Below are 72089 nucleotides of genomic sequence, written 5' to 3' on the forward strand. Positions count from 1 at the left end.
GTTCTCTCAATTTATGAGGATAGTTTCTAGAGTTTGTGACTTTCTTCACTGTTGTTTGAGCATGACATACTTTTGTTGCCTCAGATTTTTAAATCTGAACTGATCACCCAGGTTGTATTTTCTTCCATTGTTGGAAGCAGAACTAACTGAAAAATAGAAGAACTTTGCTACTGATTCACCAAAATTAGGAACTGTGGGTCTTTTCACACACCACTCAACAACTCCCTGCATGTTTTGTCCTTGTGTGATTTTTTTTCCCCTTGAGCACAAAAGAATCATTTTAATAATCTGCCACTTTTATTAAAAACTACTTCAGAAAACAGCAGGATGTAACGTAGGAAGCTCAGTGAAAGAGAGGGGCAGATGAAAGATCTGACTGTAAAGTTTGTTCCTTATTATCTCTGTAGAAAAATACTACTTTATTTAAAGATTTCCCTTTGGCTTACAGGCTTTTCAGAGAGGCTGAGACCGCAAACTATTGTCAGTCTAAACTGCTTCTTCAGTCTGTCAGGCCATGGACTAACTTCTGACAGTAAAACCATAAACTTATTTTTTTTCACACAGATTCTAATTAAACTTCTGTCTGCTTTCTTTAAATACCACTCATGAAACTGGGACCCAGACCAGTAACATTTTCCCCCAGTTTGGTTTTGTTCTAGTTCATGTTTTTCTTTCACAGAAGTGTTTTACCCCTGCCAAGGGGTGCACCCAGCACCTCTTGAGTCACATACAGCCCTGTTTTCCAAAATGCAGCAATTAATGCTCATGACACAGCTGCAGATAAGAGTTGCTGCCTTGGAAGGATGTCACAGGCAAGGACAGCAGTCCCTGGAACTCTGGGGGGAAAAGGACCAGGATTTGGGGGTGGTGTTTCACACAGAGCAGAGCTCAACTTGGCTCTGTGTTGAGAAGTTGCTGCCAGGGTGCCAGCACCTAAAACAGAGGTCAGGTATCCCCTACCAAACCACAGCTCTCATGGCAGGCAGGGACTTGTGGATCTTGCCAAGTTTTGGATAAATCTGGGAGCTCAGGGACAGGGAGAGATACAGATTCATCTTAGCAAAGACAAGAAGCCATTAAGTATACTCCAAATTACAGTTTTGCAGATTCCAGAAGGTTTTTCAGTTGTAACACAAATTACAAGATACCATGTGTTTTATAACAGAGGATAAAAGTCTCTGGCAGAAGACATTTTGTCTCGAGCATTTGCTAAGCAAGAGTCTTTCAATTATCAGCAGCAATAGAAAGATGACTAATCTTCATGAACATTTCTGAGAAAAAGATCATATATTCCACATGACTTACTGAATATAAAACTCGTTAATTTTAAAGAAGGAGACACACACACTCTCATATTCATAGCTGCTGTATTTTGAAGGATCTTCCTTCTTCTTTTGAAGGAAATGAATATGTAAGTTAACTATTTATTTGTAAAGTATTATGAGACTCAGCAGAGACTGCATGCAGTAATTTTGCAGAGAAAAGACTGCTGAGATTTTAGTCAAAACCTAGGAAATTTTAACCTTGGTGTAAAAAAAGTTGTTTAGCTGTAACCTTGGAACTGCTCTTTGTTTGTCAAAGAAGCTTTTGTGGTAATTCTTAGTCACTTTCCCCTCTTAGCAAGCCAAATTGCACAAAACTCATGAAAAAAACACAAAATGGGTATGGCAAAGCATGACTTTCTTTTATGTTATGGCCATAAGATAAATAAGGAGCTTACAATTAGCGTATGTAGTACGCTAAATGCTTCATTCTGACCAAAATGGCTTAAATGGCCATGTCACAAAGAGAGAGTAAGTCGCCAAAGAAAACCTTACAGATTTAAATTTTATGTATATATATGTGTGCATATATATACGCACACGTGTAAAATATATTTGAATCTGTAATTCTGGCTTTCTTCCATACAGTAGCAAAATGAATGCTTAGGAAAAGCATATTAAAAATAACATCTCTCTATTGTCTCCAAATGGTAATGTCTTTGGTAAATATAGATATGAACAAACCAGTATAGCTTTGTAACCATTACTCTTTATTGGATAAATATATGTTTTACAAAGTAAGCTTAACAAAATAACATGGTCTCAGGTTTTGAAAACCTTTGTGGTGCAGACCAGACCCAAGTTCATAAAGAAATGATAAAAACTCATCTGACAACAGTTCATTAAAGCTAATATTTTCAGTGGTTGATGCATAAAACTAAAAAATCACAAGTCATAATCATCAAGTATCAACATACATTTTTCTTCATAAGATGTGGTTACATACGCTAGGAATGTGTACAAGGACATACAAATTCATAGGGCAGTATTTGATTCATTTGCTCCATTGTTGTGCTACTGATACCTCTATCCAGTATAAAAGAATTTCAAATAAATATTTTCCTAACTCCACCCTCTTGTTGTACATTAATGGCAGGTAATATCTGATTAAAATGTAATGTCTGTAAAAAGGGAATTTATATTTCATTAACTTTTGTGTGGAGAGCCAGAATAAGATATATTCAAACTTCAGTATTGATTTTGGTGCTTATTTGAATGAAAATAGCAAGACAGAATTTCAGGTACCCAAATTTTGAAAAGCCAGTGACATGAATGCTGAAGAGTTGCCCAGTGTATTGGGACCAGACCTACTAAGCCAGCTAGCATTTGCTTTCACCAGTTTAAATACTGGACTGGCTTAGCTGCTGCTTTGGAATGGCTTTTCCTGAAATACTGATTCTTGGAAGGCTGCTAGGAAAACTGTTTCAACAACTTCACTGTTAAGTAAATATGCAATATTATAAAGTACATCCTTCTGAAGGAGCTCCAAACACCACAAAGTTTGTATATCTCTGTGCTGTTGGCGAATCCTGATTTCTCTAGTGTATATGTCTTTGCTTTGACACCCTGCATTGGGTTACATCAGGTTTTAAAAATTCTAAGGCTAGGGGGAAACTTTACAGTTCCCTTGCCTGATCCCCTTCACACTGCAAACTAAATTATCTTAGCTTCAAGCTGCTACTAAGGCAAGAACTACTGACATTCTTCTAAGAGAGAGAAAGACTAAGCATAAATATGTGCTAAAAATCTGTGGAAAATGACACCAGATACATTTTCAGAGGTTTGAGATGGGAATGCAATAAACCTGAATCCTTGACATTTATATTTTCACATTTTTTCTTCAATTTGAGCTCATTCCAGTCCAGTACAAACCTCTTTCTTTAGATCTGGTCTCACCTGAGCCTGTTTATAATACATTCAGGCCTGTTTCCATGATGCAAACTTAAATGAACATGTGAGAAGAACTGAAGAAATTATCTGAAAATTTTGAAACCGTTGTTCAATTCCCGACATATATTTAACTAAAGCATATTTAGAGACTAAGTTGACTTTATGTATACTGCTCTTTGAATTATTTAAACACATTTTCCTTTGTTTTTCATTCACTTTTGGGGAAGAGAGCAGTACAACATTTAATGATTAAATAGGTGCAACCCAGATAATACATATCTGTGAATCTGTGTCAGCTACCCAATGTATTCAGCTCATCCCTGATACACAAGTAGCACATTGCATCAAAACAAGGCTTTTTGATCCTCCAATGCTGTAATGTTATTTTACAGCCCAGTGAAATTTACCAGTTCCAAAAACGATGTTTTTTCAGATAAACATCGATTGGGTTGTTTCCCTTTTTACTTGGTTTCAAAAAGCAGAAACCCAGCAAAGGTGGAGAAGCGTTGATGGTCCCCATGGAGGGCTCCATTTCCCATTCGCAGCCAAACTTCATCTCCCTTGGCAAGTTTTAGGACTGCACTGTTTCCTGAAGTATCTGCTTTCCCTTTGGATTCATAGCTAAGGATGAATATTTTAACAAGTCAGCTTTTTGTTTCTCAACAATGACCAAACAAATAACTTTAAAAAATATCAAAGAAGTTCACTGTTATCCTGAGCAAAACTTTCTTGAAAGACTTGCCAACATTTTTGCAGGATATAAGGAAATAAGGAATAAGTAAACAGGAAATAAGGAAATTTTGGCAACTTTCTACATTTGGTCTCCTAGTCAAATTTTGCACCTTACCTAAGTGTATTTCATTCCTGTCTGAAGTTCTGGAATTGTAACTTATTTTTTTTTCAGGACACAGGAACAATTTTTTTGTTTAAAAAGAAACACTTCTCATTGATCACAACACTACAGATTTCCTGTGATGCTTTTTCTCCCTTGAATTCATCTCAGCTAATTTTAAGTGCCTCTAGCCAGGAGGCTGATGTGAGCTGAGCCCCTGTGCTCCCAGCACAGGCAGTGAGCAGAGGCAGGCAGCTCACTCCGTACTGAGCCTTTCGTTGGAACATGGGTACATTTGATGGGATAAGCTCTTGGCTTTGCCTGAGTGTTGGTTCCCTTTCTTCTATGTCTTGCCTTTTCTGACATCAGCGCTTCAGGGGAAATAGAAATTAAGCCCTTTTTCTTTTGCAGGAAAGATCTATTGGGGATGAAGCAGCCTGTGGTGGTGTGCTAATGATAAAAAGGCCAGGAAATGGAAGACCTTTGCCTCTTACTCATCCTTACTACTGCATCTTAAACACTTTACAACTTTAAAGTAAGTTTCTCTGGCCTCATGTTAACAAGATTGTAACTAGTCACTGAACACTTCATCATTTCCTTTCTCTGACAAGCAAAATGTGGATGAAGATATATTTTAGCTGAATGACAGCATGATACCACTGAACTCCAACCCTGCCTTGCAGTGCTAACTCCTGTCCCCTGAGTTCGAGGAAATAGTGATCAAGGCTGAATTTTAGGTCTAGCATCTATGGTGTGTGTGGTTCAAATATGCAAGCTGAGGATGGCTAAAAAAAAAGCTTTTCTTGTTAGTTATTTTGCCCAAGAGAATTTCTTAAAAAATTGAACAATTTTACATTTCTTGAAATGTGAGAAAGCTATCACATCCATACAAATGTTTTTTGCATTAAGATGGCCTGGCCCGTTACTTACCTATATAAGCTGAACACTGTATTACCATTATGCATCAAGTACACGTACACTTCCTCCACATCTTCATGTTTCATCATGTTGAAAGTAAAGAAATACACCCCTGAAAAGGTTATAAAATAAAATTTGTTTGCTTCATAGAAAGAAGTAATCATGCTGCAGATTTGTGCTTCTTGCTTAGAAAACATAACAGCTGTGGACAAAGCTGCCTTCCAGTTGTCAGCAGATATTTTACTTCTGCATATGGTGTTCCAAAATCTGATTAATTTTAATTCTGCATATGGCAGGGATTGTTCTTCCTGCATCACAGCTGCATAAGAGGGGGATTGATGTAGCTGAAAAATAACCCATGAAAAACTGTAATGCCTCATTTCCAGCCACACATCTGTCGCAGGTCAGCTCACAGCTGAACTGGCATGGGAGAAGATGGGGATGAAGAGATTGACAGGAGGCAGGAGGTGAAGGAGGCAACTGTGAAGCTGCTACTGCTTGCTACAACATCATGGCCATGGTTCTGTCATCACGGTGGCTGAAGGACTAAGAGCCACAGCAAAGCAGACAGTCCTGCTCCCTCCCCAGCCCTAGTCATGCCTCTTCCTCCTGCATTGGTGTCAGCATTAGTCTCAATGGCTGGCCAAGACCTCTTTTGGCTTGCTCAGTTTTCAATTCATTTTTCTGGAAAGTAGGTAGCAAGAGCTATGCAGAGTGAATGCAAGGCCTGCTAAATAGTGCTTCATCCTTACTGACCACACTTCTCCCTATAACTCCAATAATTGCTATATTTTGTTTTGCATATACTCACCATTCACTGGAGCACCAAATCTCCCAGTCATGACATCAAAAAAATTCCCAACATTGGTTTCAACACTACTGAAGATGATCCCACTGTTCTGGTTGCTGAAGTGAGTAGCCATTGAAGCCATGAACGCAACCTGCAAAAATCCAATCCTTATTCAGGCAGTTGTTCACAAAAAGGGCATGTGTAAAGCAACCAGGTACAGATGTTTTCCTGTATTTGAAGTCTGTTTATTTTCCTACAGAGATGTTCTTCTAGGGCTTGCTCCAAGGCCAATAAACTCCAGTTAACAAAACTCCCATTGAATGAACCTAGAAGAAGACTAGGGCTCTTATATTCAATTGGACTATTCATGACTGTAAAGTAAGCGTATGGTCAAGGGTTTGCAGTTCAGAACCTTAATTTCAGATTTTATTTACTTTTAAGTCTCACTAGAATGATGCAACAGCAACGTAGTATTGAAATGAATGGTGTTTCTGACAAATGAGTTTTATATAGTTTTTATGTATTCCCCAATGCATTTAAACTGGATATTGCTTTTAACTGCATATGTGCAAATAAACAATGCTCAGTAAAATCCATGCAGATTAGTGTTTCTTTCTTAGAGATACAGGAAACACTGTTATTAGAGGTCCTCTGGAAGTGCAGTAGCTGGGACTCAATATTCAATGCTTTTGCTATCTTGTCAGCTGTCCTTGGTCTTGAAAACAGAGGGTGGTGGAGACCAAGAGGGGAAATAAGAAAATGAAAACTGTGCTTCAACTTCATGTTTCACTTCTTGCCATAGAAATGTTTCGTAGGAAGCAATGCAAAACATCCCACCAGACAATTTAAATTACCCTCAGCAAGTTACCAGGGAATGACCCTGCTAGCTGGCCTGGTCAGTGAAGGGAGTGACCTTTTCCGTAAGTTTATTATCCCAACCCCCCACCTGCCCACCATTATGTGAGTAAATGGGGTAGCAGCAGAATTGCTACACCTCATTGCCAGAAGCTTACACAGAGACTTGGCTTTTTATTTCTATCTCAGCTTCTTAAATGACAAGTGTTCAATTACAGCTGTTACAGCCCATCACAAAAATGACATTTTTTGGTGAGATTCCAGCTATGCTGGTATTTAAAAAATAAAAAAACAGCCCAAACTCCTTTTGATTTTAGATCCAAATCAGAATAAAACCAAAACAGGCAATCAAATGCAAGTCTGGATCCAACAACGGAAATCGTTAGGCCATCTGTTCAGAAATTTAAGGAGCTCCAGATGTGAGCTGAAAGCTTGGGCTGATTTTCCTTACCCCTGCATGGATGAATTTTCTATGACAGCAAATTGTTAATATCTTGCTTCTCAGCCAGGATCACATCAAAGTTCATCATGTGTTAAAGAAAAGCAGCTGCAGTGGCAGATTGATGGAATTTATTGCTTTTGTCTAGATTCCATTTCACAGTCTCTTTGACCCTGAGCTACTTTTTGTGGGCTGATCAGGACAGCAGAAAAATATGTGTTTTCTCCCTAGGTCTCATTATGAAGTAGCAGGTCAACATGGATACACAAAGTTTTTCAAAATAATCCAGTACTTTAAACAGTATTGTATTCAAAAGTGTTTTCTCCACCACTAACTTTATTATTCTTAATTATGGTGGTAGGAAATAATATACTATTTAAAAACACATCGGCTAAAAGAAGTTATGGAATTTTAAGCACTGGAAATTGGTATTATAATATGAACTTTTTTTGTTCATCCTTGTTCATCACACTTTTAATTACATTACTACCATTGTCCTTATGTAAGAAAAAAAATACTGGTTGTTCATTTTAAAATTGTAGAAGGACATATGTTGAATGTAATTAAAGGTATATTTATAAGATATTCAGCTATACCTTGAGTATATATAACATATATTTATAGATGCATATATTATATATATATGCATATATAAAAAATGTATCTGTGTGTGTGTGTGTATATATATATATATACACATACACACACACACACACACACACACACAAGCTCTCTGCCGTCTGCCAGATTCCTGGGACTTGAAGAAGCTTTAATGCAAAAGCTGTGAGATTGTGCCAATATAAGAGTCGAGCTCAATAGCTCAGGCTTGAACCTGTATTTAAATGCTTATCTGACTTCTGAGTTATTCATTCATAGGCAGAACATAGATGGCCCCAAACATATTTAAAGTATCTACACATATAAATATACAGACAGCTACTGAGGGGTATTTTTTGAAACTAGAGGACTCTTACTGCACTCAAAAATTTTGAGCCCATACTTTGAGGAGCTGGATATGTGTGCTTCTGAGAATCTCACAAAGCCTGGCTGCCCCAAGAAACATGACTCCTTTACTCTTTCCATATGCTGTGGGAAGTGCAATTATTTATGTGATACAGCTTGGTAGGAAAATGATAGTCCCTGCTATTCTCCTTTAATAACCCAGATACTGGCTTTTTGCCCTCAAAGGGAAGCATTTATGTTTCTTCCTGCCTATTTCTCAGCTGGATTCTGACTAAAGCTTTTCTTTTCCAGAAAGATCTGTCAGAGCACATTTTTCAGTAAGGACAAGGGCTATATATGCCTGTTACAGTATTAATTTACAAGGGGATTTGCTTCTTACAGTAATAAGGTGCTGTTTTTTCAGTGAAGAATATCATAACCTGAAATTTGCTGCAACCAATACAAGCCAGAGATTTTGTACCTGTAGCTCTGGGGGAATCCCAGGGTAACCCTTCTCGCCTTTGGGTCCATGATGGCCACGCTCTCCTCTTGGTCCCATATCTCCTTTGTCTCCTTTCTCACCTTTGGCTCCTTCCTGGCCAGTTGCTCCATTATTTCCATTGTTTCCATGATTTCCTGAAGGGAAGCAAAGCTTTCTGTTTTATTTCTATAATTTATCTTGTTTTAACAGATAAGTGTGACAGGGCCTTCTCCCACCAGCTTACAACACTGGTACTCTTCAGTGCCATGAACCCCAGGCTGAGCTGTAATGGGTAAGAAACTGCTGTGTGGTCAGGTTGGCAGAAAAGGTTTTGGTGAGCAAGTTTCCAGAAGGACATAGATTTTGGGAGTTAACCCTCATGTTGCCTTGGTATTGCTGTATAAACTGCTGGTGCCTCAAGTCATTGCTTTGTTGGGGATGTGTGTAAGAAGACCTCAGCAGACAAAAGGCTCAAGGAAAGCAAAAGCCACTTTTTATTGACACATACTAGGTAGCCTGCAGAAGCAGTCTTGCTTTTGCTTTACTATGAAAACCAGTTTCCTGATAAATTAAGTCAATCATGATGGGATAAGATAATTTTGAATAAGATTGTGCCATCTTTAAAACGCATCAACACAAATAATGAATGGCTGTAGCATTGAAGTTCCTAAAAGCTGTTCCTAAAAACAGAACAATGTGCATTTGCAGGGTGCTGGTTAGGGGTCATTTGATTGCATAGTACTAGATTTAAAGTGAGACAAAAAATTTATAATTAAGCTTTTCTGAGATGACTTATTATGAGTAAATGAGTAAAAAGACTCATTAAAAAACATACTCATGCGTCTGCAGTATTACTTACTTCCGGATGTTTACTGACTAAATTACTAAACAAATGTCTATGCAGCTGACAAAATTTTAAAGTTAGAATCACTGGCTAGAATCACTGAGCAATTATTATGCCTCCTGCAGCAAAAGCCTGATCTTTCAGCTTAGGGGATTAACTAATGTCATCATTGTTCTAATTCTACCTGGACTGAAATTAGGTTCTTTGCCACTCTGCTTGTTCTTTGATTATTCAGTCTGGTTACAAATTAACAAGAAGAATAGTGTTGTTTGAGATCAAATCTGATAATGAAGCAATCCTTCAGAGCTTTTCTGTTAAGTAAAATTGAAGAAAACCCCACAACTTCAAACAAGGAAGCCAAATGGTGAAAGAAATAATGTACATTTTTGTTTGGATAGAGGAATCTGCAGCTCTTAAAAATAACAAGAATGATCCTTTATGTGAAGCCAGAACTGCTCTACCAGTCCAGAACAGAAGTCTGCAAGGAACATTTGATTCAATCAAGGGGAAAAACAACTGCTGCCTTACAGGCACAGCAACATGAAATCCAGCAAATGAAGGAGACAGAAATCCCAGGGCACAGGAGGCTGCTGCCAGACGTATGTGTGTGGTATCCTGCAGTGACAGAAAGTGGGACTGAGACACGAGGGAAGGGCAACGCTGGGACTAGGCCACACTCCAGTATGTCCACTGCAGCCTTGAAAATGTGGGTCTAGTAAAAATCGTATCCTGCTTCTAAAAATCTAACAATTTATTAATAAGTAATGGATCACTGAATTGCATTTTTATTGTGATAGCAGAAGATGTAAGCTTTTCAAGAGACAATTCCATCTTTCAGTGACCTGTTCATTTATGTTGTACTTCTGCTCTAGGAATGATGGTTTCCAAATCCCTGAAGGTAACTGCTGTAACAAATTTACAGCAGCGTGCAACCAACATTTTCCCTTCTCTAGGCTCTTCTATTTCCATATTAATTATCAAATCAAAGTATATACTTTTCTTCTGTATGCCATTCTGTGCACATTTTTAATGTTAAAAAAAGGATGTTTTATTACGAAAGACAAGATAAAAGAAGGAAATGAAGGACTTTCTGTGAGAGAACAGAAGCATCTGTGTTTCTGTAAAATACTGGCTAGCAGTGCAAGATGAAGAAAAGCCCTTGAATACATTACACTGTAACACAGCTGGATGTACAAAGGTGATCACAATAATCAGCTCCAGGCAACAAGTTCTTCCAGATTTATTGGGAACTTCATGCTGTTTTAAGAGAGACCAATTTTCCCTAGAGATGTAATAAGATTACTTTCAGTATGAATTTGTGAAAGCTGAATTTTAATAACAAATAGGTTTTCAATGGAAAATACCTTAGAATATAACTGAAAATATCTGTCTCCTCTGAAGTTATAGAAATTAGTTACAGAAATCAGCCTTCAATTAGACCGAAAAAAAAGTGAATTAAACTTCATCTTTACCTGGCATCCCAGGGGGCCCAGGAGGTCCTGGAGGCCCTTGGTAGAGTCTGACTCCAAAGTCACCTCGGCAGCAGGAACTGCAGTCTGGATTCTGCGGTCCAGGCTGGGGGGGCTAAGTGCACAAAAATAAGTTTTAAGTAGCTCATTCATGGAGGACATCAATCTTATGCATGTTGGTTACAGGGTCTTCATTATATATTTCTGTTTATATACTTGGTAAGTTTTCAAAACAGTTCTTATCTGGCATGAAATTCTCACATAGTTAGGTTGCCCCTGAAGATGTTATTTTTGGAAGATTTAAAGGAATAGCTCTCAAAGCATTCAAAAATCTATACAAATATTAATAAAAACAACTCATCCTGTTAAATAATGGAGGTTTTGAAAATAAATTAATACCAAGTAATGCAATTTAGAAGAATATTTGAATTAGATTCACATCCTGATCCCATATTTTAACTGACCTTTGATGACAAACTTGCCTAAACAAGTGGTAAGACACAAGGGACTTGATCTGACCTTCAGCAATGAATTATCCTCCATTAAACATAAATAAAATTGTGTTAGACCACCCAAAGAAGATACTAAAAAAATATCTGTACAGCACGTTCCTCTGTAAATACCTGTGTATTTACAGGCTACTAAAGTTGGGAGACACTAAAAAAGTGCCAAGACACAACACAAAAGTTTGAACTTACCACTACTCAAGGTGTTCGGGGATTTTGATAATTTGTAGTGGTGAATGTGTAATTATGAAAATCTTTATGCTGATTCATATAGCAGCATAAATAAAATAATGAGTTTATTATGTACAGCTCAGCTACTATTAATCAATTTAATTATGGGGGCTTTAAAGTGATTTTCTTTTCCATGATATTGTGTTTATACTAATGGAGACTCATTCAATTCTGACTGAATTTCATGAATTAGTTTCATAGACCTTCCAGTATGTCAGATAAGGCCAAGGTCCAGTATTTGATTTTATTTCTCTACCTCCTTATTTGTTCCCTCTTTGTTTCTTTTCCCCTACAATTCTTTCCCAATATCCTGAGATGCAAAAATGCAGTTCTTAAACTCTGGAGAGGGATAGTTACACCAGTCCAACTACTACTTTTCTTTAATCATTCTACTATTTGCCTTCCTTCCCCTTCTTTTCCCTATCTTTATCATTGTCAAATTATTTGCCCAATGCAGACTTATTGGTTTAGTGGCAGAAAATGAGCCTCTGGCAGGATGGAAGCTGTCAAATGAAAACACAGATGTGCTGTATTCCTGCCCTCAGTGTCATCAGTGATGTCATCTGAAAATTTCTGCCTGTGTTTTGGACAATACCAAGAACACCCCCAAAATTCATTGATTTCGGGAGGCTTAGGAACTTATGGATATAGAAAATTCATTTCATGCCACCACCAAAATACTACTACACCTCCAACAAGACAGACACATACCCTGTCCAGCTGGAACAGCTGATGGTGGAGTTACCATGGGAATAAAGGGTAACTTGACAGCGAAACAAATATCCTTCATATTCAAAGAGTTATGGAAAAGTTAAGACTTGCCAATAGGCAGAAGGGCTTCATATTTATGGTGTTTTGTCAAGGCTATGCTTTTTAGATTAATTCTGGACAAGATCTATACTTAATGAGAAAAATAAGTTCTGCCTCTTAAACTGTCTCTTTCTGGAGAACCTGTTTGTATTTTTCTGGCTGTTTTGTCTCTTGCAGTTGTTAGGCAGGACATAACTGGCAATCACCCAATACATTTTTATAATTGTCCTAGTATGAGAGAAGAAGTGGCTCTGCTTTCAGCTCAGTTTCAGTCCTTGAAAGGGCCAAGTACAAGAGGACTGGAATTGTGCAAGCATTTTGTACCCCCTAAAAGAATAATGTTGATTTTTGCATTGAGATTAAAATCTCCATGTTTTTTTAGGTAGTGCTTCATAATCATGTTAAATGGGAAGGTGAAATAAATACACACCTGCCATGAGCAAATAAGTCATATCAGCCTAAAAATATCCAAATGCTTAGAACAGTGGATTGTAACTGAGGGAAGACACAAATCCAGCAAAGTGGACTGCATGTGAGACTCTCTGTGCAGATGCAATTTGTCTTTTTCTGATAATACACTTAATCTTGAACAATTTCATTAGAGAAACAGTGATTTTAAAATAAAATGGTCATAACCAAGTACTTATTTGACATTACCTCAAAAAAGGCTCATCAAGTTCTTAGGTGTGAAATAAGGAAAGTCCTGCCAGTCTGGTTGTATGCAACAGTTCCACTGATTCCAAAATAGTTGTTTATATAAGTCCTAAAGTAATTAATTTATTACTTTTGTTGATTCTTTCACTAGGAAAAAAATTATTCATGATAGACTGCTAAGGGTGATGAATATTTAGGATTTTCTTTTAATCTTTAAAGGCAGAATACTTAATGAAGAGTAGATTTAAAGGAAAAACATGCTTCTAAAGTAAAATTAGACTCAAATTTGACATAGAGATTTGTTGCAATCTACTTGCCAAAGGCGTCCTTTGCAGCCATTTGTGCATAAATTTTGTCAGTGAATCTTTTGCGTTGCTGCCAGAACATGAATATGGAGCTTGTGAAATGCATCTGCCACATTGATATCCTAACACTGATAGAAAACTGGAACTATTTCTGAGGCTATTTGCCAAATTTCCCATGATTTAGTATATAGGAGAATGATCTAGGCAACAGATGGTCTATAAAATTCCCTTCATTTGAAGCTGTGAACAAGTCATAATTGGAGACCCAGCCCTTTTTGACTTCCTGATTAATTTTATGAGTTTTTGTTTTATTGTCTAAGACAATGCAGAAGACAAGTAATTGTACCTCCACCATTCTTGGCTTCTGTTCTGACAGCAAAATAGTCTGTCTGTATGGGCACTAAGGTGCCCCTTCTCCAAGCAAAGAAACAAATAAAAGTTGCCAAAACTCAGGGTAAAACACCGCTTGACTAGTGTTGTTTAAAGATTTTCAAAAAGCAACCTGAAATGGAAAAATGGTCTGTCATGACTCTCCTTAGTCACTAAGAGCCTTGTTCTTGAGAAATGCATGTTATATTTCACATGAGTTAACAGCAGTGTGGAAACTGGCCTTGCACCCAGAGCAGCAAAGAAAATAGTAATGGCAAATACTATCATCTCTTTTCCACAACAAAGAAAGGGACCTTTAAAACACTTCAGCAAGAAGGTGAAATTCCCCAGCCTAAATTCTCTTTAGCTGGGTTAGAGCTATTCCATCTAAAACAACCAAGACAGCAGGAACATAAAAATTGGATAGTTTCTATATACCTCAAGGGAAAGAGAGAGATTTGATGTGAATTAAAACATGTGAGTGCTACCTTTGTTCTTCTTCTGCCTAGAAATTCTTGGAGTCTGGAATTGGAAAACACATATTGCGTAAGACACTGTGTGATAGATTATCCCTGTCGTGCATCTGCTAGTGCTCCATTTCATTTCAGTAAGCCAAAAATTGCATCATTTCCCCAGAAAACGTTGCTTCTTCGAGATGGGCTGGCAGGTAAATGACTGCCATCAGCTGTACTTAGACTCATAGGGCTTGTTTTTAGTGTCACAATCAGTTCCCCCAGCAGGCAATTCCAGACACGTTGAATTAAACTCTCTGACAAGAGACACATGCAGCCCGCACACAGTTACCCTTTCTGTGAGGGAGAGTTTGAGCCCTAAAAAGCTGTGGTTTTGCATTAAATCCTGCAATATCTGAAATTGTATAGTGTTAAAGGGGAATCTTTTGCACATGGTCTGCAGCACACAGCTGCAGAATTCTCCCTGCAGTAAAGAGGTCTGCACACACTGGCTGGCTCTTTGGACTGTATACCTTATGTTATACACTGCCTATATTCTGCAAGTGCATATTAACATAGCTACAGTTAAGTATCTGTTTTGCTGAGTGCACTGGAGGAACATTTAACTCCTGCCCAAGAAATACAAAATGCAAAGCACTGTGAAGTTTTAATACAGGGAATACAATGATATTAAACATATTCCCATACTTGGATATGTTTCAGTTCTTCAAGCCCAGGACTGGATTAAAATAAAACTCTTCTCTGCTATCATAACATAGGTTATTATTCAACACTTATCTGCATGTCCTTGATTTTGGCAATTCAAAATATCAAATTTTGATCTGCAAAAATTTTAAAACCCCATATGGTAAAAGGTGAACTATACAGGACTCAAATATTTGTATCGGCTGTAGGAAAAAAGCACTTCTGTTCTTGCTCTTACTAAAACACATCAATCAAAAAACACCCTTCATTTAAGTGGAATTTTGTTTTGCCTAGTGCTAGAAAAAGCTTCATCTTCTGCTCTTCAAATTTTTTTCTTTCAAATTTGGACTGCAATATTTTGTGTATAATCAAGCTATGCCATTTTCCCATGTTATAAAAAAATGACTGTGGTATGTGAAGTGCAATGAAAGGCATAAAAAGATACCCAGTTTAAAATCCAGATACTGCAGACAATTTAGAGTTCCATCGTAAGCCTTTTTCTTTTTAAACACTCAGTTGATTTATATTATTAAATATACTCATTACATTAGTATCTGTTTTTTTATGCTACTCCTTAGAATAAAATATTTGAAGATTCAGAGTCATTTGTCTCAAGCTCAAGAAATATATTTTATGTACATAATTTTAAAGTAAAATTATTCTCTGCTAATTGGATCTCTCTAAATGCCTCTAGAAATGCTGTAGTTTTCCTTCACATCCAAATGAGTTAGCAATATGTACAACTTTGATATATTAAATAATTAATACCTTAAGAAACTGTATTTCAGAATATATGATTTCACAAGTTCACAGAACAAAGCGCTGCTGCCTGTGTTGAAATTAGTGTCCCCACCACTGCTGGTTCTACCAGCTCATTAAAAGATCCCATAAAGCAGCCCAGCAGGATACAGACCAATACACAACTTTAATAAAAATTATTTGATCAATATACCACTAATAATGTTAGCACAAAAATAAAATATCTCATTAGTTTTAAAGATATCTTTAGAAGATTAATTCAGAGTACCTGGACTCTATCTGAGGTAGTCAGTTCTACATCATCTACCTCTGGTCTCAGGACTTTATGGTCTGTAGATGTGCTATTATCAACAGTCCATTCTATAAGTTGATGCCGCTGTTTCAATATTTCCCTGCTTCTGGAACCTTTGTGACCAGTCTGGTGGTGACTTTGCAATATTTTGGCCACTGGTTTATAAGATCTTCTGCTCACCTCCATGTATTCATCTTGACACAGGCAAAATGGAAGAAAAAATAAAGCCAGTAGATGCCAACTGATGAAATCCTTCTCTGCCATGTTAATCAAAATAATTTTTCAGGAGTCCAGCAAATGCCTTGCAGAAGGAGAACCTCTTTGCTGCACCAGACGTTATGTGGTCCTTTCAGCTTTTCCACTAGTAAGCCTGGCACTGAGACCAGTACCAGGTTTTATATGCTTGCATGCAATAAATAAAACTAAAAATGCCAAAGTGACAGGATCCCACATCCAAAATCAGTCATGCTCCTTTAAACAAACCAGTCATTATTCACCACTTCACCACCACAAGGAAAATTGATTTGTATGCTGGAAATGACCACAGCATTTAATGGACTCCTGTGGTTCCTATCTGGGGGCATTAAAAAATGTAGCACCTTTCCTTTGGCATGTTTTTGTTTAAGTGTGAAAAAATGTGATGGAAATGGGGAACATGTGGCTAATGGTTTACGCTCCTTGATTAGACATGGAAAGGCTGTGAATTCACACTCTCAAATGTCTTTTGGACACAGTCACCTTTCTTATTTGCCAGGAAATTCACACACACAACTGCGTCAGCCCAGTCTGAAAAATCCTTCCAAAAGCAATTAGGAAACAAAAGCACAAGAGGAGCTTTTGCATATGAACCTGACCCAATGGCTGTTTCTGACTATGCTTTTCATTCACTAGAAGAAAAATATTGAATTTCTGTCAGTTGGCCAACAGTGGAAGGAGACTGGGTAAGTAGCTTTAAAAAACTGGGTTGAATTCAGATTCACCGAGTCCCATTTCTCAGGATCAGTTCAACATACTTGGCCTACAAGTAATATTTTCTCCCTTGAGTTCCTAATGTTTTACTAAATACAGTTGCCAAACCAAGTTTTATGTTTTCACTGCCAAGTAAATATAAATTTACCAGGGGATCATTTCAGACTAAAAGAATCAAATTATACATGTACAATAATCATATCCTTATTTTACTTTTTGAACCACCCACTAGTATTCTCTAGAAAGCCATAACTGCAGGATGCAGTTCTCTACACACCTCCACAAGCACACCCAACCTCCCCAAAACCAAGTAGCTCCTTGGTCTGTGAGAAAGTATTCACCAGTACGCGGCTGCAACAACATTACTGAAGAAGGCATTCGTCCCAGGAATGATCCCCAGCCCTGCAGTGTGATGGTTGCTCAGCGATAGTAAGAAAGCATTTGAATGATGGTGAGAAAGGATTCTCTGTTCCATATTCTGGTTCCTTCTGTGGGAGACAGCAGGACAAGTCATGTCACAGGAGAGACACTGGCGTGAGAGGAGTGAGAGGGGTGAGTCCTTTGCAGCTGGGGGCTGTTGCTGGTGTCACAAGCACAAAGAGTTCACAAGCACACAGAGTGTCAGTGTTGGCCTGTACCCTCCACTTGCCATGGTAATTTCCTACTCAACAGCACTCAGAGGAGTGTGGGCCTGCACCACTGCCCCCAAAGACACAAGGGGTTTGCAACAGTGCTCCAGCCTACTGGAGGCAGCCAAAGGCTAGTCTTTCCTTTTTTTTATTCTCCACCAGCCAAGTATGGCTTAGGAGCAGAAACCTCAGCTCCTGTGGGCTCAGTGCTTGCTCCCCAGGGTAAACAGGACCAAGTTGTCTCAGTGACACTCACTGTCCTGCTAATCACAGCCCACAAGCTTGCCAGGCAGAGCTGCATCTTCCTCCTTTTGTTGCGTTTATTGCTCCTATGCTAAAGATTTAATGGCAGGAACCTTTAACTGAAGCTTAATTCAATTGCAGTGAATTTCAATCTCCAATTCCCAAGGCAGATATTCAGAATTATTAAATAACACTTCATAGATTAGCTCTTGAGCCTTGCTACAGTGTATAAATATTAATTAACTGAACAGTCTGGCAGTAGAGTCTCATTAGTCTATGCTTTATGACTACTGAAAATCCTGATTTTTTTAAAAAAATCAAATATTCTGTTTATTTCACCAGGCAAACAGAAGTGGAAGGGAATTTACTGGAGAATGAAGCAAGACTTCAAAAAACACAGTTGCAGATTCTGCAGAAGCTGCTGCCACCAAAGTGGGGTTTCTTAAGTGAAGAGGATTTTCTTGGTAGGGAGGTAGTTTGAAAACCCTGGATTATGTAAAATTGGGAAAGACTAAGAGACAAACATGAATTTATCTTGGCACTTAATAATTTGATTCAGCAAGTGCTGGGACAGCACTGATCTTTACAGCTGACATTAGGGCTTTCATAGCTTTCCAAAGTCTGTTCCAAGGGCTTCCTGTGGCAAATGTTTCCAATGTGAGTAATGAACTTCCATAGCACCCATGTCCCAAAAAGAGAAGGAATAAAAACAAAGAGATGCAGGCTTCAAAGCCACCATCTATCATTTAATGCAAAACTTGAAACAAGATTGTTTCTTGGCAGCTATGAGGAAGAAGAGAGATTCCTTCTCTTCCTTGCTCACTAATAGAGTCCACCTGGTCCCTACCCATCACTTCTTTTGTGGTTTGATGCTACAGATATTTTCTGGTCCCAATTAATAGCAAAGCTTAGACTTTTTTATTTCCAATCTTTTGAACAGAATCCTGTCTGCAGAAATATTTGCTGCCCATTATTCTGCTCTGTGCCTTCAGTAAGGAATAGTTGTCCCACGAAAGTAGTGTCTAAAGGCAGAAATTTTGGACTCAGAAGTAAAGAAAAGAATAGAGGAATTGATTCTCATTCTCCATTCTTGATCTCCAAATGATTGAATACACTCATTCAAACATGTGGCCCAAATCTAAAATAATAGGACATCAAAACAGCAGAACTTTGAATTCACTTTCCACTAGAATAAAACACTGAAAATGCTTCATGCTGAGAAGAACAGATCTTCCTGATCTGGAGATGAGAAAAGGACTGACCTAAAAGGTTTTGGTTTGCTTTTGGGTGCAAGCCTGGTATGCGTTCCAGGTGTGCTGACAGAGAAAATAAAATCTGACCCCTTCCCTACCTCTTTGCATTTGCATTTGCACACCTAGCAACACCCTTCCAGCCACTGTCAGCTAAACTCACAAACAGCTGCTACCACATTTGTCCTCTGGGTCTCTGGCAGCAGGATGTGACAGAGTCTCTGGCAGCCTCAATCTGCTGATCAGCAGCCTAATATGAAGTACATGGGTCTGTTAATGTCAGGTAATGAGATAGCAGCTAAAATGCAGAAACTGTTGAGTGAAAGCTGCTTCCTACCCTGTCTGTAGGAAAAACTGCTCAATGAGAAAGAAGACTGAGAAAGAAGACTGACTCTTATAACCATGTTATTCATATTAACACATTAATATGTAGTGTAAGTGGGCTATTGGTGAGGTTAGTATGTAAAATTGAAGGCTACTGTTTCAAGAAGCAACAAATCAAAAGTATTACAAAAAAACACCAAAAAAACAAAACAAACAAACAAAAAAACCCCCCAACCAAACAAACAAAAAAACCAAACCAAAAAACCAAAAAAAGTCTTCTGTGGCCCAGAGAGGCTTGTATCTGTAGTTAAACATTTATGGCTTTATGGCTCCTTCACTTACAGCTAATCCTGTTTGCAGTGAAAATTCCTCCATATCACACGCAGAGATAATCTGCACCTGCAGTTTCACAAGCAAGTCTTCACTGAGACAGTAAAAAGGATTTACACAGCTGAAGGGATGAGGATCACCCTGCCCTGTGCCACCACGACACATTGACCAAATACAAATTCCCAGGCTACTATAGCTCTCTGGGCTCATTGCTCTCTGGGTACACTCCTTGTGTAGGGCTGCCCACCCCCTTGGTCTGGCTGGAACTTCCATAACTCCTGCAGCAGCAGAGGGTTGAAATCTCTCTCTGGTGCCAAGGAAGAACACCCAGCACTGCACTGCCCTTTGCCTCACTAATAGCAGCCTTGGGCAGAGCCCTCAGACCTCAGCCTGGCACCTTTGAGGCCTTTTCCCCTCTCTGTGCTGACCACTGCAAACCCACAGAAACGAACGAAGTATTCTCATTGAAAACTTCTGTGATCTGCTCCTTTTTCTGTGGCAGTTTTTGGTCAGTAACAGGGATTCAGGCAAAACTTACCACCATTCTCCCCAAGAGAGCCTCCAGAGTGGGTCACCAAGGGGAAGACATATTCACGGGGCTTTCCAGGTGGTTGTCACCCAAAAACAGTTACCACGCGTGCATCACCTTCTCTGTTGTTAAACATTTTGTTCTCCTGTAACCTGCATCCACTGACCTCTGCAGACAGTGGTGGTGCAGTGAGTGCTTTGTGCAGTTTGGCTTGTGGCACCCAAGCTCTGTGTGGTTTGCAGTCACACCAGCTCCCTGAGGAACATAGCAGAGAAGTGTGTTTTATAGGTGTTTACCAAACTGGTTATAGGAACCCATCCCACTAGCTGTGGAGAATGAGAGTAGGACAAATCCATGGCTTCTGCCCCCACCTAGTGCAGGTAACTTTCCACAAAGGTGTGGATTTTCCCTAACTCTGACTTCTCCATCAGTCAGGAAATCCTCTTGCCTTGCTTGCTACTGGATTTTTCTCTCCAATACGAGAGCTGGGGATGAAGTCTTGTCTCTCCATCCACTCTCCACCACCTCTTGGATTCCCCAGGGTAGTACCCTGAGGAGATACGCTCCAGCACCTCAGGACTACCACTGCTACCTCATCCCTCCAGTTTTACAGCCTAAAAACATATTTCTCACCCCCTCTATACACCTAAACTGAGGGACCCCCTAAAAGGGCAGAAACTCAGGCCTGAGCTCCCAGCTACAGGAGAGCTGCAGTCTGGATGATCCTCCAAAACATAGCTCAGCCTCTGCCAGCTCATCTGCACAAATCCTTGCTCCAAAATATGTAACAGAGACACATTCACTCCATCAATGCCATTTTCACAGGTCTGTGACAAACTGCCTGGATCAGACAGTTGACAGTCCCAGATGGGATGGCCAGGTGGTTTATCCAAGTCCCTTTCAAACTTGAAGAAATAGATTTCACAGTGGTGATAGGGATCCAGTGATGGAACAAATAATACAGTGGGATAAACTTTTTCCAGTGTGCAATGCATCAGTTATCCGTCTCTAACTGAAGAGCCAGTGACTTCCAAGAAAGCAGGGTGGAGAGAGAACAGACACAGTGCCGAGAGAATAGCCATGGTCAACATTTTTGTCAGCAATGGATATCCTAGTTTGGATTAAGCAAGCTCTAACCCTAATCTTTGCCTTCCTCTTAATTCACCCTTTTTCCCCTCAAGTTTCAAAATGTTTAAATTTATTACTTGAAATATGTTCTTCTCTTCAATTCCTTTGCCCTGGCCAGGATCAAAATTGTACACAGCTAAAATACCACAGAAAAATTTACTCATTATTTTAACCACCCAACAAGCAGTAATGAACATCTTGTGAGAACCCCTGTTCTGACTGCACCCCAACTCAAACTCTGCACATGCAAGAGGTGTGGTGAGTTCAGGTGAGCTGTGCTAGTTTTAGGGGGGAAGCTGAGAAGCAGTTTCAGTCCTGCAGATTTCTTCTGCCCTGCACAATGAAAGGCACAAAGACAAAATGTTCTCAGTGTGCTCTGATGTTCAGGAGATGTTAAGACTAAACCGTAAAATATTTGTCTGGAGACTGTAAGCAGAATTCCAGAGTTTGCATGACCCAGTGTCACACAAAACATTTCTAACAGAGTTTCTCAGATTCCAAAGATCTATAAAAGAAATACATCTTCAGGGAAGCAGACTATCAAGTGGAAAACAGAGTTTATATTAATAGTCAAACTCTCCCAGTTCTCCCTCCCCTGCCTGGGTCCAGGATGAAAATGAACAGTGGCAGATCCGTAATCCATTAATGTGGTAAGATCTTTTTTCCGGGATAGTTCTTAACTGTTGTGATTATAAATCTGATTATTCAAGTTTGGTTTTTTTTTTTCATATATTGGGACATGGGACACCATCAGTTAAGGGTGGGGCTGTCAGGAAAGTGGCAGAACTCTGGGTTTGGATTTCAACCTTCTGGTGAGCTCTGCTGAGATCATTAGATGAAAGGTCCAATCCCTTGCTTGTGAACACACTGTGTCCAGACTGCAGTCAAAATAATAAAAACCTGTGTCACCATGCCTGGGTCATGAAAGGGGTAAAATAAATCAGACTGTGGTAGAAGGAGGCGTGTCCATCACCACCTACCAACAATACCTACCCCAAATGGGCCAGCTTGAGGGGGGCTAAGAAGTCAGCCTTAGAAAGGTTGGGAAAAAGGTTGGACTTGTCAGAGCAACCCAAGCCAACCTGGTGTATAAAGCCAGCAGCTGCAATGTGCTGCAGGCCTAGCTTTATGCATTGTGTATTCTCCTTGCAAAAAGGTTTGTGATAAATACTCCATCCACAACCATATGTTTACCCTAGAAGAGCGAGAAAATGGGTAGACTGGACAGAATGGAGAGGGACATCTGGCACGTTCACTTTCATTCATTGCTTGCCTGCTTGAACTAAAAATATTTTTTAAAATTTATTCTGTAATAAGAACTGGGAAAGAGCCATATGGACTGAAGACAAGTAAAACTCTCCTAGAGGCCTGGCAGCCTTTGCTGGGTTAAAGCCCAGCCAACTAGTGCCATATATAACAAAGAAGAATGAGTTTCCTGCAAGGAAAAGCTAAGCTTGTCTCCCTAATTTGGGTTCTAAATATTCATAGGTGAGGGAAAAAAAAGGGATTTTGAAAGGATATTATATCACCATGGTGGGGGGGTTATATTATATTTTTATACAATGGCTTTATACACTTGAGGAATTCTTTATTCATCTGTAGGAAAGGATAGATGTTCCTACAGTGGTTCAGACAATTACAGACCATTTCTAGACCTGCTACCACACCCAGCCTTTGGTCTTGAGACTGTCAGCAGTGACTCTGGTTGAGAGGACAGCTCTTCCAAGACTTTCTGGAGTTTCTGTAGATTTTTTTCTGCCACATTTGGTACCAAGTGTTCATGCCTTATGACAGCCCCTGGACTGTGGTTGTGGACCAGATTCAGAGTGAGTGAAGTGGAAATAAAAACAAGCTTGACTTAAATGGTTTGGGTGGACAGTTCTCTTGCAGCGGTATAGCCACAGCTACTTCTGCTGCTTCAAGCATCTATGTTATTTGGAGTTTTCTCATTACCAAAGACACAAGAGCAGTCTGCCACATCCTTGCTGCCAGTTAAGGACCTGAGCAACCTATTTATGGCTGTGCATTGAGGGAGTGATGTTTTAACCTGCCAGTTCCTTCAGGACAGAGGGGTGGGGGGGAAGTGCTGCACAGTGCTGAGGGGGCCTCTCAGAGCAGTGATGACAGCAGCACCGCCCAGGTGATGAGAAGGGTGTCCTTCAGTCCTGGAGAAGCCCCTTCTCCTGCTCACAGGCATAGCTGATGCCTTGGAGTGGCTACCTAGAACAGAGGCTACACAAGATCAAGAGAATAAAAGTTAGCTATTTATTCAAGGCCTTCAATAGATACACCTTGGGCAGTCAAAAGCCTACCCAAAGGGGTTACACTCAAGATGGATGACAGTCATGAGTTTTTCAGACAATTATAGGTTTGGTGCATTTACACATCAGGGGTTAATCCTCCAATTACAACTTCAGGTAATGAAGTCATATACCCTCAGTCTGCTCCCCTGCCAATTGGCTTCTGTTTACACTTTTTGAGGCCTGGGGCAGTGGGGTGTCCTTGAGTTACAGGGCTAGAGGGATTATTTTGTCTGAATAAAATAGGAGAACAGTAGCTGACAAGCTACAGGGTTTTAGATTTATACCCTAAAGCAGTACAGGATTTGAAAAATATAAAAGCTAAAATCCTAGGGCCTCACAGTGAGGCAGTATCTCCAGCCCATGGTGTGCTGCCCCTGGGGAATATGCATCATGTGAATCGATTTCCGTGAGCACAACCTCACAAGATGAATAAAATGTTCTGTCATGGAATAAATAAAAAAGACTACAGTTCAGCAGACAGTAAAAATTAAGGGTGAAAACAATGTTGCCTAAGGTATTTGCCCGTTAGGCCTTCACAGGCTGAAGGATTTCCCCAAATTCTTTCTCCTAGCAGCATTGGGAGTCATGTTTTTCCACTTTCATGGCAAGACAAATGTTCTGGATAACCCAAAGTGGGTTTGAATAGCCTTTCTGGTGGTGGCCCAGCCTCAGACAGTGGTGTTTCCATCAGAGAAAGCCATGGGGTTGTAGGATTGTGGGTAAATCCTTCACGGAACAATTCTGGTTCTTGTTCTCCCTGAGCTATCATAGGTGGGGAAAGCTGTGAACTTTCTTGAATTGGGTGATTTCTAATGCTTTGCATTCCTCTTTGCCTGTCTGTTGCTTTTAACAAGGGTTAGAAGCTTCACAAGCTTCCAGTGCCATGATCCACATGGTGGATCATGCCACCCCACCCAACACAATTGTTCTGTACCCTGCTGCTGAGGTCAGCAGGAGTCTCTGCTTTGCTCTTCCCATGCTGGGTTTTTGTCAACAAATAGGACAGCCAAAAAGCTTCTCTTTTTGTAGCATAAAACTAAAAGTCACATGAGAAACTGAGGATCTTGCATAAGCAATTAATTCTCTCCAGTACAGTGTAAGCTACACACCCCCAAACATAGAGACTGGACAGTGAGGCGCTGTCACAGCTGCCTCATCGCCAGTTCCAGGTGAAAATGACCCCTGCAAAGGTTTGAGCACACATCCTGAGGTTTTACTCCAAATAATAACTAAAAAGTATAACATTCATTTAAGAAATGGGTGGACTCTGAGCTGGTGCCTTTGCTGTCATCTCCTGCCAGAAGGTTCAGTTTCAAAATCCCCTTCCCGATATAATGCAATGCAATGTAATGGCCGTGTTATGGCCTCCCACAGCACAACTATGTAAATTTACTTTGTCAGGACCATGCTGTGGAAAGATGTGTTGCTTTTAATTTTTAATAATAATTTATGTAGAGAAAACATTTCTTTCTACAAGCCTTACCAGGTAAAAGCTCACAGAGATAAGTCTTCTCTTCCAAATCAATTGCTGCTAAGGTATATTAATTAAATTAATTTTTTGGTAACTTATTACTGTATCTGTTTGTGATAAATGCCAATCACTCGCTTTTTGAAATTTATGAAAATTTAATAAAGAATAAAAATTGGTTACAAAAATATTAATACAGTAATAAAAGTTTAAAAAGTTTTCAGAGACAGGACAAATAATGAGGCAATAAGAGCAAAGAAAGGTAGCCCGGGACTACGTCCCCCCTCCCTCCCAGACAAAGGCTGTGAAGGAGAAGGGCCCCGTTAGGGAGATGCCTCTCTATTTTTGAGGACCAACTTTAATGAATAAGCATACTTTATCTAAGAAAAGCCCGTTTGCCAAGAGCCTTTTGCAAAACCCCTGGCGTCCTGGAGTCTGGCTTAACCAGGTAGCTTTGTGGATTCAAGGAGATATGCATGGTCTGGCTTGACCAGGGTGGTTTCCAGGAGATATGCATCTTTCCCTCTGAAACATCCAAGAGGGGTTTTAGTCTGGCTTGTTGTAATTGTTCTCTCTGTGTAGAAACCTCCGGGTTATCTTCTCTTTGCTCTTGGGCTAAGGACAATACCTTACACACAATTCTTACTTAGATTCAATGTTAAAAACTACATTTACTATATTATTTAAAATGTTAATATTGCATAACTTTTCTACCTAGCATATTACATATAGTAAATATCTGCGTAGAGCCACACACACAATATGCCTTTTTCACATGTTTAAGACAAAAATGGTTTTAACTTTTTTTAGAGAAGTCAATCATCTTGGCATATTTGGTAATTTAAAGATAAAAAGGTGGGGTCTCTTGTCTGGTGAGACTGAAAATGGTCAGAGGGCTAGAGCATCTGTCTTGTAAAGACAGGCTGAGAGAGATGAGATTGTGCAGTCCAGAGAAGAGAAGGCTCCTGAAACCTTCCTGTGGCCTTTCCTGTGACCTTCCTGTGGCCTTCCTGTGGCCTCATAGATGAGGCTTACAAAAAGATGGAGGCAGACTTTTTAGCAGAGTCAGCTGTGATAGGACAAGTGTCCTTAAAATGAAGAAGCTTTGATTTAAATTAGATATTAGGACCATAGGCTTTTTTACAGTAAGGGGGGTGAAACACTAGAACAGGTTGCCCAGAGGGGTGGTAGATACTCCATCCGTGGAAACATTCAAGGTCAGGTTGAATTGCAGAGGACTGGAGTATGTGACCTTTACAGGCCACTTCCAGTCCAATCTATGATTCTGAGAGTGGAAGTCTGGATGTGTTCATAAGAGGTATCATTTTTTCATATATGGTTCAGATTCATTCAAGCAACACAGGCTTTTAAGAGAAATAAAGAGAGCTGATTTCTCTAGCACATTTCTAGAAAAGCCTCAGAAACCTCAAGACACAGAAGCTGCTAAAGCAGACATTAAATGAATGATCTGATTTTAATGTAACTCATTAGTTTGTAAGAAAAACAGATGGATCGTTGAATTATGGCCAAGAGTTCATCTGCAATGGGATACTTCTGGCTCAGCGAGTTTCACTCCACATCTGTAATTTCTATTAACTTCTTCAGTAATGTCAAATTCAGTTTCTGGTGGGAGAGAAACCTGAGCATTTTTATGAAAGGCTCAGCCACAAGATTGTTAGCAAATCTCTGAGAAGAGACACTCCTGAAGCATGAGGCAGCAAGGCTGAGTTATGCAAATGTAGTGTAGAAAAATCAGTGCTATCATTGCCATCAGCTCATTTGTTTTGCTGCATCCTGTGGCCAGCTGTAGGCATGGGTGAAGCAGGCAGCTGCCAGGGTGGGGCAGAATCATGAGACTGAGCAAGGGAAAGAAACTCTGCAGGCCACAGCAGCCTTTGGACATGTATCTGCTGTTGCAGCAGCAAAGGCAGCAGAGCTTGCTTGCCTGCCTGCCTGCTGTAAGCTGGTGGGCCACAAACCCACTAGGAAACATGGATGGCACTGACCTAGATCATCCCCACCAGCTGAGGAGGGGCTGGATGAATTTGGGCTGGGGCAAATTTTACCCCCTCTTCCCAGGGCAGCAATTTTTCACTCCTCTGAAGACTCAGTTTCACTTGTCTACTGTCAAAATTGATGCAGGAGAACAGCCACAGATCCCCCCTTTAAGTTTTTGGGTCTTTTTCCCAGAGAAAATCTGCACTTCTCAGGGTGCCTCTAAAGATGAAACTCGATCTTTTCAAGTAATTTCTGAAAGTGATATTGTTACCATGTGTTGGAGCTGATGGGATTCTCATTCCTATTTCCCCCTGCCTCCCAGAACATACCACGTGGCACAGATTACCCGTGTCCTAGGAAACAGGAAAGCACATATTTTCCTGGAAAATGGGAAAAATCTATACCCTTCAGCAGAAGGATGTCAGGAGGTTGCACAGGCAGAGCAAAGAGGAACATCAAAAACAGGCTAAAGGTGTTCACCCAACCCAGCAGGAGAGAAGTGCTGATGCCACTCAGAAACACAGATTTACCATCCCACAGCAGTGGAAGTAGCTGGAGCTGGGAAAATCTGAAGTGATCTGCTAAAGTTTAAATTACAGTTAAAGTTGGCCACAAACACTTTGCTAGACTCACAGCTTCTGTCAAACTCAGCTGTGCCAGTCTGCATCTGCACAGCAGCCACAGGGGAGAGGGACCTCAGCTGCCTCCTCCCGAGCAGCAAGCCTGAACTGAGTCCTCAGTGAAGGCAGTATGAGCCAGAGACTGCCCACCACTTAAGCCAATTTATTCAAAATACACTCTTTGCTTAGTTGCAGGTCCTGCTGTAAATTAATTTCTGTATCCAAACAGGTTCATGCCTTGAAGGAATTTCCTATGTGACATGGGATCTGTCTATGATGGGCACTGCAGAGAGGAAATATTTGCTTCTGGGGAGGGGAAACCCCAAAATTACCAGAATTTCTAATGATCTGACATTATTATTAAAGCAAGTAGGATGCTCCATGTGCAGTGAGCAGAGCAGCAGGAGCTGCCACAGGAGCTCCCAGCACTGCTCAGTATGAATATCTGCAGTGGACTGAGACACTGGAACAGAGGGAAGCCAAAGAGGGTGAAAAAGGGAAGGGAACATTTCAGTTGAGGCCAGACCCAGCTATCTAAAATATGATTATTTGATACAAGCTTCATCAGCAGAGAGAGGAGGCAGCCCCGCTTGTCTCCATGCCCGGAGTGCATTGCGTGCCTGCAGCTTGATGATGAAGGACACAGATCCTGCCCGGTGCCACAGATCCCTTTTAATTGAGGAAAAACTGGGACTGAACCTGGCAGGATACACAGCAGTGGGGTCTGCGGGAGCATGTTCCCAGGGAACCTGGGCCAGCTGGAGCTGCTGCTGGCAAGCACTGCCAGCAGCTGCTCTCCCTGTCCTAGCCTTTGAAGGTCACAGGGGTGGATATGGGTAAGTTACATACCCTGTTTTCTCCAGCATAGCACCAAACTTCCAGATCTGGTCCCACTTGAGGAAAGTCCTTAAACCTGTGCTTTCATCTTCTGTTGCTCAGCCAAGGATTTATGTTTCTTTTCTGGTCTGGGGCTACTTCAGGAGCTGCAGTCTATGCTCAGCAGGTAGGGAAGGGTTCAAGAAGCTGCTGCTGGCTCCAAGGACTAGGGAGAATTTGGGAATTCAATACTAAGCTGTATCTCAGGAGCTTCTTGTGGAGGCTTGTGAAGGTCATTCAGAAACTTGCTCCAGCCCACAAGAGGAGGATGTGTCTGAGCAGCCATGTGGGTTAGATATGCTTCTGAGAGGGAAAGAGCAAGATCAGAAATACAGAGAGATCACTAGTTTAGGCTACCAAAACCATAGCTTAAAAATTTGAAATTCTCCTTTACACAGGATATTTCCTGTGCATCAGGATTACTGGGGCTTTGCTTGCCAACCCTGCTCTGTTTTGACTGCACAGAAAAAAACTGTGTAGAAAATCCATTCTTTGAGAAATCCTAGGCAGAAACTTGATGAACACTTTTTATCTAAATTACCTTCTTATGCCAATCCATTTCAAAACAGTGTCTATATTTACTCTGGATACATACTTATGCAACTAACTTATTTTGAAACTTGTAAAACTTGGGGGTTTTGCCTCCCACGTGCATTACATGGTACAGTGTAGTGAGCAGTACCATCATCCTTGAGCAACCACAAGGGAATTTTGCACCATGAATGTCTTGCTGGGTACTTATAGATGCTTGTGTGAGAAACCATCTGCTTTTAAACTTTTGAGAGGTGTTGGAAAAGAATACAAAACTAGAAATGTGGGTTATTTTGTTGGTTGGGTTTTTTTTAAATTTAAAGTTTGTGTACATCTAAATAATTGACTTAAAAGGAAATTACATAGCTCATTAGGAAAAAAAAGAAGTCACTAAGGTGATAAAGCAATGTTATTGAATAGGGTTATTTCTCTCAGTCTTGCTTGAACAAAGGCAGCACCATCTGTTGCTCTCTATGCTGTCAATCACAGGAGCTTTTTTCCTGTCCAGAAGATGATTAGGAGAAACTAACCATATGCCAGAGAAATTAAATGAGGAGGAAAATGTTTATTTTCAAGGTGGGCTTAGACTGGAATAATTTAACCTGATCTTTTGAACACATAGGGCTGAATCACAACTGCTTTTTCATTTTACAGAAACAATGCCCAATCTTTTTTTAAAACCTGGTAAAAGCAGTGCTGATTTCACATTTCTCCAGCAGTCTTCCAGTGTAGGAATGACTGTCAAGAAGTTATAACCACTGAGAATGCAAAATACATCCAAGGTTTATTCTGATCCCTAAATATCAGGTTGAGTATATTCCTCAGGATGCCTCTTATGAAGCAGCACCACCCATCATTGTCTGGTTGGTTGAGGAGCTGCATTGCTCTGGACTGCTTTCCTGTCCCTTGCTCCCAGAAGGGTTAGACGACACTGTGCTGAAAGCCCTGCTTACAGCTGGAAGCTCTCTGGCAGCCAGGCTCTCACATTGCTGTGGCTAACCCCTGATAGCAATGGTGGAAAATTCCTCTCAGTTTTCCTCAGAGCAGCACGAGCCAATATATGAAAGAGTGTCTGGGCTATGGAGCAGACATTGGCAAACCATGGAATGTGGACAGGGATCTCCTGGGCTATTAAGCTTGTGCTGTTCATCATCCTGTAGTTCACTCTCATAGGTGGAGATCATTGTTCATGGCTTAGGAGAGGAATGCTGCCATTTATCAAGGTTTTGCTGTACTCCCTTAGTGAGAGCTTCCTCTGGGGCGTCCAGACAGTGCGGATGGCTGGAACCAAGGCAAGCTGGGCAAACTCTGTGTGCTCACAGAGCCAGACTTGGGAGAGGGGATGTTTTATTTCAACTAATCTGCTGTAAAGACTGTCTTACAGTCTAAGTTATTCAGAAAAACATTTTGCAATTATGATCCTCAGGTTTGATTGTTACTTGCACAGCACAGAATGTGCTTTTTGGAGGTGCTGGAGTAACGTAAGTTATTGCAATCCACATGCCTGCAGCAGTAGCACTCAGGAGGACACTCAGGGCAGATGTCTTGCATCAGTACTGTGTTTTTCAGGGCATTTTATTTATTCAAATAAAATGCAAAGTGCTTGGTGGCATGTATGGCCACAGGACCTCCAGGATCCATCCCAGAGCAGAGCAGAGCTACCAGAATCTGCACACCTCCACCCCAACGCAGTCCTTGCTTTTTGCTTTGTCCAGGATTAGTGCCAAAAGTTTCTTTTGTCTGAATTTTGAATATGAGGTGAAGGAAATCAAATTACATTGTTCTGAGCAATTGAAGGAGGGTGCTGAAAGAGTCAGAGAAGGCTGGCAGCTGCTGTTCTCCTTTACTTCAAAGTTGTGACTGGAAAATTGGATATCGGTGTTATGGTCGAGATACCTTAAGGGCACCTGATGGAAAATGTGACTCCTTCCAGTCCCCTCCTCTTTCCGCACACTCAAGTGTTTGGTTTCCTTACATAAAATATCAGAATAAAACTGACATTTGTTTCACATCAAGTGTCAGTTTTCATTTGAAGTTTTAAAATGCGAAGAGAAATAAGAAGGAAAAAAAAGGTGGTTTTCTTCTGCCTTTTTTGAAGTGGTTCTTTCCTTTAGTTATCCCACTGTAAAAGTGTGACAATATTAAAAAAGGGGGATAAGTGAAGATTTAAAAAGGCAGAAACAGAGTAAGCTAAAGTGCACAAATTAAACTTGCTTTCTTTGTTATCTGCTTTTCAGAATTACATTAGGTTACTTATTTGCACTTTTCATGTTGAGATTTTGGGCCAAAATCAAGGCTGTTTCACAGAAGTTTTCAACTTCAATCACATTACAGACTTTGACAGAAAATATTCATCAAAATTGTTTAAGGATTCCTTCCTATGCAGACAGAATGTGCAAGGGCTGCCTGGAAATGGCAATACCCATTCAAGATGTCCTTGCCACTTGATGAGCACAGGCTAGCACAAGAAATTGGAGGTTGGGTACATTTCGTAGCCACACAGGGCACAGCCATAGCTGATTCACACACTCCTTATGCACCCCCATGTAGATCAGGGAAGCAACTGTTGCTGGAGAAAGAAATAGTAGATGCAAAGTTAGGATATCAATCAATGCTCAATGCTCTCCAGTCAAAAGTGCTTTATGTAGGAACACTGCTGTCCTCTGTAAGATCTGGGAAACTGCAGAAAGTAAATATATACATCAGTGCTTTTGACTTTTGTCTGCTCTGGTTTTTATGTTATGAGAAAATAAAGGGAATATCACAGAGGAAGACAAAAGAAGTTTGAAACAAACATTCCAGCCTCCAGTGGTGGGATCTCAGCTCCACAGCAGGGGAGGCTACAGCTGAAGCTAAGGGAGGCTTCAGTTACAGGTGTAGCTAAAGCTACGGCTCTGCCATGGCAGGAAACATTTTCCAGAGAGCAAGTTCAAGGGAATCTGACACACAGAAAAAGGCACCAGGCAGGAAAAGAGTGCAGGAAGCTTCATGTTCGAGTCCTGGACACAAGACTGTAGTGTTAAAACCAGAATAATTTCTCACCACACAGGCCACCAAGGTTGGATTTTACCCACGGAATAAATCAGAGGTCATATCACTGTTGGTGAGCACAATTCCAAGAGCACACACTAGTGAAGATGCCCAGGGAGTACTGGGTGTACAGGACATAGAAGTTCTCTAAAATCTGAGTGCAACACACATCACATGGGCACCTTTTAGCTTTGGGCCTTGGACTCCACATAATACTTGCACAACCCTGAACAATTTTTTAATTAAGTCCGGACTTGTTCTGATTTCAGTCTTAACACAGAAACCTGAATGTTGGCTTCACCAACTCCACTCTGCTTCAACACAGCCAGAGCTTTCTGGCAAGCACAGCACACCTCAGGGACCAGCCCCCATGTGCTCATGATCTTCTGGGCCCAAGGGGAGGAGTGAGAGAAAGACTAGTCCAAGAGAGGCTTCCAATCTTGCCTCTTTGGTTTCTTCTTTGGGCACTCTTTGCAGTTGGATGGTGGTGTTCACATCAGCTTCATTCCAACATTTACCTTCCACGTCCCCCAGCCCTGTGGAAAATGCCTGTTAGATCCCACAGAAGAAATCTGTTTCTTAAAATAACCCTCAAGGCTAAGAAAGAAAGGTAGACAGAGAGTTGTTTGATTGCTTGTAGCTGCCAGGACACTTACCAGCACTGTCTGCATGTTTCCAAGTCTTTATCGTATGAGCCAACACCCCTTACTCTCCAGTCACCCAGCACTACTCACCTCCACATCAGTACAACTGCCAGCAGGGAAAACCATAACCTGGCCTCAAGGAGTCCACAGAGACCAACCAAGCTGCAGGTTATCCTAAGCCAGCATTGTTCCTCTGGCCAGCGAGCGGAACAGCTTCAACCATCCTGCCCAGACACTGAAATCTCAAGCTCCAGCACATTCTCTGGAGCACCTCTATCTCTGAAAATAGCTAGGATGGCTGCTGGTGGAGACACGCCTGTCATGCTAGTCCCTGCACATCCAAGTCCTTTTCAGTGCTTAAATTTGGATGCATGCACTTTCCCCAGGGCTAACATATTCTCTGCAAGTGAACAGGAAAATGATTCTACAGAGCCACAAAAACACATTCTTAAGAGCAAAAGAAATATTTTCTTGAGTTTCATGTCCAAGTAATTTTTTTTTATTGTCCAAAACTTAATATTTGTTTCTTACATGTATGTTCAATGTCCTGGGTGATGAGACCCATAGTCTATACCAAAGTCTAAGGCCTTCCTTCAAACGAACAGAAAGGAGTAATACTCAACCTGATGGCACTGCAGCATCTGAAGCAGTGTAGGAAGAAACTGATAACAAAATATGTCTGAAAGAGGAGCTGACAGCAAGTTCATATCAGCTGTATTTTTGGTGTTTTGGCTTTGCATCCATAGAACAGTCTTTCATCCACACTCCTGAGGGGAAGGTTGGTTCTTAGATTTGTCCTTCCTCTTGCATGTCCCTGTGATGATACAGAGGCACTCTCCTGCAGCTTTCACATGCAGTCACAGCAGAAAATCAGTGTCGAAGGGATTTTATGAAATAGGCTTGAGAGATTTGAATAGTCTGGAGACTGGTGGAAAATACATCTCTGTCCCTGCCGCAGTCTGGGCACTGCCAGGAGCCACTGTGGTTACACCTCCTGCCAGTTCAGGCTGACTTCAGAACCCTGCAACCAGGGCTCTAAATTCAGAGCTCTCTCTGCAGTAGAGACAAGCTTGGAAGGAGCTACAAGCCTTTGGAACAGCAATGTTAAACTCCACAGTGCTAGAGTCAAAATCCAAAGTGCTGCACAGAAGACTTCGGTGCTACCCTATCTTAAAATGCAGACAAGGAGTGGGATTCCTGTTAATTAGGCTGGCTGAGAACAGCATCAATGTCTCTCCTCTACATCTGTACGGACAAACAGTTTAGATGAAGTTCTTACTTCCAGGCTCGTCTCTGACTTTCTGTTTTGAGAAAAGAGCACCTCATAACTGTGAAGAGAAGCTGGAAAACAAGACCTCAGTGTAAGCAAGAACAGATGTGCCTTCTTTATAGGGCTGCCCTGGTTGCTCTGGGATATATCTGACACAGACTGACATTGCCAGAGGTGCACCCACCTGAAAGCAGCAGCGCAGTGGGGTGGTGATCTTGCACAACTGTGAGCATTGTAATTTATCATTGCTAATTTCAAGTGTTTCTCCAGTATGTATTTTCATCTCCATCAAGGAGAGGGATCTTTCCTCACCTCTCTCAACCCCCAGTCTGGGAAAACCACAAGGATGCTCCATGTTGCTGATGCCATGGCTTTGACTGAGAGTGACACCAGTACCCACCCTGAGTCCTGCCACCCTGGGATTCACTTCTACAGCATAAATACAACCAGAAAAACTACTTCACATGGCTGACCTGTGTGTTTTGAAAGGTTCCTGGGGAAGAAGACAACTGCTAGGAGTAGGTTTGCATGGGAAGAGTGAACTTTTGGGGAACAGATTATGGGACTGATTTAGTCAACACTTTACATGGTGCTATATCAGCTAAGTATCAGTTAAGTAATTAGTGTAGTATAAAATGAAGCATAATTTATACAAGGATTCTGGATCTGTTATGAAAACAACTGTGATGTAAGGCAAGGTTTTTCTTGCTTAAATTAAAGGAGCCACTTTGCAAATACAACAGGAATTTGACTGTTCTCAGCATCCCTTACCCTGTGCCATAAAGAACTAGAAAAATAAACAGGCTTTTCTTTGTGAATTGAAGACATGCTCCTCCAGCACCACACGCTCACACAACAAGGGGTGAATGGCTCAGCAGACATTGTGACCTCCTGTTCCCAATAGGTCATGTGGGAATATGGAGCCATACAGCCAGAAATGCCAACGTGCAGGAGAACAAACAGGGAAACAGGAAGAGAGGCTGGGGAGGGGGAGTGGGGAAGGAACTGTGTCAGAAAGGTTTGTGTATCAGAGGAGTCCATAGTCTAGTCAATATACAGATAATTTATGCCTTTGGGACACACACTTGATAAATCTCAACAGATTCCTTGCAGTCATGGGAGGCTCTGTATAAATATGTGCATCTCAGATGAAATAAGAACTGCATGTGAAAAATGGGGAGGCTTCACTACTTTGAAGCAGGTACCAAGGGGGAATTTGTAGCTAGTGTTTAAAAGCACTCTTGCATGTTCCAGTTGGTACTTGGAACAGAACTCGGTTATGAAAATACTGTTAAATAATATGCTGTTTTTACACAACAATGTTGAACAATGCCATGCTGTGTTTCTCCCTCGCTATGGCAAAGGCTCTGAAAAATAATGACTTCCTAGATCAGAGATCTGTAGATAAAATACAACCATTATCAATAATGGGTTATTGTATTACCAATAATGAGTTATGGTGGTTTAGAAACCTTTTCCTGCAGCCAATTTGTGCATCACAAGATGCAGTGTTCAAGATCAGGGTCTTTTTAAAATGGCAAGAATGCAACAGAATCCCAATTCTGAATGAAAGCTATGAAAGAGCTTTTGTGCCCTGGAATCTTGATATTTTAAATTTTATTCACAGTCATTACTAGATGTAATGACTGTGAATCCTAAAGCCTCCCTAATTAGAAGATACGGAGACAAGAATGGATATTTGCATGTTTATTGGAAATATTAGAAGCAAATCCATGCAAGTATGGGGCACATATCCATGCAAGTTAACTGCTTGGGATATCCTCCATGCAAGTTAACTGCTACCAGATTTCACTTTCATAGGTACAATTTATTCTCAGTCTATGTCGGTATCTTGATTTATTAATTGTTAACCCATGGGTTAATCAGCTGGGCAGGCCATGAGGGCTGCTACACTGGGGCATGGCTTGCATTTCTTCTGGGAGGAACAAGCAGAAGCTGCTGTGGCCCATGAAACACTGCTTAGTGCAGCAAAGGAATGAAGGAGACACCACACACAGCAAAAAAAGGGTCAGGCAGACCAAAGGGCTGGCGTTCATCCTGGCTGGGAGAACTGTGGGTGTCAGCAGGTGTGGAAGAGACATTCCAGGGCTTTTGGAGAGCACTGGGAATCAGAAGGAGCTATATGGATGACTCATTGCTCATAGTGCAAGAGGGAGGCTCACATGGAGCTCAGCTAAGGAGCCTGGCCATTGCCTTGTGTGAGACGGGTTCCTCTTCAAAGAAGACGTCTGGAGAGGAGCCTCACCTGGGGTTGGGATGACCTGAGGAAAATCAGCTGCAGCTCTCTCATGTAATGGCAACATGTCCACCGATGTTCCACATCCTCTGACAAATACTGGAATTTGCTCAGCCAGATATTGCCAAAAAGAAGGTTTGGGAAGAAGTGCAGTGACCTGCAGTCAAGGTCCCTCCATTTTGATTTTCAGGCTGAGCAGAGGTCACCTCCAGGCACTCCAGACACTTCCAGACACTGTGACAGACATAAACTGGCTGCTGCTATCTGTAATGTAGTGATCACAATGACTGGGGCCTTTCCTTTTCTTTTTTATTTCTATGTAATTTTTTCTGTTTTTATTATCTTATTCCTTTATTATTAATTTTCCTTTTTTTCCTTCCTTTTCCTCCCCCCCCCCCCCCACCTCCCCAGTGACCTACTCTGTCAAATCCATAGCTGATCATTTGCTTGAGGTTAGAGACAGCACACAGAGCAACACCAGCTGCCTGAGAGAGGCCTCTCAGAATCTGTGGCACTGATGCAACACTCTCACTCAGCAGGGAAGGACAGGGGGCTCTGTTCAACCAGGTTTATCTCCCAGGAGCTGGAATAAGAGAGACCTGTAGTTTTTCAGCCTTTTGGATGGTCTGTGAGGAAGCTGTGGAGTGTTTTTTTCAGGTCTCTGGGCAATGATTTCCAGTGATGGGAAGTTTGGTTTGAGAGCAGCAAGGACAGCCAGTTGCACTGAGAGCTGGCACAGCTGCACAGGGCAGGCATGCTGAAGGGGCAGGTTGTGAGAAATTTGGCGGACCCACAGGGGCAGAAGTGACAGACTTGTAGGAGAGCACAGGGGCTTCTGTGGCTGGGCCAGATTTCCTTGCAACTAAAGGGAAGTCACTCCGTTATGCTGCCAGCCAGGCTGGAGCATCCTGGGTTGGGGCAGTCCTTGGAACAGAGGCAGCTGTTTGCCAAGCACTAGCACTCCCTCCTCTTCGTCCACTGCTTCTTCTTTGCAGAAAGATATTTTCTGAAGTTTGGTTGGGGTTTTTTGCCCAGGACCGTGATGGCATAATGAGGATAATTGCATGCATTTTGCCGTGACTTTTTATTCACAGCTGATACAATGCAAATTGTTCCTTTCTAATCATAACTCCCTGCTTATAAATTCACTTCCTGTCCATAAGTCTCAAATGATTTTACAAGTTATGGCAGTATGGCCAACTGCAGTTGCCATTATTGGACAAGTGGAAAAATCAAACAGAAGAAGGAAAATTGATTTGCCCACTGCTAAAATAAAATCACATAAAGTCCCCCAGTTCCCAGGCATTTCCTGCTTCCAGTCCTGCAACTGACATATTCTTACTATCTCCAGTACAGAGTTTGAAGGAAACACCAGAATATCTCAAATAGAATTTGTAGCCATTTTTATACATAAGATAGAATTACACCAGCAGTTGCATAAATTTAAAAATATAATATGCCAGAACACAACAACAACAACAAAACTGCTCAGAACAGCATGATAGCTGGATTACATTCTGCTTGCTAATAGTCTTCTTGTGTAATGTGCCATATATAGTTCAAAATGCAAGCACTCCAACTTGCTTAAGTTTTGAATCGGGAATAGAATCTGCATGAAAAAGACTAGAATACAAATGGTTGAGATATGCAGACTCATTTGTATCTGCACTTGTATTCTAAAAAAAAGCAGAAGGCAAATGATATGCAAAAGATAGGCAAATAAAATACAGAAATAAAGGAGACATAAGAAATAAAATAGAGAGTACACAAAGTTGAACTTTCTCAAAAGTCCTTATTTCATAAAATAGAAAAATCTGGGGCAAAACTTCCAATACTACAGTATTTCTCTTACGAGTGTCACATAAAAAATGCATTTCTAACATAACCAAAGTAATTTTACAAAGCTGTAGACAAAAATCTGAAACATATGCTGTGAAGTCTGTCCAGGGAGCCTCAGCAGTAAAACAACACAACAGTCACAGTGGTTCAACAGCTCAGCAAAAGCTCCCAGTGTGATGTGATAAAACTGAATTTACACCCAGGGGAAAAATGCATGTGATCAGCGAGATAATCCTGATCCTGGGAGTAGTGCTGATGAGTCCAGCTCTGGAACCAGACAGACTGTTCTGCTGGCAATGTTGTTTTCAAAGATTTCAAAAGACTTTGAGATGGTAAGAGGACTAGAAATATTCAAAATGCTTCAAAATGTAAACTGAGAGTGCATTTGAATACAGTGATTAATAAACTCATGTGGAGAAAACACTAGGAGAGAAACATACGCAAGGACTTGTTACTAGACCCTACACCCAGGTGGGTTCAAATCAGAAACTAAAAAAGCTGTGCAAGTAGTGCACTGTCCAGTTTTTGGTGTGTCTGGCAGGTGCCCTACTAAAAAATGTGCTTGTTTATGCTTGATGGAGGAGAAACAGCTTCGTGTGGAGTTGGGCAAAGATACACAGCAGATCCAATTAGAAGTTTTGCTCAGTCAGTCCAGCACAAACGAGCAACAAGGCAGCTCTTCTCCGTGAGGTGTGTAGGCTCCCTCTGCAGCCAAGACAGTCAGTAAGCTGAGAGAATGAATCACACCATCTATGTCAGACATCAGCCACAGGAGACAGTGAGTTGCCTCATGTGAGTGTCTTTCTCTGCTGTTTGGACTGGGAGATGAGACAGCTTCTAGCGAGTTCCCCCTCAGACAAAGTTCTGTGAGGTAAGCCCAGTCCTGCCCGATGGTCCCTTCTGGTCGGATGTGACCAGGCAGGGGTGGCTGCCGCCGCTGCTGTCCTCCCTGCGGCTCCCTCAGCTCCCACCCACTGCTTTCACCGGGATATCTGTGGGGTGTGAGAAAAGTGGTTGCTCCTGGCTGCATCTAACGGGACACTATTTAGCAAGAACAGATTTTTGTCTTCAAACCCTGTTTTCTTCCTGCAATTCAGCCAAGCTCAGTTTTTCACGTTCCCCTCACTGTCACTCACACTTCTGCTTGGTGGCTCCTCTTTCTGCAGTTCCCTTCAGCCTCGCAGGCCCTTCACAGCCGACTCCTCTAACCTCGTGTGCTCTGGCACGCTGCGGACCCTAGCGCAGTCGCTGCTGCACAGACTGGTGCGTTTGCGCTGGGCCGGCTCGGTGCCCAGGTGCGCGGTCCCTGCAGGAGAGGCCAGGTGCCCCGTGAGCCCGCAGGGCTCCAGCACGCTCCGCCATCTCGTATTTCCCTCTAATAACCCTGAACAGAAAGACGAGGTATGGAAAATGGTGCTGAAGGAGCTTCCTCCGGGCAGTGCCAGGAGACAGTGCTCCGTCTCCCCCTAGTGATTCCTGGGAGCAGGGAGGCAGTCCCCGAGCCCGTGCTCACACAGGCTTCTGCCTCCTTCAAAGCACAGGAAGCACAAGTCCCCTCCCTGGCCAGTGGTTCCCACCCCTGCCTGCAGGACACAGCTTCGCTTCAGAGTCTGAATTATTCATTACTGTGAGCACTACTCCTATGGGAAAGCTGCTGTCTCTGTGGCAGCCCAGTCTAGCAGAGGCCTTGTTAGATAGAGCTCACACAGGTCTGCTGCTGCCAGATGGTCCTCTGTGTATCTGGAGAAAACCATCCACATCAGCAGCTTGCAAACTGGGAGAGCGGGAGCTCACAATGTGGTCTTTTACCTTGTGGGGGTTATATTCCATCTCCTTGATGTAGCCATTGGTCCTGTGTGCTGGCTTTGGCTGGGGAAGAGTTAATTATCTTCAGAGTAGCAGGTATGAAGATGTGGGTTGGACTTGTGCTGGAAGCAGTGCTGGTAACACGGGGATGATTCTGTTATTGCTAAGCAGAACTTGCACAGAGCCAAGGTCTTTCCTGCTCCTCACCCCACCCACCAGCGAGGGGCTGGAAGGTACCAGGAAGCTGGGAAGGGACACAGATAGGAGAGCTGCCCCCAGATGACTGAAGGGACATTCCATACCACATGGCACCATGCTCAGTAAGTAAAGCAGAGGGAGAGGAAGGAAGCAGAGGGGACACTGGGAGTGGTTGTGTTTGTCTTCCCAAGTCACCATTATGTGTGATGGAACCCGGCTTTCCTGGGGATGGCCAAACACTTGCGTGCCTGTGGAGAGTAGTGGATGAATTCCTTGTTCTGCTTTGCTTCTGTGCACAGCTTTTGCTTTGCCTGGTGAACTGTCTTTACCTCAGGCCATGAGCTTCCTCACTTTCACTATTCTCTCCCCCATCCCACTGGTGGGGGGAGACTGGGTGGGCCAAGTTGATGGCTGGGGTTAAACCACACACTCTGCTCAGAAAATGCCCTGAATTACTCTCTTTGAAGAGGAAAAAAAATCACAAACCAGCTTTCCCTAAAAAGCCTCATGTAACAGGGGATAAACGCAGTGTCTGAATTCTGAATTGGGCCCCTGGGCTCTGCTGGGCAGTGGCCTGGCAGCTGCAGCTCTGTCTGCAAAGGCCAGTGGGACAGAGCACAGCAGGGACACACACAGGCAGGACAGGACCTACCACCCGCCAAAGGCAGGGAAGGACACGGCACTTCCAGCAGAACCCGCTGGATGGCAGTGACAGATCTGGGATGGAGCAGGTCCCTGCACAGCTATCCTGGATTAGCTCGTCGGAAAACAGGGTGAAACCTCTTCTACTGCCTGTACCGTGAGCACACAGATACAGAGTGCTCCTAATGTTTGATGTGAGTTCTTGAGGCATAATCGCTCTACAAATGAGGAGCTGCACCGCAGGACGGACGCTACTGTGTCTGCAAGTGCCGTGCTTTTGGTTGTGTGAATGGCCAGCACTGCGGGCACCTCACTGGGATCCGCGCTGGATGCATTGTCTCAAGCCAAAATCGAACAGGTCAGCATATCTGAAAGAAAGAGGGGTCTTTGCCACATCCCGGCCACTCCTCAGTGACAGACCTGACGTGCCCTGAGCCTGCACCACCTCCTGATGGCACTCTGGGGCTGGGGCCGAGGCAGCCCGATGGAAGGCTCAATAAACACGATGGAGAAGGTAACACATATCTAAGGAGCAGAGATGCAAACAAGGAGGGCAGGCCTGTGTCCACTCTTCTTGTTAGAAATTTTCTTTTGTTTGTTTTTTGTTTGGTTTTGTTTGGTTGGGAGGTTTTTGTGGGTGTGGGTTTTTTTGTTTGTTTGGTTGGTTGGTTTTTTGGCGGTTGATTTGTTTGTTTGTTTGTTTTTGAGGAACATGTGAGCTTCAACTAGTCACATTCGTAGTATGATTAAAAATAATAATTTTGGGATGGACACCCAAGTGGAGTTTGTGCAGTTCAACACCCTGTTCCAAATAGGAGAGACCAGGTTCTTCAGACACTTTTCTGGCTAAGTACTGAAAATCTCAGAGTGTGGAGATTCCCTGCATCTCTGAGACCTTCTCCAAGATTTGCTTACCCACATGATGAAAAAGTTTTTCAGTCGTTCTCATGCTCCAGTTTGTGTCTGTGCCTCTTATTCTACCACCATCCCACTTCAGGTGACTTGCACTTGCCTGATCAGCCACATGCTCCCTTGAGATAATTCTAGACAGTGATAAGATTCCCTTCACCTTCCAAAGAACCCACTCCCAGTATTACAACTAGAGTTTTGCTATCAAAAATTACTGCATTTTATTTCAAAATGCCATTTTTTTTCCTAAGAAAAGACGTTTTGTGGAGCATTGGGCAGGTATATACACAAACCCAGCCGAGACGAGTGTCCTGAAGCAAAGTTTTTTCTCGTGCTTCCCAAACATCCGTGCCCGTGGTTCCCCCGGGCTCGCTACGCCCGCTCCGGCGAGCACACGCAGCTTGCGGGGCTGGCGGCCGACGCCCGCACTGGCAGCGGGAGTCGGAGCACCAGAGACACGCCAGGCTTTAATGACTTCAGGAGGTGAGGGCTATGACTCACTAATGGGCTTGGGGCAAGTATGGGAGAGCTGACCTGACCGCCTGTCCTCCTCTCTGTCCCACCCTCTTTTTGGAGGTTCCCTCCCCAGCTGCAGGCATGGCTAAATGTCTCAAACACGCCCGAGCTGCCATAAACTGTAACCCAGCACGGTGGGGTAAACCAACACCGATTTTGGTTCTCTTTCAAGCCACAGGACAGCAACTTGTAATTTCTTAACTGCTTCTCCCATTGATTATCTGGAACTTGACGGGCATGGGATGCTTCATTTCCAAATTCAGGGAGCTCTGGTATTCAGACAGCTGAATCATACAGGCTGTATTGTACTCACCAGGGATTTGAGCTGCAAGGAAAAGGAGAGCTTATCTCCGCACACCCAGGCAATGAATCAACAAAAAGACACCATTAAGGAGCTAAAGCTGAGGAAGGAGAGCAGCATGAGTTCAAAAATCACATGAACTCACTGGCCATGTTGGAGCTTAGCAACCCGGGAGATGGCAAATTCTGCATGACTTTGAATTAGCCTTGACAGCATAATGTTCCTTGGAAAAACAGAGAACAAGAAGAACAGTGTCATTCTAAAAGCCCTCGTGCCAAGTGTCCCATTCAGTGATTCAAATATTCAAATCTCCATATACAAGTAGAGCAGATCTGCAGAAATATCAGTCCAACTTTTAAACTCTTTATTCCCCATTCATTCAAAGCATCCATTGAAATGTAAAGGTTTTACTGTCTGTAACTTGTGCTTAAATATTTTCACAGCCAGTTTGCAAAATAATTATTCTCAAAACCAGGAAACAGACACAAAGGTCTCCCTTGACTGTAATGATTTTCTATAATTTTTATGATGACATCATGGTTCCAAGCACTGACCCTTGCTCTCGCTATCACATGCTGGATGAATGCTACGCTGTCTCACCACCCCTTCCTGATCCCTTTGATCCAGGCAGACACACCAGCTGCAGCAGCTGCTGACATATGTCTGGAGGAGGAAAGTTCTGTTCCATGAAACACTGTAAGATTTTCCTGGTTGATTCATTTGAAGCTGGAACAAACCTTCTGAATTTATTTTATGAAGAGAAACCTTGTCTCAAGCCTATGATGATTTCATTTTGACAAAATGGGAGTGTTTGTATTTAGTGTTGTAAAGCAGAATTGAAAAATGTTTGAATATTAAAGAACATCAAAGTGAAAGCAGTTTTGTATACAAACTAGAAACATATGTTGAAACAAGACTTTTTCTTCCATCTCATGAGTTGAAACATCAGCAAATTCAATTCCACTTCTCAGAGCATGTAAAATTCCTCAGATTTCCATATCCTAGCAGATTTTTCCACCCCACTGCTTGTTTCATCACTTCCAATGCTTACACTTACCCCAGTTTCAGAGCTGCTTTGCATTGATACTGGAGTTACAAGAGTCCTATCACAGTATTTTACATGTGGGGCCACATTTGGGGGATTGTTTTGAGTACAGCTGTGCAAATTTGCTTGAAAAGGCAACCTAGCACAGGTCTGCTCGGGACACTAGCCAGCTCTGCCTGGCATGCAGTGGAACACAAATGGAGGTTTTTCTAGCGCTAATAATCACAGCCAGACCTGGTGCTGCTTAATTTAACAGCATAGCTCAGAGGCCAAGATTTTCTGTTTGCAGAATCACATGGGAATTGTAAAAGGCTCAGAATGTCTGAAAATCAGACAGCTTATCCAGATGGCTGAACAGTGTGCTTGGGGACACAACTTCAGGCAGACAGTCTCAAAAGTCTCGGCTGTACCAGCTCTAAGGAAGGTGATATCCCATTTTTATTTTATACTGTGTAGAGATGTAAGTATTCAAAGAATTGAGTCATATTGCTTAGTTAAGAAACCTTGCCTCTAATCACACGATATTGTCCCCCTTTCATTGGGCATTTGTAACTTAGTTATGCAAAAGTTAGTGCTTACTATGAATGGAAATCAAATTTATGCTCGTTATTGTCATTTGTTTTGGAATGGGGAAACCATTCTTGCTGCTGTATTTTTCCACAGCAGAAACTAGACCGGATATCACGGGAAAGTGCCCGCATGGGAGAACTGGGGCTAAGACAGGCCAGGACAGAGCAGCCTCGGAGGACACACCGGGAAGCAGATACTGACATAAGCAGCAAGAATAACCTCCCATGGCCACTCAGAGACCACCTTTCCAGCTCTTTCACCATCTTTCCACAGGACCCATTTGAACTGAACACCTCAGTCTCCCAGATGTGCAGCCATGTGGTTGACACAAGCCCCTTTCCTGGACTGCCTGTCGTCTTGCTGGTTTGAATTCAGTCCTGTGACTCAGCCTGGATATGATGGACACGCATCCACCTGCCTGATGGGACACACAACAGTCTCTGGTCACAGATGAGCCAGCCCTTTTCCAGAGCACATCTGATGAGATGCTGCAAGAGAGGACAAGGCACATATCCTTCAGACAGACACCAGCAGTGGCTGTGTGGCCCATCATAACTCAGACGCTGGCTGCTGTGTCTTCTGAGTCCCAATTCATCCTCATTTCCTTCAGGGAGGGAATGTTGGTGTCCTGGGAGCAAAAGGCACAGAAAAGCTTGTGTTCAGTTACTGCCCACATTCTTGGCCTAGCAAAAACTGTCCCTGGTTCACGTTACCCACTGGCCTTGCTGGTGTCCTTGAGAGTGTGAGATGCACTCATGTTCAAACTGCAGGTGGAGGTGAGCCTCTGCCCTGGCCTCTAGCTGGCACAAGCAGAGTGTGTCCTGGATGCACAGTCCCCCCTGCATGCAGTCCTCTCCTGCCCTAAGGTGAGCACAAATTCCCTGGGGACTGTTTGTGGTGGTACTCTTTGTACCCTTCAGCATGGTGAGAATGGCTGCTCTGGGGTTACTGCAAGCTGCCCTTGCTAGGGGTTTCTTCTTCCTGGCCAGGCACATTTTTCCTTAAACAATATCTATTTTTCCTTATCAGTACTCATCCACCCCTCACCAGATGTCAAACGCCTGTCCAAGCACTAAAACAACATGACCTTGCAGAGTTTCATTTACCTGTTAGCAAGCAGGTTGAAATTGCTGGCTACATGGCCAGAACTGCTATGCAATGGCCAAGGAGCTTTAATGTTTCACTTGTGGCTAACAAAAGCTGGCAGCAAGCTTGCCTCTTGCCCCTCTGCCACATGAAATCACTGCAGCCCTTTGAACTTGATGGGCAGTACTGCCAATTAATCACAGCACAACTGTGAGCCCAGCAGGTTCCTGCAGGGAGAAATGCAGCTGCAGAGGGGAAGGGGAGCAGGATGGTGCTGCTGTAAAGGGACTGTACCTCCTGGGTGAGGAGATGAGGGTGCCAGGAGATATCTTCAAACAAAAGGGTTTCCTTGATAAAGGACAGGTGTCATCACAGAAGGGCGTCCCACTGATCCTGCTGCAAATGGATACCTCTCAAGTCCACAGTCAGACCCAAAGCTGCTCAGGAAACAAACTTCATTTTCAGCAGAATATTATAATTTAATCTTCCCTGGATAAAAAGGGAAACTCACTGTTTCACTGTCACAGAAGCTGGACATTGAAATACTTAAAAAACAGAAACAGAAGTTGAAATTCAGTTGTGTCCTAAGTAGGAGCTTATCAAATTGTAAATATCACCATCATCCATCATGATAGAGACAGCCATACTGCAGGAATCATGTCACAGGAGATGCAAATCAGCTGAGAAGCCTGAGTAGAGAAAAATTCAGAGGTATAAAGAAACAAGATTGCACCATTTCCCTGAAAGATCAAATGCAATGTCCAATCTATTACAGTGTATGAATTAAAGAGAAATTTTAAGAAACACCAATTTCTTCCCCTACAAAGCACATGCAATGAAAACACACATTTTTCGGTGGTAAAACATTTTTAATAAACCAATCCAACAAATTTTATCGAATAATTTTGTTTTGAATAATACCAAGAGTTAAAAAACCAGTTAAGACAGCATGAGAAGACATGCCACCCCAGGCAGACATTTTCCAACAGGAAACAAAACAGCCTGCAGACTTCGGGTGGTTCAACTTTCCCAGCACAACCTAATCAATAATCTCACACGCACAGGCAAACACGGGACACAAACACTGCTTTCCCAGAGGGAAGGTGTCACCTCTGAGTGCATGGGAACAGCACTGTGCCCTGTTGCTCCACACACATCTGGGCCTTCAGGCAGTGAACTCTGAACCCGTGCGTAAGGATGTGGTGTTTGTCCCGGCTGCAAACATTTCAGTCCAAACCTAATTTCACCATCGTTCCTGCCGTCCAACTTAGTCCTCTATGAAAGGTTTCCAGAGCTGTGGGAAAGGAAGGCCACTTGGTAATATGCTATTAGAACTGAACAATGTATTCACACTCCTTTCACTCTCCTTTGAAGAAGGAACATGTGCTCTGGGAGCTCTGGCAGTCACAGTCCTGCCACGTGTCAACAGTATCATACTGATGCAAAAATGTAAACAACCCACTGATATGTAATAAATAAGATGCAGAAAGTAATAATTGACCTCAAATTGCCACTACTAGAGCTTCACCTGCAGAACCTGAGTCTGTTTGGGGCAAATGCTCTTTGGAAATGTTGTAGACCCAAGAGGAGTAAGGATGCCAAGAGGAATGATTAGCTGTCTAGAACCTTTTCAGAAAAATTGAAGTAATGGAGCGGGTTGCCTTGGGAAGCTGAGGGGGTTTCTAAGAATAGGTTGAGAACATCTGTCGGAAATGGTTAAATTATATTTGATCTTATCTTGTAGGAGGGAAAAAGACTAGCTGGCCCTTCAACATCCCTTCCAGAGCTATTTTTATGTTTCCATGACAACTCCTTTGCCGATAGATTTTTCTTTGTATCAAGGCACTGGGATACTCTAAGGTGACTCATGAAAGCAGATTTTGGGAGTTGATACTTAACACCTACATGTGAATTGCTAATAACAGTTTTCCTCTAGATTGATCCTCATGTTAATTATTTGAGGAGACTTTTTACATACCATCCTTAGCTGAGTTTCAATAGGAGGATGTGAATAGGATAAAAATGGCATGACAACAGAGAGATCGCACCCACTTTTGGTAGGATAGAGAGGGAAGAATATTTCCTGCAGTCACTACTAAAGGAAGTTCATCTAAGATTTTCCAGTTGGAATTTGCTCAGGGATCCCAGAGTTCACATCATTGCTCTTTTAAAAGGAATGTTAGAACAAGTGGCTGGTGAGAATCTGGATTTGCATTGCCTGGCCAAAATGGGACTGTGCAGCTGCAGCCTGGGAAGGCCCTGAGGGGGAACTGAACACAGTGCAGAACCAGCACAGGAGATGCTGCCAGTTTGGACATGCTGAAAAGGAAGCCATAGAAGAAGCTGCAAACCAAAGGACCAAAAATCAGGCAGGACTGATAAAGAAATACTCAGTAGGCAAATATTCTTGGCCAGGGAATGTGCTCTTTCAAGGGGTTTCTGCAACAGCACTTGGACAGATGAAGGAAACAGCTATCGAGTGACAGTGAGCTACAGATACAACAGGTGAGATGGGGGAAATTACGCTTTGGGGACAAGCTTAAATTTTCCTCCCTAAGTGGTATTCTACACCCTCCTTATGTAACTGTAGGAAAATGTTAGCTAAACAGTCTCTGGTCTGCTACCCTGAGCAAGCTCTTAACCAGCCTGGCAGGCGGCTTGGCAACTGCCTAGGATTCAAAAGCCTGGATGGAAAATTCTGAAACAGAAGCTCTTGCCACGTAGTACATTGGCATCCTGAGGAAAAGACCTTGGCCTAGAACCAGGTCCTTCTGAGTAACAAAATCAACTCCTGGGACGAGCTAGCATGGATACTTTTTAATCGTAATTTACACACTGCCCAAATAATTTTAGACAGTCACAGAAGCACAAGAGTAATAAGACCACCCAAGCACCTACTGAGACATAATCACTGCAATTATGAACTGATATTACATGTTGTTAAAACAACAACCACTTGCCTTTCCCTGCCTCCAAACTGTTTTTGTTGAATTTTTTCTCTTTGCCGCACCCCACTTCGGCTTCACATTCCCACAGGGCCAGCCCAGACCACATGGCCATGGGAGATCTGCTGATCCCCCAACATATATCCAGTGCCCTTTTACAGGCCATCTTGTCTGGACCTGCAGCCAGCCAGACAGAGGAAAAGCTGGGCCTCCTGGGCTAGGGAAGGTGTCTCACTCTGTGGCTGTTCATACTGATGCAAGATGGCAGCAGAAACATAATGAGGAGCAGGCCAGATTCAATCTCACTTGGGCTAGTATTTGACTTGTAAATATATTCGTGTGCAGCTGTGGATTAATGAGATCAAAGTGAGCTATTGTGCTCAAAAGGGAATACAGAGCCGAGGCAGCTCCAGGTCAAAGCCATAGGAAAGGCGCTGTGATGCTTAGTTGCATTTATAGTTACTGTATACATTATATCATACATTGTGTTCTTCCTGCCTCTGCATCCTGCCAGGAATCCAGAACTGGAAGTTCCTGAGGAAATGGCCTTTAGCTTTTCCACTTGTCCCCAGTGTTGCTTATGGAGACCTCTCCATTGCTCCGGGAGAATGCAGGACATGGGCTGGGACAGCTGGCACTGCTGCATTAAGACAACTTATTTACCTGCTGGAAAACTTCCCTAGCATCCACAGAAAGTACAGAGGTGAAAATGTAATAGGCTAAAAGGAACAGTGGAGTTCTTCACAGCAACATGAGATGAAGATGTGTCATTTTATGTTTGGTATCATTCAGTCCTTTTCCCTCACACGACAACATCCTTTCCCCATCCAGACAGCAAAGAGGGTTCCTTGACTGTGCTTCTTGGTATTACCAAGAGTGGGTGATTTCAGCTGTAACTCTGGATACTTCAGATCAAGTATCTCTGTGCTAAGGGATTTGTTTTTATTCCTTCTGTAGTCAACAGATAGAGCAAGGCAGCTGCAAAGGGGTGATTCACCCCAACCTAAAATAGATGGAATGAGTCATGACCAGACAGGCTTATCTCCTTTCACTGATTATAGAGAGAGACCAGACAAATACCTTAGGTGAGATGCCATGACTTTTAGATGGCTAAAATTAAATATATGGTATCCCACTCTGTAATCACAGAGGTCTGTAGGTTTCCTGACCCAATGATTTTTTTTTTCTTTTGAAAGAGAGGGAAGTTTTTCCATCTTTCACAACTGATAAAATGGTATCAAGCGTTCTTGTGTATTTAGAGAAATCTAGCCCAAAGAGAGCTCTCAGCATAATAGCAGAAATTCCAGAGGAGGATAAATAGGGCTCTAGGCAGCAGGACACGAAGAAAATCCAGTCTAAGTTATGTGTGCTCCATAGTGACTTAACGGAATGGGAAGTGTGTATTATTAGTAAAATGCATTTGCGGTCCCGCAGCACCACTTGCTCTTGCAGTTAAACAAACACACCATGGGACACTTTCTACAGGCACTGAACAAGGAACCAAATGAATACTGCTAGAAAATGACAAGATGCCTAAACCCAGGCCTTTTACTGCAAGCATTTTGTGTAAAATCTGCAGTCTCTACTCTGTGTACGTGTTGAGAAATCTCTTGCCTCCTGGCAGAGAAGAGGTGCAAGATTTGCCACAACAGAGCAGAAATATAGCCATGTAGTTTCTCAAAGTTTCAGCATGTTTTACAGAATAATAAATAATGACCTGTGGCATAGCTTAGGGCAAAGCTGCTAAAAACAAGCAAAGTCAGTTTTGCTGGATAACTTATTCAGCAGGATGATTATGGGGTGAAATATCTGAGCCCAGAAAAGACTGGAGCAGTGGGATGGAGATGGAGAGCAGAGCTTCTGGCAGAGAGCAGAGCAATGCCTTTGCACTGCCAAGCACATTTCCTGCACTGTCAGTATTTGCTTTGATTGCATTTTCCACATGACATCTGTCAAGGTGGCAGAGTTGCAGAAGAGTAAAGCCTATGGACAGTGGCATTTTCTTTGGAACTTGTGATGGAAATTGAAAAACCCATCCATAAACAAAAGGGCCGTGACTCATGCTGCAAGGGACATTGTGTGGATATAGACTAAGACCTCAAAAAACAGGGGTGATCTGCTGCTCAGGAGTCTGGAACACAAACCAAAGCAAATATATTTCAGCACAGCTGTATTGAAACTGGGGAGACCATTTAGCTGAAATCTCTAACAGCTGCTTAGGACCAACCACTTCTAGAACACTTGAAGCAATTTATAGTGTTACTTCTTGTGATGAGGGAGGTCTCCATCACTCCCAAGTTAAAGAAGAGTTAAACAACAGCATCCCAGGATCCCAGGGCTACCTGACTTGTAGACTCAGACCACCTGGTAGATAGCTACATAAGGGAGCAATTCACTGGCCAGTTGCAGAAGTGAGGAGTTAAAATCCTTGCTTCCACTTTATTTAGACAAATAAATCTTTCTGTGGTTGCCTGGAAGGAAAAGCAGGCTGTGGTATGTGGACATCTGGGAGAGATTCAGGCCACCCTTTGTGGTGTGGGGGGAGACCAGCGTGGTGAGGCTGCTGTGGGCCACCTCCTGCCCCAGGCTTCTTGATGGTTTGGCAGCAGCCTTACAGCTCCTGCATCTCTGGCAGCTGCACTGGGGTGCAATGTCCCCTAGCAGCCCACATCTGAAGGAGATGGGCTTGTCCACACCAGGTTTTCCTATATGCCCCTGTCCCTGGAGTATGTGGCTTGCCAAGAAAATAAGTCTTTGAGAAACCTCACAAAACAGGAATACAGGACCTGTCAAAGGAACAGCAGAATAATGAAATGAGTGAGTTAATAGCTCTTGGAACTCCCTTTCCAGCAGTGCTGGGTGTGCCTTCCTATTTACCTTTGACAGTGTTTTTCTCACACCATGAGGACAAATGGCACAGACTTTGCTTTTCTGCATGGAGGCATGGAGGGGCCTGGCAGAATCAGACTCCACTGAGCTGCTCAGAGAAGACCATGATTTCTGCTGAGATGTCCCCATCTGAACAGTCTCCCTGAATGTCTTCTACTGAGAACCCAGAGGAACAGCAGCAGAAAAACACTTTGTGCTAACACTTCCATGCACAGTTGTTTTGGAAACAGTTAAACATGCCAAGTAAAAAAAAAAAAAAAAAAAAAAAAAGGCATTTTACCTAAAGGAAATGACTCCTGCCAGACAATGAGCTATCAGATCCCTTCCAGATGGAATTTGTGTTTTGAATCAACACTGTGCCCCAAGGAGCCATGTTACAAAGCAGGAGGCACTGACCTTGGAGGAAGTGGAAAGGTTTGCATGACTCCTCTGTGCCTGCTGCAGATCAGAGCTGACATTCCTTCTAATGGACATGCAAAGTTCAAGGCAATACAATGATAGGTTTGAAAATAGACATGGAATTAAGGCACTGAAGGGCTCAGTGCATTTTGGAGGTGGTTTGGTTTCTCTCAAATTGAAGCAGGGACACTTAAATAGGTTATGAGCATGGGAAGGAGTGTCAGCTGTAGGAAGAACATATAATGGGGCAGTAATTGTGATTCCAAATGCAGTGAAATCCAGTAATGTCAGAGTGATGCTGATACCAGCTTTATGCACCCTGCTGTGGCATTATGGCCTGACACAGCTGTTTCCTGCATGGCCTCATTGCGCGGCCGCTCCCTCAGAGCTGGAGTCATGCCTGGCCGCTGTGCTCCACGGGCTGGCAGCACTCGCTCCTCTTCCCTGCAAAAAGCTGGAGCAGAGCAGGGCTGCCTGCGCCTATGAAGCCTCAAAGTGGGTTTATGCCCTGTTTTCAAGAGAGATATAGGAAAAAAAGCCATCTTATGTGGTAAGCTGTGCTGTGGAGTGATAGTCACAGGCATATTTCGTCATTTCCTAGGTAAATCCTATGGCAGGGGGAGCAGAAGGCTTGTGACTGTCCAAGAGACACAGATGCACAGCCAGCCCCGACCCTCACTGCCTCGTTGTCCAAAGACTGGTGGTATCATGCTATGAGGTGAATCATAGTGCTGGTTTCCCCTGTTTTTATGAAAGATGCAAGTGATATTGCCCATGGCTGTTACATGATCTGCTTCCTCTTTAGAATGTTCTTCCAAAAACAACATTCCTTTGGTATTATCTTCTCTTTTCTCTCCTTTCCCCTTCCTCCTAATCCCTTCTTCACAGACTGGCCATTTGTCACTGTCTTCTCAGACTAAATTCCTCATCAAACTCTCCACCAGCGGTGATGAAAAGGGGCTGCAAACATCCTGTATACCAGCCCTCAAGGCTTCACAATGCCTTGCACAGACAAGCCGTGTCATCTTCTCCAAAACTTTCCATAGTCACTCCTGTCTCCAAACAGATTATCTCGGGAGGTGAGGTGGGCAGCTCCAGTGAGCAGTAGAGTGACTTGTGCATGCCAAGAAAGTTTAGTGTGGGGTGCTTGAGGAGTGGCAAAGGATCTTGTTCTGCTCTCCTCCATCTGTCACTTAATCAGGCTTGCAACTCAGTAAGCAGCTGGTAGATTTTTAATTAAAGCATCCACCTCATAACTTCTATCTGGTTCAAGTTTTACAACACTGAAATTACCAGTAGAATGCTGTAAATAAGTTAATGTAATTTTTACAGGAGGTCAGGCACTAATTTTGACAATCTTAACTCAAGCACTTTACTACAGGTTTTTATATGGATGTTTTCAAACAGCTGAAGGCAGGAGACCAGGTCAGAACTCAGAGTAGGGCAGCTTGTCAAGGGAAAGCGGGCCAGGGTGAGGAGAAAACTAGATTGTCTACAGTCTAGCACTGCTGTGGTTTAAGTCTCTTAGGATTAAATAACTTCACTGAGAGCAGCCAGAAAACAGCTCCAAATGTGCACTGCAGCTGCAAGCAGCATAGGCACAGCCTGAGGAACAGGGTGATGCCACTACGCCCAGGTAGTCACACACCTGAAACCAATTCCCATTGCTCATGGCTAATGTCTAGACTGTGCTTTCACTCATCTCCCTGTGAACAACCCCACCAGTGGCTAAGAAATACCCTCAGGTGGGTGTGGAGTAAAAAAGCCAAAGGCTCTTGCTTAAACCAGTCCTGTGCTTGCATTTGCTTCAGAGCTTCACCCCAACCAAGGCACACAAACCAGAGAACAAAGTTTTAGACCCTCAGGACTGGATCTCGTTTTCTGGGAAGCCAGTGACTAATCCCCGAGGAATTAGTTGTGGGTGGGAGATGGCTGCCAGCTCAGCTCGCCCCCGATGGTGGGCTGCACACGCTCCCAGGAGCTCCGTAATAAGCACACTTCCTCGTGTTGCCCAGTAACTGCGGAAACATCGCTGCTTCTCGTGCTGATGCTTCCCATCCACACCTGCCAGCCCAAGCACTTCCCCTCTGGCTGAACTGATTGTCACAGAGATGCTGGATGAGGAGTGATCAGACAGGCAATAATGTAAGGGGCGGACTGAATTTTCCTGGTGATGAAATTCAGAGTTTCTTCTCCAGGAGAAGCCAAGCTATCCCTGTGCTGGGGAAGAAGTGGCCAACAGGAGCTGCACACTTTCACTGATGGGGAGAGCTGGAAAGAGAGAAATGGGAAGGCAAAATTTGCATCATACTTGCTTTCTTACCCTTCAAATCTGAAGACCTGAATTAATCTGAACCAGGGGATTTAAAGCTAACATTTCCCCTCTTGGGGCAGAGTCAAACTAAAACATCCACTCTCTTTGACCTTCCGTCTGAGTCAGTGTCAGAAATAAGAATCTGTGTGTAGGAAAGTCCCTTGTGCTCCTGCAGTGACAGCAAAAGCTGGGAAATCAAGCCATTCCTGGAAATCCCCTCCAACTCCAGCAGCTCCAGGCTGAAGAGAGAAGCTGGAAATGATCAGTGTTGCACTCCAGGAAAGCCCAAGCAGCCTAGAGAGCCGGACAGGGTCTGCACAGAGCACCACAGCCATGGGGGCATGCTGCAAAACACCACCACTGGGAGCTGCAGGGCGGTGAAGGACAGTGGAAGAAGGTGGTGGAAAGGAGCCTGGGCTTTTTCAGCAGGGAATAATCCAGGAGAATGAAGATACCTGAGGGAATTTTCCTTTCTCAGCCTCCTCTGTGGGACAGAACTTACCAGGGACCATCTTAGACTGAGTGGGACCAGCATCTGCTTCCTCTGCATTTTAGTTTTGTTTATATATGTGTATTCCTGTCTGGAAGAAATGTCTTCTGCATTCCAGACAGGGATAATGAAATCCATTCAGGGCAGGCAGAATGGGGATGATGGGTAAGAGATCCCAGACAGTCCAAGTTAAGCCTGTGGCTGTACACAGGCAGCAGCCAAGAGGTTCCACATCATTGCCATACACCCTCGCACACAGGACTCGGCTTCCTTCAGCCTCCTCCCCCTTCCTCCTCCGATCCGTTCTCTTCCCCTTCATCCAGTTCCCGAGGGAACCAAAGCGCACTTAGGAAGATGCAACTCATTATCCTGGGGCTTGTTCAGAGTAGTCAAAACCCCTTTCTCATCAGGGTTTTTCACATCAAATTGGTTTGATAAATGTTTTGACCTCTGCATACCACTGATAAACTCTGAGGGCTGCTCCCCTCCTCCCTCTACCCTTACTGTAAATATCTTGCAGATGCTCTGCTCATTTTTGTTCTTTTACAGCCAGCTGGCAACTTTGTTGGCATGACAAAGAATTTCAGACCTTGGAGCAAAGCAACCTTTAGTCTTTGACTCTGAATCTTTTCTCACCAATAAGTGAATCAGTTGATATTTTTAAGACTTCTGTTTAATTTTGCCATTAGACCATTGGATAAAAAGTGTAGTCTAGAAAATGCTGTCCATTAGAATGAGAATATTAAATATATGCATCTGAGAAACATTATGGAAAGGGCCAAGTAAATTTCACAGAAGGTTAATTCCTTCAGACAAAATATTTAAGCCAGTCTATAACATTTTATAGTATGGATAGAATTTTCTCTTTTATAATATGGCTAGAATTTTCTATTAAATTCCTTAGGTGAGGCTAAAAGTTCACCTTGAAGGATCTCCTTCAGTATTGAATTTTCATTTGTTGGGTACATCTCAGATATTTCCAACTCTGTTCCCATATAATTTTTGTCCTTGTGACATGCTAAAGATTTTCCATAGAAGCAGCAATGCAGCTGACAGGACCTGCTAGGTAGTACCACTGTAGGCATCAGCATGCACAAACTGCATTAAGACCATGAGGCTGACATCCGAAGAATGTGCACAAAATCACGGGAAAAAATGTGCTAGACACAGTTGATTTGGAGCCCCTGTGGTGCTGTGTGCTGTGCAAGGAAGAAAGCCAGAGAGAGAGGAATTCAGTTCTGTCTCTGTCAGTGGTGAGAAGAACAGATGAAGCACAGGGGAGGGTGGTTTGAGGCTGGCTCAAAACCTGTCTTTAATGGAGCTCATTAGTTTGGACTCTGAACCACACAAACCCAGTCACACGGCTCCCAGGCAGCCTCAGGCACAGGCAGGGAGAGGCTGTCCTACTCACCATGCACCACACAGGCAGATGCCCAGAGCAATAGGCTTGTCTGAAGGAAGCCAAGTTAAGCCTGTGGTTTTCAAGTGTTCCCAGCACTCGCTCCTCTCCCATCACCACCCCCGCATTATTCCCATGCAGCAGCCGGGGGAGTTTTTTGCAATTCTGAAGTGAATTGCAAATGGGCACTGTCTTTTTCTCCTTCTCCACACAGACTGTTAGTGTAGTGACCCGCTCTAGCATGTAATATCACATGTGGCACCATAAACATGAGTAACAGGGAGGTGTGAGGGTGATGCAACCAGAAGCGTGGGTACAAACTGGTTAGGCAGGTGTAGCTGTTGGGTGAAGCATCTACAGAGTTTGGCTCTGAAATGGAGGGGCTAATCTGTGAGTAAGTCGAGGGAAAATGTAATAACATGAAAATCAGCTGAACATGGCGGGGGGGACAAAGTCAGGAACAGGAGTGGAAAATCAGGGAGATCTGAGAAGCACCAGAAGAGGATGGAGCAGTGAAACAGAGAGAAGAGCATTTTGAGGAGAGAGCTAGGCTGCTGAGTGGAGTGGAGGAACAGAAGCCTGACATGTCAGACAGTTCTGGAAGAGGAAAATCTAAAATGAAGTTACAGATCCTGTTTCTGAGGCAGATGAGATTGATTTGTGTATCACTGTTACTTTTATCCAGCCTACCAAATGAAAGGTTGTTTGCTGTCACAACATGATTTGGGCATTTTCAAGAACCATTGCTGGAGGACACAGCTGAATACATCAAGTAGTTGTGTCTAATTCACTTGAATGAATGCACTGGTAAAGAAGACACTGTTTTAAAATCTTTATGGATGCTCAAGTAAAAGTTCCTGTTCCCTGCACACAGAGTATTTCCGCTTTTCCCTTTCTCCTCCGAACGCCATCTTTTCCTCTGACTTGTTAGAGGTGGTGGTGGACAAAGAGGCCATCACAGCCAGGCAGGAGATATAGGAAGCCTGCCTGACCAGCTGCCTTCTGACTCCTGGCAAGCAAGAAGGTTACAGGGATAGATTCACAGACCGTGTGTGCAGAGTCAGAGAGAGACACAGTTGAATTACTTGCTTCCCCTGGCTCAGCACCACCTCTGAACCACATCCCAATTCATCAGCTCCTGACAACCAAAACACTGTCTGTGAGTGCCCCTGGGATGAATCTGTGTCTTGCTGCAGTGTCAGCACACAGCCACCCTGCCAGTCCTAGCATCAGCCCTAACCCTTTGCAGTCCTTTGGAATTGTCCCATCCCAGTCTGATCAGCTTGATCAGACTTTCCCCTTCCTGTCACAACTAGTGTCAGATTGAACCAAGGTCTGAGAACCTGAATTTCCGAGTCTGTCATTACACCTTTATTTATTATCCCATCCAGACCTCAGTGTGGATGCATTCCCCCCAGCTTATTCACACATCTTCTGACGTAGTCTTTTCCTGTTTTTTCCTTCCAGACCCAGTGCTAACTGGGTTATGAAGTCAACCAGCTTGAACCCAAGTTCTTAGCAGTGACCTCTTCACCTGTGACGTGGGGAAGTCCTGCAGCTCACAGCAATCTGGGGCAGAGGTGCCCAGTGGCCTGACCTGAATGATGGGTGTGAGATTTCCAGCAGCAAACCAAAACTACTAAACAAAATATAAACATTTTGCAGAAAATACACGGCATGGTATGAACACAGTGGAGCTGAGAAGGATTTTCCCATGTATTTTATGCTGCCCGAAGAAGGAAGAGTTCGAGAAAAATTTAACACAGTTGCCTCTCTAATGGAGGGACAGGCAAGATGGCAATCAGGACCATTACAGGACTTGAATATCACAGTCTGATTAAATTGTGTCGCTTTTTCATGGGTGCCAGTGCAGCTAGAGGGCTGTAACTGAGGGGACAGGAGTCTGCCTCACCTGGTTGCTGAGGCAAGGCACACTAGACACATGTATTTCAGCATCTGCAGTACAGAGCAGGACAGAAGAGTTACAGGTAAGGGACAGGCCAGTGAAGCAGTAAAGGAGATTTTCTATTTTGTTTACTTCTTGTAACCTGGTTTCCAGTCTTGTAATGCAAAGCCAGAGCCTGTTTCTTCCTGAGTAAACTCTTCCTCTGTCTTTACCCTTACATTCCTCTGGAGCTGGAAGGAGTCCAAGTGGGACTTGGTGTTTTTGGTTTTTTTTCCCAGATAACTAATGTAAATAAAGCACTGTGTACCCTCCCCATCTTGGGTGTTTGTGCTGTGGCATCTGTTTAGCTTCATAAAATACAAGGACCCACCCTTGTCTCCTTCAAGCTTGAAAGAAATGGGAAGCAGACAACACGGAAAAGAAGTTAAAGAAAAGCAAGACGTATATGCAGACATACTCTGTCAGAGGCCTCATACATTGGGAGCTGGTTCTTATCAGCCTGTGGGCACACAACCAGGCAGTCTGCAAAGTTGCTAGGACACAGGCACACAGCTGCAGCACCTGCAAAAGCTGTTTTGTGATTACATGATTATGTAATACAATGTGATGTAATGTGAAACTACACCTGAAGTGGCTGAAAACCTGACTGGTAAATGTGAGGTTCTGTTTGGCATAGATCTACAATGCATGCGTAAAAAAGCCAACAACCTCCCACGTGCATGTGTGAATCAGGCTCTCAGGCCATGTATTTGAGTCTGTAATACAGGTTTTACTGTAGATGGCTTTTAGCTTTGGACACTGTGCTCCACTGGCTTGGACCCAACAGAGTTATTTTATTTCCAAGAGAAGTAGCTTTGTGTGGAGCAAAAGGGAGATGAATCTTTTCAGGTAGTAAGAGTTTACATCTCTCTCTAGTTACCCTGTCTCCTACTCCATCAGGTCCTCAGAAGCCATTGATGGCTTTAACCCATACTGAGGATACCCAGGCTGAGATATTTGTGTCCTGATGATGCAGCTACCATCCAGATGTGCCCATTCCTCCCCAGTAAGGCGAAGTGTAACATAAGTCCTGTGAAAGTTATTCTGTTCTCATTTAGACAACGATCTTCATAAAGAAATCTGTCTTTCTTCTAAATCCCTATAACTTACAAAAGGAAAAAGGAAGCATAAATCAAACCTAAGTTTAGATTACCTGGACATGGGCCTCACCAGGAAAATCTAAAATGGTTCTGTGGTCATAAGAGCAATTTTCACTCCATGTTTCTGGACTTCGTAACACACCACCAAAAGCACTCGACATTGGGAAAATAAGATCTCTTAATGGAAATATTATAGAGTTGTAATTTGCTTAGGCAGCAGTTTCTGTAAAAAGATTTCTTACTATTCTGAGGAAATTAAAAACGTGTGTTTCGGGTTCATATAAAAAGCACAGCCATTAGCAGAGAGAGGCCAGTAAACTGCAACTGTGTTTCAGAAAAAGCCTTGGTGTAGTGCTATTTTAAGGACAGCTGGATGAAAGTATAGACCGCCGTGCTAAAAGACTTTAGCAGACTTGTATGGACAAGATGTTAACTTGAAAGGTAATGGATGGCATTATCAATACTAAACGTACTGAAACTGGTTTAGGAAGATTTAACACTGGGTTTGAGTTTTGTTGAAATTTATACCAGCATAATTTCCTTGTCATCAAATTTAGTCTTTGCCCATTTTTCATTGTCATGACACCATTAAACCAGCAAGCACTGTAGAGGGACATTACCCTCACTTTGCTCTGCTTTCCAAATGCTCTTGCAGGCTAAAGGAACACGTTACACAAAATGGTAGATGGCTTATTTATTTCAGGTTGCCCTCTGAGTTACAATATGGAGGCTCAGGATATATCTACTGTGGTGCCAAAGTGCAGGGAAAGTTACATGTTTATTTACAGGATTCACTTAGTACATATTGAAGTGTGAAACCTCAGTGGATCTCTCTGAGTGAATGATATGGATTGCATTGCTGGCACAGTGGTAAAGCAGAAGCATAGAATTGTACACATTGAATTACACTTCCAAACACTTTGAAGTGTGCCAGATTAGTTAATATATACAAAATCACAATTTCTCTGTTATTAAATCCATTCATTATCTGTAAAACAAATAATTTTGAGTAGGTCTTGGTTGCCAGTTCTATGGAGGAAGAAATATTTAAATAGGATAAGTGAGTTCAGGTGTAAGCCTTTCTAAAATAGCTGAATGTTCAAATATTTCAGGCACTCACATTAAAAAAAAATCAGATTTTAATTTTATCTCATATTCAATGCCCCAAAAAGGATTTACCTGATGCTATCATTTTGTAATGCCAAATTGGTGTCAGATCTTTGCAAAATCAAGCTCTGATGTTCAATCTGAAACTGAATCCCTTTGCATTTTCAGTATATCCATATTAAGCATTTACATCTTTTTTTTAGAGAGAGTGGCTCATCTGAAATGCTTTGACAATAATTGAAACATGCCCAAGGTCAGAGTGTTGGTGAGGATCCAGGTTTCTAATTCTGACTCCTCTCTAATGTAAACCCCCTCTTTGATGAATTTACTCAGAATAATGAAGGCTGAAGGCTAAATGGGCTTGTGGTCATTCCTGGAAAAAAGGTTGGTTTGTTTTTGTTTTTTTGTTTTTGTTTTTTTCTACTGGAAAGAGTTTATATTCATCATGCTAGGAATTTAGACTGACTTGTGTCTTTTTTAAACACTATTGTGTCAAAGAAATGGGAGGAGCCAAGAATTGCATTGGATGTCTAATAAAGGAGATATAACAACTGAAAATCAGTTAAAGAGGGATTGTCTAACTGCAGTATTCCTAGTTAGTGAGCACATTCATGTCAGACAGCTAATGGTTGTCAATAACACCTCACTTGCACACCCACACAACCCTAAGCAGTGTGCAGGCACCTTTTCTGGCATGTCTGCAGTCCTGCCAGGGCTGCACTCACAATGGGTTTCCCAGTTACAAATGCATCGTGCCTGGCTGAAGCAATGCAGGGCGAGCTGACCTGCCATGTGAACTTTTCAGGGTTGTTTTTGTGATGTCTGGACCCTGTGGAATGTGTAAGTTTCCTGTTTCACCAGTGTACCATGGCTTGCATTTTGGGCAGGGAAACATGTAAACATAATTAGATGGCTGGCAGATACAATTCCCTTTGAAAATGCTGTCAAGATTTGTGCCTTTCATTTATATTTTATTGGGGTGGATTAATCTGATATTGCTCGAGGCTAACTTGTCTATTGGCTTAAGAATTTGGGAGTTTCCCAGCACACTGTTTACGGGCTGCATGTCTTTCCAGAATAAAGGTGATGCAGAAATTTTATAATTTTCACAAGTTAAGCACTCCTAATTTTAAGACAGTAAAAAATGTGATGTGTCATCTGGCTTCTTTCTGGTTTTCCTCCCAAATATCAAGATACACAGCTTTCAAATACCCACTAGCAGCAGGGTCTAGGCTTTCATAATTCAAAAAGCATGTGTCTTTCCCTGCTGAGGGTGATGGGCTGAAAACAGTGATTCTGCTCCCAAAGCAGCCTCCTACTCTGTCGAAGCTGCTGCTCTCTGTGTTGAGGCTGAACTGAATCAATGTAAGGCCAATACATTATCGATCACCCTCTGGACAGGCATAACAAGATTCACAGCCTCAGGGGCTGTAGGAAAAGGACAAAGGGGACTGAAAAAGGGCAAGGTCTGCTGCTGGAGGTCAGCAGTTCCCTCCTCTAATTAGACACACAAATATCTTATTTTTGTAGAAACTGCAGACCGGGAAAACCCTTTTCACCCAGCTCCCCACTGGCAGGGTAGGAGATGCAGACTCTTGGTGTCATTGCCCTTTACATTTCTCAAAATAAGAGGACACCAGAACTTGTATGGACTCTAACAGCAGGTCTTCACAGCAGTTCTCTGGAACCAGATAAGAATTTACTGCCTTGTCTGTGCTGGAGGAGGAGTATCACAGGCAGATGGATTTCAGTGCATCAGGACTTTCTCTCTATGCTGACTTTGATTGCATTGAACAGAGAGGCTTTGCTAAATTGCTTTTCCAGAATACCAAAAAAGGAATTTAAAAACTAATAGGCACAATGAGGATGTAGTACTAACTTCTCTTCAGTCTCTTGCAAAGCACTCACACATGAGCTCCTAAAGCCAGCCTGTGAGAACTGTTTGATGGCTGGTGACAGGGATGTGCATTGACACCCACAAAACCCAGGACGACTTTTCCTTATTTTTCTCCTTTTTTGTCATGATAGTTTCCCTTTTTTGTGCCACTATGTTCAATAGAGATGCCTATTTTATTTAGTCTTTAAAACATATTTTCTCCTTTCCATTTGTCAGTTGTGGACATTCATATTATCATAGAATCTCATAATGGTTTGGGTTGGAAGGGACATTAAGGATAATCTCATTCCAACCCCATTGCCATGGGCAGGGATGCCTTTCACTAGACCAGATTGTGAAGACTTGTTAAAGGTCCCTGTCCAGATTTTGTGCAGACTCCTTATAGGTACTGGAAGGTTCTACAAGGTCTCCCCAGAGACTCCTCAAGGCTGAACAGCCCCATTTTAGACTGTCTTCTCAGGAGAGGTGCTCTATTCCTCTGATCATCTTGGTGGCCTCCTCTGGACTCAGACTTACTCCCACAGGTCCCTGTCCTTCCCATGCTGGGACCCCAGCTCTGGGTGCAGAGCTCCAGCTGGGTCTCACCAGAGCAGAGCCTCCCAGAGGGAGGTCTCACCCCTCCCTCCCCTGCTGCCCACGGGGCTCTGGATGCAGCCATGGATGAGATCAGTTTTCTGGGCTGTGAGTGCACATGTTGCTGTGTCATGTTGAACTTCTTGTCAACCAACAGCCTGAAGTCCTTCTTCCCACATCTGCCCTTAATGAAATCATGTTTGCTGTCACAAATCACCTCCTTATTTTCCATGTGACTTAGAATAATTTCCAGAAGGATCTGCTCCACAGTATTACCAAGTGCCAAGGTGAAACTGACCAATGTTTAATTCCCTGGTTCTTCTTTAATTCCCATTTTAAAAAAATATGGGCTAGCTTTCCCCTTTTCCAGTGAGTGGAAATTTCACAGGACTGCCATAACTTCCCAAAAATAATGGACAGTGGGTTATTCATTTTAGTCATTTCATCTGACAGTTCTCTCAGAGTCCACAAATGCATCTCAGCAGGCCTCATGGACTTGTGGCACCATCACATTCCTTAGATGTTCTTGAACCTCATACTGTCCTACGGCAGATAGCTCCTCATTTTCCCAATCCCTTTTGCTTTCTGTGACTGAGGAAGTGTGGCTGGAGCCCCTGCTGGTGAAGATTGAGGCAAAAAAAAAGTCACTGAATGCCTCAGCTTTGTCTGTATCTCGGGTAACCAAATCTGTTTTCTTCTGGAGAGGCCTCACCTTTCCCCCCAGTCTTCATCACTGAGGTACCTGCAGAAGCTTCTCTTGTTATGCTTGATAACCCTGGCCAGAATTAATTCTCCAGGCTTTGGTCTCCCTAATCCAATCCTTGGCTGCTCAGGCCATCTCTCTGTACTCCTACCAGGCTAAAGGAATCTTCATTTTAAGTTCAGATTGATCATGTTGTTTACATAAATTAAAAATGCACACACAACTCAATTTTTAGGGCAGAGTTATAGAACTTTCTTACTTTCCTGGTGGCAAGGCCAGCTTGAAGAGTCTCTAATGTACTCTCTGCTGGGCTATGAGCTCACGGCTTCACCAGCTGAGCTGACAAAATTTCTTGGGAGGCCATACTGTACACATTTTTGCAGTATTGGAAATCACAGAAAAGTATTGGAAAGTATAGGAAAATACCTAATTATCTGAAAAATACGTAATTATATTTGGAAATTATCTGGGTAAAATTCTTTGTGGCTTTCAAAGTCAGAACACTTTTTCATTCCAGCATGGAAGTTTTGCTGGACCTTTGTATTTTTATAACTGATCCCGATCAGGGTTATCATTAGCTTGAGAGTTTCCAAACATGCTCTCCCAACCCGTCCTCCTCCTGCAGTCTACCAGCCGTCTGCAAAAACTTGTAACAGCCACAGAGGGATCTTTTACTTGAGGCTGTGCAGGAGAATTTTCTGATGCAGTCTCTAGCTAATATCATACCAATTCTGCTTATCTAAACAGAATGAAAACTACAGGAAATCCCAATCTAGACCTAAATTCCCTCGCAACTTCTTTTTTTGACTTTGAAAAATAAACTCCATTTGAGTGACATCTTTAGACAAATTAGAGAGGTTCTCCCGTGTCATCTCTTTTTACTTGTACATTTTTATTTTTGCTTTTAAAAACATTTATAGAACACTTGGACCTAATCAGTCATCAAATATTTGTCTACCTCAGATTGTTACTCCTCAGAGGCGGAGGATGGACTGATGGAGGCAGGTCTCAGTCTACAGAAAGGACCAGGAGTTGTGTCTTACAGATCTAAATTAATCACAGCACCCGAATTGCAGTGGTTTTTAACAGCAACTGGGCATGAACATGAGATTTCTATTAAAAATCTTCTTTGAAACATCTTAGTTTATAAATAGAAGACAAGTCTATCATGATCAGATTGACATTCCCTCACATGATTTTCTCTCCTATTAAAAAGTTTGTGATTTTCCCAGTAAATTCTGTTCAAAGGTAAGAAGCAAACCAAACAAAGAAGGTTACTGTATTTTTATTCTCCTACTGTTGCAAAAATGCTATAACTTCTACAGCTGTTTGCAAATGAACAAACAAAAAGATGAAGATCTACAGGAAAAAAAAAGAGATGGATGTATTTTTATAGTTACAAGTGACCACTGTGAGCATTCCATCTCATTACAGGTGTAGCCTGCATTTCAGATTTTTTCTCAGTTAACCTCTTACCCAGTTCCAATAACTTGCAAGAACTCACACTCATGTCCTGGAAGGATATCCATCTGCCTTGAAAATTCCTTTTTGGATTTCTGCTCTATCATAGGGGACAGCTACTACTTTCCTCTAATGCTCCGTCACATCAGTCTGAGGTATTGTAATTTACAGATATTCAGAGGTCTCCTTTCAGTGGCAGAGTCACGTAGATAAGATTTAATATGAATGCAACTGAGTCTCAAATGCATAAATAACTAAAATTCCAAGTATACATAAGGCCAGCTGCAGCTATCTGATGTGCTGGTGGGGAAGCCTGATGGCAAACTCTGTTCTGTTCCTTCATGAAAATTGTGCCCAGTTTGTACCACAAAATGGGAATTTATCCTCAGCTTTGATATTTTGTTCACATTCCCTTTACCTTCAGGGCTTGCTCAAGTGCCCTTCTGCTTTCCAAGGTAATTAATGGAGGAAGTGAGGAGATCTGTGCTCCAGAAAGGTAATATGTTCTGGGAAGGGAGTATATTTTGAGGAATGATAGCCTGAAAAATTAGCCAGAAAGACATAAGCTTTCTTTTTTTCTGGTTGTCAGCTCTACATTGGAGCTCTACATTCTCATTGTCGGAGTACTCATGGGTGTAACTGTAGATGTATTAATTATAATACAGTCTTCAAAAAGATCAGTTCATGATCAGCAGCCTCGAAAAGCTGAATCTCATAATGAAGACTGCCCTCTCCCCAGTTCCTGGGGAGAAACAATGGATGGAAGGAGAGAGAGAGGAGGAGGAGGAGGAGAGAGAGGCAGTATCAAAACAAGAGTGGGAGAAACAGAGCCAAACAGAAGGTAACAAACCCCACAGGGAAAAGAAAACAGAGGTCATGGAAGAGGTCAAAGGGATGTAAAGTGAGGATGTAAAGGAAAAAATTCAGAGAGCAAATGGGCTGAAGACTGAAAGACAAAAGGTGGGGGGACGGTGGTGGAGAGGAGGAACTAGAGTAACTTATTTAATAAATTATTGTTGTTACTATTGGAAATATTTTTTAAAAATCCTGATGGATGCAAGGTCCACTCAAAAATTTACACATGTAGCCTGTGAGGCCTTTGAATTTATTTACATGCATGGCTATGAAACCTAAATTGTACTCTGATCAGTGAAGAAAACTGTCATCATAAATTATGTTTAATAGCTGCTCTTGACACTACTAAGGATATCTTACATACCTGATTTATAACCCAGAGGAAATAGACTATGAAAGAATCTTATACATTGAAATTCCAATTTAATAGACACAGCCTATATATCCAACAGAAACATTGAATGTGCTTTGTATATTTTTTGTTATGGATTCCAGCTCAGAGCAACAAAATCATAAAATGTGTAGCTATGGATGAAAATGTAAATGAAACATAAATTTGTCCTATTGATTAGCTATCTGCAAAATCTCAACCTGCCACTACTTGGAGGTATGACAAGAAGCACTCAGTCTCTTAAGCACATCTTCAGAGCACTTCTGTAGCAGAGTAAGGAAAATCTTAGAATGGTGCATTTATATAAAATAAAAAGATTGAAGAATATTCCTATGTGTTGGAGTGGTTTTGGCTAGACATAATACACACAGCACCACAAGGTTTAGGTATTTTTCTGTCATTTATGCATCACATTCTTATATTTATAATCTGTTCTATTTTAGTATAACTATTTTCTTGAGATGATGCTACCTAAGTAAATGTTTCCAGGACTGGTCCTTAACTGATTTTAGTATCATTATCAGTTGTGGCCATCTGTTTTTTCATTCTAATTCTGTAAATGAATGTCTGTCCTTTGAGAATTTCAAGAACCTGAAAGTAACAATGAGCCTCTTCTGCAGTTCCAGACTGAATACTCTAACAATTATTAGTTGATGGGATATGCAGAAAAATAATTCATATTGACAGTACAATTTATAAGGATAATTTGCTTTTGCTAAAAAGTATTATAACATTTCTGTGCAGAGTTGTGGCTGGCTTAGCTGTCTGCTTAGACAGTTTTGAGCTGGTCTTTGGTGATGCATCCTAACCCAAAGAACAAGTACATAATCAGATAAGTAGCTCTGTGTTAATGGTACATTAAGATTTTGGATTATTAGGGTTTCCACTTAATTTATTTTGTTTTGAGCACCATAGATTCCAAGTTGGTAAGTAAAAGGAATTAAAAACCCACAACCAATGAAAAGAAGCTTTCAAATCCACCATCTATAACTGCCATCAATGGCTGGAATGCTGGTGAAGGATATAGCCAGGAACTTAGGATTCAGTGCTTACTCAGCTTTTGTTAGCACTCCCATAATTAGTTTTAATAATGAGATAATACCTAAGGAAACAGCCTGTACAGTTAATTAATGGGAGCTGTAACCATGTAAATGGAAGCAGAGCTGGCTCCTCAACCAGAGACCTATGAAATATTAGCTAAAGGAAAGAATGGAGCACATGGGTAGGTTCTTATTTATACCAAGGCAAGAAAAGCAGTGAAAATGTAATTGGATCCACTTTGAAGGAATTTAAAATGTAGTAGACAACACAAATCATGCCTGTAAATGAGAAGATGAATAAATATCCTCAGAAAATAAAGATGTTGATGTTAAATGCTATTCCATGTACAGCAAGAAGCCTACAAAGCAAAACTCTGTGCTAATCTCCTTACCCTGAGACTGATCACAGACAGTAAACTGAAAGGAAGAGACTGTTCTCTGACTATCCAGGAGACGAACAAGTGGGAAAAAAACCCCACAACAAAGTACAAAACACAAACACAAACCAAACCAAACCATAACCACAAAAAAAAAATCCCAAATCAAACAAAAGCATAAACAGTTATAAATTGTATGATATTTCTTACTGAGGTCACATAAAAATTGCAAAATAATTAAGGATTTTTTAAAACAAATTTTCTCAGTTCAATTACGCCTTTCATGAGGAACATCGCCTGCGGGACTAGTGAAGCACAAAACCATTCCTGATGGATAAATGCTTCTTTGGATGCCAGATATATACAGAATTTTGTGCTTCTTTGTGGGTTAAATTCCACTGAATACTGATGACAATCTCACTCCATCATGAACTGAACTGAGACCTAAATGCCTGTTGGCATGGCATGGATTCAATTTAATTTGATACAGTTCTCATGCATGTGTACCATGCAATCCTCCCTCCTCACCAAGAGAGAATTTGGACAGGTAATTGCTATAGCATACAAGATAAAGGGAATGTCCTTGTTCTGGTTCCTAGCTTGGGTTAAAGTAATCACATTTAGAGCAAGTCAGGAAGCTTGTACTGTGTCTGGATTAACATTGTGGCTATTGAATTATCTCCCATCATTTTGGTTTGACTTGAAGAGCAACTTTGGTGTATATGAATCACAGAATCACAGAATTAGCTGATTTGGAAGGGACCCTCCAGGATCATTGAGTCCAGCTCCTGGCCCTGCACAGCACACCCCAAGAGTCCATGGGGTGGGGGCATTCAAATGTGTCTTGAGCTCTCTCAGGCTTGGAGCTGTGACTACTGCCCTGGGGAGCTGGTTCCAGTGCCCAACCACCCTCTGGGGGAAAAACCTTTTCATGATGTCCAACCTAAACCTCCCCTGACTCAACTTCAGGCCATTCGCTCAGACCTTGCCACTGGTCACCACAGAGAAAAGAACAATTAGATTCAGAAGAACCTTCACTCCAAATGCCTATTAAACCTTCCAAATCCTTGGAGGCATGGAAGGAGGAGAGTAAAGAGGTCTAAATCAGCAATTTGCTCTTTGGATGTCTTTGAACCAACTGCTTTGGTGACAGTTTGCTTAGGGAACAAGGCCAAGTGTTGTCTGAAGAAAAAACTCCCAACTGGTGTAGTGAAACAATGGGGGCCTAAGCTTCAAATGTCTTGCTAAAGTGGCATTGGCAGTAACAGTTTCAGCTGGGAAGGTGTTTATCACTGAGCCCTGCTATTCATTGTATATTCATTCCTTATTGATGGAAAAAAGGTCTGATTTGACATATTTTGAAGGATAGCATTTGGGACACTCAGGTTCCTGAAACTGAGAGCAGAGTCTTGGAAGGTGTGCTGCTGAGAAAGAGAGGTGAAGGGGATTCAAAAGCTGCATGGAAGCTCTGGCAGAAATAAAAGTGAACATGGAATTCAAAGGCAAGGGGAATTTCTCATTCCAAAGGGAATTTCTCATTCCATTAATTAGATGAAAAAAAGCTCCCAGGGCAAAGGGACCTATTTGCTTTCTTCAGAAAATACAGTACTTCAAACAAATCTCTCAAAGCACTGGCTGTGTTGAAGGATGAAGCTGGTACCAGAGACTGAATCTTCATAAGTCTGCCTCTCATGCCAACCAGATACTAGCTCACTGTAGCCTTTGAATAATGTATCATACAGATATAATTGTGGTGAATGTGATTCCAATTTCATTCTGCATACTACTTCATATACAAACTGGACTCAGAGCATCAGATGCAGGATTCTGGAACAAATAGCAAGGCCGAATTGAAGAATGATTTAATGTAATTGTGATGTTTTGATCCAAATTGAAACTTGTTGGATATCCAATGAGAGAATGAGATGTTTATGAAACTTGATCCAAAAGGCAGAATAGCAGAGGCCAAGACACTTGCCCAGCAGGAAATAATTTCTCGACAGAGATCAAGTATGAGCCCAGCTAATGACAGAAGATACATATATATATTCAAATACAGAGATTTTAGCATCTTCATTTAAAGTATTTGCAAGTAATAACTTCAGTACATCATTTAGCAATCTGGTTTAAAAACGGTTCTTCAAGGATAGATGCCTAGAGAGGATTAAGTTGTGGAAGGCTAATTTGATAAAAGGGGGAAGGTGAACGACACTTTTTAAAAAATAAAATGACAGAAAATGATGGTTTAAGAACCATTTTGTAAGCTTTTATGTGCACAAATATCCTCAAGAATCTTCCTTTCTTTGAATTCTTTCAAGAAAAACCTCTTGGTTTTGCGTATGATTGCAATATTGAGAAAAGGCAATAAAATATTATTATTATTGTTGTTGTTGTTGTTGTTGTTATTATTGTTGTTATTATTATTATTTCTTTCCAACAATCACCAACTATCTAATGTTCATAGAAAAAAGAAGTGTACTGTATCCATCTGTCTTCATTCTTCAGCATCCAATTGCAGCTATAATTTTGTTACTCAGCTACTTAAAATGCAATTGACAACATCCTTACTGCTAATATGTATGCACTGTTTATTTGCAAAGATGTATGTTTTCAAATTGCAGAGTAAAATAAAATGACAAGCAAGTACCCAAGCAAGCAATTCTTTCTTAATTATTTTTGTGCTTTATGATTAAATTTTATTGTAAATGGTTCCATTCCTTCCAGTAATAATTTCAACCTCAGGCTATGGTTTCTTCTCTTTTATTTTTAAATGTACTTTAAAATTGATTAATGAACTGTATCCATATCTCTCACTAATCATATTCTTACCTTCAGGGCATCAGAAGTAGGGCAGCTGATTAGAAAAAAAAGTGTTCCAAATGTCTGTATTTAATGATCCTTATTAATCCTGAAAACTAAAGGAATTGAAAGCAGCACCAGATTGTCAGCTGGGCTCTCATGGTCTCAGCCTGAAAAACAGACATTGGTGCCCAGGGCAAAAGCTAACAGGTTCCAGAGTCAGGCTCTGTATTTCCTTAGCGGTCAGTGCCACCAGAACCTTTTGTAAAATCAGATCTCTCTGTATTAGTGGCGCTTTTGAAAAAAGAAAAGCTTTTTCCTAATTTCTTGGGCAGCAGTTCAAACTCAAAAAAAAAAAAAAAAGTTCTTTCCTCATAAAGAGTTGGTAGGAGGAAATTGAAATCTGTATGTTTTGTTTATTGAAAGACAACAGTAAGACACTTGAAGATTTTGCTGATCCCAGTTAGGAGTTGAAGATAAGAGCCTTAACTTCTAGGAACTCTGCGTAACATCAGTTATAACAGCCCATGGATCGAGGTAATTATTAATGGATTTGGGGATAACTAGGCACCTCTCAGCATAAACAGGATGTGCCTTAAGTCTGAGCACATCTAACCTGGCATCAGATCAGCACATTTACCACATGGTGTTTACACTGCTGTGCACAAGGGACCTAATGGTTCCTAGAAAATAAAAGCTTGTGGTATGTTTGGTATAATTGGAAAGCAGCAGATTGGTTTGTGTTTCTCTGACTGGGAGAGAAGGGTAATATTTGGCCTAGACTCAGTCACAGACCCTCAAATCTCCAACTGGTCATGAAGAATGGGTGAGTGTGTGGGAAGGAGAAGAGGGAATAAGCTGGCCAGTGACCACCGACCATTTGACACAACTCACCCAGAAGATGATGTGATCCTGTGGATCATTCCACGGCAGGCAAGTTATTTCTTCCCCCAAGGCCAGAGGAGCCTGCTAAACAGATGAACTGAAGCTACTTTGGCATTAGGGAGTGAAGTGCCTGAGACTGAATAGTCAAGCAAAAGTTTAATCACGCAATGTAAAACTGTGAGACTAGAGGACATTTCAGCAAAGCATTGTACGAATACATGATATTGCACATGAGAAAAAAATCTACTAGACAGAAGAAATCACTTTAAAGAAATCATTTCAAGAAAGCATGAATGAACTATTGAGTGAACTTATACTCTGGATAATGTGGCTTTGGCATTTTTTAACTTTGATAATGCCAAAGCCAGACCTCATCACTTCATGAAACTCTGCTCTCAGGTCCATATTTATAAACTTCTAAGTACAGCTGTATTCCTCTGTGATGTTTTGGTTTGTCACAATCTTTAAGGACTGCTATACCATATTAAAGATTTACTCTCACTCCTTTGTTTGCTACTTATTTGGTGGTAAATAGATGCTTCATTTGTAGAAGTCCTTAAGAAAAGCCTCTCTGCAGGAGCAGGATTACTTAAGATTTGTATCTGTCCTTGTGCAAAGTGCAGAAATCTCCAATGTCTCCACACTAAATCTCAGTCTTAAACTTGGATCCCATCCCACTTTCCAATCCTTTGATATTTTTTCTTGTGATCCAGGATGAATGCTGTAGCCATCTCTGAGAAGTAAAAAAGAATCCATTTACACCAACCCCAGCAGAGACAGGGACCTTTGCATGCAAATATGAATGAGACCCAAAGTTTAATTGTCATGATACAGTGGAAAGAATCCTAGGATTTTCTTTTCTCTTTTTCTTTTTCTGCAAGTTTTAATATGGTCTGAAACCCTCTGCATCAGAGAAGCATTAAAAAAAATCAAAACACATGACTGACAAAGTGAGATTCAGTTCCTCTGGAGATGCAGGGAAACTACTTTTCCAAAACCTGAAAGAATGTCAACAAAGATAGAATGCATATGGAATTTTGAACCTCCACAACAAAAACAGCAGCAGAAATTTTGTCATGGGAATACAGCATAGGACAGAATTAGAGTTTCAGCTTGCTAATGCCAAGTGCATTAAAAAATTCTGAGAAGAGCAAAGATAAAAAATAGGCAGTTTGGAATGCCATTTGCAAGGTGCTTGGCTTCTCTGTAATGCAAATAGTCATATAAAACATGCAGGAATGTGGTTTTTTCAGGCTTGAATGGGAAGAGGAAATTGATTTACAAATTCTGACTGGAATAGGAACCTTAGAGCAAGACTAAAGACAAAGCAACTCCCTGGACTCT

The 72089-nt window shown here is 42.1% G+C and overlaps 1 protein-coding gene across 2 annotated transcripts; it reads right to left on the minus strand.

Moving 5' to 3' along the window:
• Positions 1 to 2024: 2024 nt before the first annotated feature.
• C1QTNF3 (C1q and TNF related 3) lies at positions 2025 to 16213 on the minus strand. 2 transcript variants are annotated; one of them, XM_063422279.1, is made up of 6 exons: positions 16046 to 16213; positions 10786 to 10897; positions 8470 to 8624; positions 5774 to 5903; positions 4975 to 5074; positions 2025 to 3833 (listed from the first exon to the last, which is right to left on the minus strand). In XM_063422279.1, the coding sequence occupies exons 1-6, from the start codon at positions 16127 to 16129 to the stop codon at positions 3674 to 3676; spliced, it is 741 nt and encodes a 246-aa protein (XP_063278349.1). In that variant the 5' UTR covers positions 16130 to 16213; the 3' UTR covers positions 2025 to 3673. The 2 variants fall into 2 exon arrangements, with proteins under 2 accessions (XP_063278349.1, XP_063278348.1); XM_063422278.1 differs by having other exon boundaries at positions 15842 to 16213.
• Between the last annotated feature and the right edge of the window lie 55876 nt (positions 16214 to 72089).

The sequence above is a fragment of the Prinia subflava genome, chromosome Z, assembly GCF_021018805.1.
Source record: "Prinia subflava isolate CZ2003 ecotype Zambia chromosome Z, Cam_Psub_1.2, whole genome shotgun sequence".
NCBI classification, from domain to species: Eukaryota; Metazoa; Chordata; class Aves; order Passeriformes; family Cisticolidae; genus Prinia; species Prinia subflava.

Bases quoted from the DNA above. Each gene is read 5' to 3' on its own strand.
- C1QTNF3 (XM_063422278.1), bottom strand. From the start codon at position 16,129: ATGGCAGAGAAGGATTTCATCAGTTGGCATCTACTGGCTTTATTTTTT. The intron at 8,625-10,785 runs GTAAAGATGAAG...GCTTCCCTTCAG, and splicing joins TGGGCCCCCTGGGATGCCAG to GAAATCATGGAAACAATGGA. The intron at 3,834-4,974 runs GTAAGTAACGGG...ATTCATCCTTAG, and splicing joins ACAGTGTTCAGCTTATATAG to CTATGAATCCAAAGGGAAAG.